Here is a 72,089-nt window from a genome sequence, read left to right as displayed (position 1 = left end):
CTGTACTACCATTACTGTACCTCAACTCCACCTCGCAAACTTTGCATTTCACCACCTTCTCATTTAACTTAAAGTATTACCATACAGGACTTCTTTGCTGTCACTTGCCTTTCCCATTTTTCCAACTGATAACAATGACGTAATGGCAGAGAGTCAAAAATATATATATTCCAGCTCCTTGCACGTCGACTCAACAGCTGTGTGTGTGTGTGTGTGTGTGTGTGTGTGTGTGTGTGTGTGTGTGTATGTATGTATGTATGCATGCATATATATATACACACACACACACAAATGATTGCTGATAGATAGGCCTTGTGCATGCTTCTGAATGGTGGCGGAAATTGGCGTCGAAGCCGGGAGTATATATATTTATTATTTGTTTTTATTTCACCTTTATTTAACCAGGTAGGCCAGTTGAGAATAAATTCTCATTTACAACTGCGACCTGGCCAAGATAAAGCAAAGCAGTGTGACAAAAACAGAGTTACAAATGGGATAAACAAACGTACAGTCAATAACACAATAGAAAAATCAGTATACAGTGTGTTCAAATGAAGTAAGGCAAAAAAAAATAGGCCATAGTGGCAAAGTAATTACAATTGAGCAATTTACACTGGAGTGATATATGTGCAGATGAGGATGTGCAAGTAGAAATACTGGTGTGCAAAAGAGCAGAAAACAAAAACAAGTATGGGGGTGAGGTAGGTAGTTGGTTGGATGGGCTATTTACAGATGGGCTGTGTACAGCTGCAGCGATCGGTAAGCTGCTCTGACAGCTGACGCTTAAAGTTATTGAGTGAGATATAAGTCTCCAACTTCAGTGATTTTTGCAATTCGTTCCTGTCATTGGCAGCAGAGAACTGGAAGGAAAGGTGGCCAAAAGAGGTGTTGGCTTTGGGGAAGACCAGTGAAATATACCTGCTGGAGCACGTGCAACGGGTGGGTGTTGCTATGGTGACCAGTGAGCTGAGATAAGGCGGGGCTTTACCTAGCAAAGACTTATGGATGAGCTGGAGCCAGTGGGTTTGGCGACGAATATGTAGCAAGGATCTGCAAACGAGAACATACAGGTCGCAGTGGTGGGTAGTATATGGGGCTTTGGTGACAAAACGGATGGCACTGTGAGAGACTGCATCCAATTTGCTGACTAGAGTGTTGGAAGCTATTTTGTAAATGACATCGCTGAAGTCAAGGATCGGTAGGATAGTCACTTTAACGAGGGTATGTTTGGCAGAATGAGTGAAGGAGGCTTTGTTGCGAAATAGGAAGCCGATTCTAGATTTAATTTTGGATTGGAGATGCTTAATGTGAGTCTGGAAGGAGAGTTTAAAGTCTAGCCAGACACCTAGGTATTTGTAGTTGTCCACATATTCTAAGTCAGAGTCGTCCAGAGTAGTGATGCTAGTCGGGCGGGAGGGTGCGAGCAGCGATCGGTTGACGAGCATGCATTTTGTTTTAGTAGCATTTAAGAGCAGTTGGAGGCCACGGAAGGAGTGTTGTATGGCATTGAAGCTCCTCTGGAGGTTTGTTAACACAGTGTCCAAAGAAAGGCCAGATGTATACAGAATGGTGTCGTCTGCGTAGAGGTGGATCAAACAAAAAAATCACTCGCAGCAAGAGCAACATCATTGATAGATACAGAGGAAAGAGACGGCCCGAGAATTGAACCCCGTGGCACCCCCATGGAGACTGCCAGAGGTCTGGACAACAGGCCCTCCGATTTGGCACACTGAACTCTAGAGAGTAGTTAGTGAACCAGGCAAGGCAGTCATTAGAGAAACCAAGGCTGTTGAGTCTGCCGATAAGAATACAGTGATTGACAGAGTCAAAAGCGTTGGCCAGGTCGATGAAGATGGCTGCACAGTATTGTCTTTTATCGATGGCGGTTATGATATCGTTTAGGACCTTGAGCGTGGCTGAGGTGCACCCATGACCAGCTCGGAAACCGGATTGCATAGCGGAGAAGGTACGGTGGGTTTCGAAATGGTCGGTGATCTGTTTGTTCACTTGGCTTTCGAAGAATTTAGAAAGGCAGGGCAGGATAGATATAGGTCTGTAACAGTTTGGGTGTAGAGTGTCTCCCCCTTTGAAGAGGGGGATGACCGCGGCCGCTTTCCAATATTTAGGAATCTCAGACGATACGAAAGAGAGGTTGAACAGGCTAGTAATAGGGGTTGCAACAATGGTGGCGGATAATTTTAGGAAGAGAGGGTCCGGATTGTCTAGCCCAGCTGATTTGTAGGGATCCAGATTTTGGGGGGGGGGGCAAAGCATGGCCAGCTGTAGAGAAATGCTTATTGAAATTCTCGATTATCGTGGATTTATCAGTGGTGACAGTGTTTCCTAGTCTCAGTGCAGTGGGCAGCTGAGAGGAGGTGCTCTTATTCTCCATGGACTTTACAGATTTGGAGTTAGTGCTGCAGGATGTAAATTTCTGTTTGATAAAGCTAGCCTTTGTTTTCCTAACTGACTGTGTATATTGGTTCCTGACTTACCTGAAAAGTTGCATATCGCGGGGACTATTCGATGCTAATGCAGTACGCCACAGGATGTGGAGTGAACCAAGGGATATATCTGTTCTTAGTTCTACATTTTTTGAAAGGGGCATGGTTATTTAAGATGGTGAGGAAAGCACTTTAAAAGAACAACCAGGCATCCTCTACTGACGGGATGAGGTCAATATCCCTCCAGGATACCCGGGCCAGGTCGATTAGAAAGGCCTGCTCGCAGAAGTGTTTTAGGGAGCGTTTGACAGTGATGAGGGGTGGTCGTTTGACCGCGGACCCATAACGGACGAAGGAAATGTGGCAGTGATCGCTGAGATCCTGGTTGAAAATAGCAGAGGTGTATTTAGAGGGCAAGTTGGTCAAGATGATATCTATGAGGGTGCCCATGTTTACGGATTTGGGGTTGTACCTGGTAGGTTCCTTGATTATTTGTGTGAGATTGAGTGCATCTAATTTAGATTGTAGGATGGCCGGGGAGTTAAGCATATCCCAATTTAGGTCACCTAGCTGTACAAACTCTGATGATAGATGGGGGTCAATCAATTCACATATGGTGTCCAGGGCACAGCTGGGAGCTGAGGGGGGTCTATAACAAGTGGCAACAGTGAGGGACTTATTTCTGGAGAGATGGATCTTTAAAAGGTAGAAGCTCAAACTGTTTGGGCATAGACCTGGATAGTATGACAGAACTCTGCAGGCTCTCTCTACAGTAGATAGAACTGCTAAAGGGGGCGGAATTCAATCTTGACGGAAAATGTTGTATTTGGGGATGGAAATCTCAGAATTTTTGGTGGCCTTCCTATGCCAGGATTCAGACACGGCTAGGACATCAGGGTTGGTGTAGTGTGCTAAAGCAGTGAAATAAGCAAATTTAGGGAGGAGGCTTCTGATGTTGACATGCATGAACCCAAGGCTTTTACGGTTGCAGAAGTCAACAAATGAGAGCGCCTGGGGACACACGGGGCATGGGATAACCTCTACATCACCAGAGGAACAGTAAAATGAGGGTACGGCTAAAAGCTATAAGAACTGGTCGTCCAGTGCTTTGGGAACAGAGAATAAAAGGAGCAGATTTCTGGGTGTGGTAGAATAGATTCAGGGCATAGTGTACAGACAAGGGTATGGTAGGGTGCGAGTACAGTGGAGGTAAACCTAGGCACTGAGTGACAATGAGAGACGTTGCATCTCTGGAGGCGTCAGTTAAGCTAGGTGCGGTCTCCCCATGTGTGGGGGGTGGAACAAAGGGGATATCTGAGGCATGTTGAACGGGACTAGGGGCTCCACAGTAAAATAAAACAATGAGAGCTGCCCTAAACAGCAGTATACAAGGCATATTGATATTAGAGGCATAAAGCAATCACAGGTGTTGATTGGGAGAGCTAAGACAACAACGGGTGAGACAACAACGGGTAAACAGCTAAGACAACAACAACGGGTAAATGGCGATGAACGGGCAGAGGGTCAGTTAGCTACACACAGGGCCTGAGTTCGAGGCTGGGGCCGACAAATAAACAAAATTAAGTACCGTGGTAATGAACAATCCAGCAGGCATCAGCTGTGTAGCCGAGTGGTCATAGGGTCCAATGAGCAGCAATAGATGAAACAGGGAGCCGTTCGGTAGTCGATTACTACGCTAGGCGAGCGGGAGACACGGCATTCAGGAAGCTAGCGGGCCGGGGCTAGCAGATGGATCTTCACCAACATCTACGACGCAGAGGCCGGTTGAGAGCACATCGGTCAAATTACGTCAACAGACCAGTGTCGACAAAGGGGTCAAGGCCAATTGGCAAGAGAGGTATTGTAGTTGGTGTACTTCGTTTGCTAGCCGGGAGATGGGCCTAGCTCGAGGCTAACTGATACATGCTTCTGGACAATAGCCACTCAGCAGCAGCTAGCTAGCTGCGATGATCCAGTGTAATGGTCAGAGCTTGCGGCAGGAATCCAGTGATGTAGTGGTAAAAAAAAGCAGTTCAATATGCTCAGGGCTGATATCTCGCTGTGCAGACCGGCAGGTATTATCCGGGCTAAAGTGGCTGGTGTCTGAGCTATAGGTAAAGACCGCTAGCAGTGGCTAACAATGACTAAATATCTAGTAGCTAATTAGCTGGCTAGCTTCTGATGGCTAGCTTCTGAAGGAGGTTCCAGTTATAAGATCTAAAAAATAGCAGCTACGTACTAGAGGTCGACCGATTAATCGGACTGGCAGATTAATTAGGGCCGATTTCAAGTTTTCATAACAATCGGTATTTTATTTTTTTACACCTTTATTTAACTAGGCAAGTCAGTTAAGAACACATTCTTATTTTCAATGACGGCCTAGGAACGGTGGGTTAACTGCCTTGTTCAGGGGCAGAGCGACAGATTTTTACCTCGTCAGCTCGGGGATTCGTTTTTGCAATCTTCCGGTTACTAGTCCAACGCTCTAACCACCTGCCTTACATTGCACTCCACGAGGAGCCTGCGTGGCAGGCTGACTACCTGTTACGCGAGGGCAGCAAAAAGCCAAGGTAAGTTGCTAGCTAGCATTAAACTTATCTTATAAAAAACTATCAATCTTAACATAATCACTAGTTAACTACACATGATTGATGATATTACTAGTTTATCTAGCGTGTCCTGCGTTGCATATAATCCATGCGCCAACATCAACAAACGGTGATGATTTAACAAGCGCATTTGCGAAAAAAGCACTGTCGTTGTACCAATGTACCTAACCATAAACATCAATACACAAGTATATATTTTTAAACCTGCATATTTAGTTAATATTGCCTGCTAACATGAATTTCTTATAATTAGGGAAATTGTGTCACTTCTCTTGCGTTCCGTGCAAGCAGTCAGGGTATATGCAGCAGTTTGGGCCGCCTGGCTCATTGCGAACTGTGTGAAGTCCATTTATTCCTAATAAAGGTCGCAATTAATTTGCCAGAATTGTACATAATTATGACATAACATTGACGGTTGTACAATATAACAGCAATATTTAGACTTAGGTATGCCATCCGTTAGATAAAATACGGAACGGTTCCGTATTTCACTGAAAGAATAAATGTTTTGTTTTCGAAATGATAGTTTCCAGATTCGACCATTTTAATGACCAAAGGCTTGTATTTTTGTGTGTTATTATGTTATAATTAAGTCTATAATTTGATAGAACAGTCTGACTGAGCAATGGTAGGCAGCAGCAGGCTCATAAGCATTCATTCAAACAGCACTTTCGTGTGTTTGCCAGCAGCTATTGCGCTGTTTATGACTTCAAGCCTATCAACTCCCGGCTTTAGGCTGGTGTAACCGATGTGAAATGGCTAGCTAGTTAGCGCGGTGCGCGCTAATAGCGTTTCAAACATCACTCGCTCTGAGACTTGGAGTAGTTGTTCCCCTTGCTCTGCATGGGTAACGCTGCTTCGAGGGTGGCTGTTGTCGATGTGTTCCTGGTTCGAGCCCAGGGAGGAGCGAGGAGAGGGACGGAAGCTATACTGTTACACTTGCAATACTAAAGTGCCTATAAGAACATCCAATAGTCAAAAGGTATATGAAATACAAATCGTATAGAGAGAAATAGTCCAATAATTCCTATAATAACTACAACCTAAAACTTCTTACCTGGGAATATTGAAGACTCATGTTAAAAGGAACCACCAGCTTTCATATGTTCTCATGTTCTGAGCAAGGAACTTAAACGTTAGCTTTTTTACATGGCACATACTTCACTTTTACTTTCTTCTCCAACACTTTGTTTTTGCATTATTTAAACCAAATTGAACATGTTTCATTATTTATTTGAGGCTAAATTGATTTTATTGATGTATTATATTAAGTTAAAATAAGTGTTCATTCAGTATTGTTGTAATTGTCATTATTACAAATAAAGAAATAAATAGGCTGATTAATCGGTATCGGATTTTTTTGGTCCTCCAATAATCAATATTGGCGTTGAAAAATCATAAGCGGTCGACCTCTACTACGTACCACATTGGGTGAGGCGGGTTGCAGGAAGGTATATTTAATTTGAAAATGGAAAAAAAGAGACTGAAACATAATGAAATGTATATTTTCTTTAAAGAATATTTACGAGACAAAAACAAACGTCTTACTGCTACACCATCTTGTTTATTCCAATGGAATGCTGTATCTCATAATTTCTTGGCTTGCAATGTGTCTCAACTTCAGTAAAGCAGGACCTATCATCAATGAATAGGCCAGAACCTCAACTCTGGACCTGGAAACCAGTTCCAGTCCTTTTCCCCCCCATTGTACCCCTATAAATCAGGGACTGATTTAGACCTGGGACACCAGGTGAGTGCAATTAATTATCAGGTAGAAGAGAAACCCAGCAGGCTCCAGGTTAAGAGTTGAATACCCCTGGGCTAGGATATTCTGCACGCAACAAATCGAAGACTGAACACACACGCATAATCAGCGAAGAGAAAGAGCAGGCGAGCCAGGGCGAGGGACAGAGAGGATGCAGGCAGAAATAACCTTGCAAACTGTGCGCATACGTCTTGGTAATCTGTATCTCGCAATGTCTGGTCTTGCAGGCCTCGCAAATTCACCAAAGTAGCCTAAAGTTTGCCTCTTCATCTCTGGTTTTATTTAAATGACAACTTTCTCCAGGCCTTTAGAGATGGTAGTCCTAATACCCAGAAATAAGTTACCTCTGATTTGTTCAGACATCCCTATGGGAAAAACGGATGGGGAAAGAAGGTTTGGGAATAAATGCTGAAAATAAGGTCCGAGGTTAACACAGGCTTAGATGTTATATATTTTGTTCTATTAGATAATAGCAGTCTTAACATGACCTTTATGACTTGTGAAGCCTTTGTGATTTTTTTTATTACATTAATTCTTAAAAATTCACAAAAAGTGACGTTAACTGATTAAGATTATCTCAGAACCGAACGTATATGATCTCCTAAGCCGGTGTTTACCACAGACCTTATTTTCAGCATTTATCCAAAAACCCTACAAAAACACCCTTCATTTTCCTCATAGGCTTTGTCCAACGAACCATGACAGAGTTATTGCCTACAAAAAGATGCCATTACTACCTCTCTATAGCTTATAGTCTAGTTGGACTATAACACAGAAAACAATGTTTTGTGATAACTGCACTCTGATTAAAATGTGGGCGGGGGGGGAAATTTCAGTTAGGGTTTTTTCTTAACGTTAAGGATCCCAATTTCATTACACACTCCTACTAGTTTATAACACAGTGGCTAATGCTAGCCTAGCAGCAATGCTAAAACCAGGGTAAGAATTTAACCAATAGTACTAGTAGTAACATAGCTGGGCCTGGATCTGGGCCTGGATCTGTGCCTACAGGTCAACTTGTACGCAGTCCAGTAATAGCTCTCTGTCTAACTGAGCCACAAGAACCAGGATACAGGAAGTTGACTCTTCCTCATTCACTGGAGGCCAGGGGTGAGTCATAGGCATGCCTGCCTGCTGCAGAAACAACTAGCCTGGCTAACCCCTAGTCCCTGGTGGACACTTGTGGAGAGCTGATCTAAATAAGCAATTTGGTGCAAATTCCTCTGAGTAGCCAATCAAGGGATAAGGTGGAGCTAGTACAATAATGTAACAAACCAATTATTTCAGATACATAAAGTGCCTTTGCCCTAATGAGTAGGGGGCTAGGGGTTGTTTCTGGACAGGGCCATAAAGCAGACCGCAGACTGTCCTGTCAGAATCTACTCTCTGCTACACTGGCCAATCACTATCCACTCTCTGCTACACTGGCCAATAACAATCTAGAACCCACTCTGCTATACTGACCAATAACAATCCACTGACTCTCTTCTAGACTGGTGCAGACATACACATTTTGCACTTCCCTTCTTGGATTTAAAAAGGATAGGTCTTGTATACTGTAGACCAGGGGTGTCAAACTCATTTTGCCCCAGGGGCCGCATTCAGTTTTCAACCAGGTCCAGAAGGCAGCACTGACAATTGGTTATATTTCCAAAGAATGTTATATTTGCAAAGAATTGTCATCTATCCATTGTTATTGGAATGTGATGTTCCCTGACTTTCCCCCCCAGTCCTCCATGACTGTCCTCCCCCTCTGGATCTGAACCTGCCTCCTGTAACTACTGTACTCCAACAACCCCTCCCTCTCTCTGTCATCCCTCTTTATCCTTCTAGTTTACTCCCTCTTCCCCCACCTCCTACCGCACAACACACATAATCTCTCGCCTCTCCTGCTGAGCTCTCTTTCAAACAGTACCAGCGCCCGTTCCTCTCCCCTCCCCCTCTCTCGCTTCTAGTGCTGCCGTCAAAACCTCACCTCTCTGCCAGCAGGCAAAGCCTCGACACAAAGAGAATGTAACAGCGATGCGCGATCCACAATGTCACAAACAGGCAGCCTAATTCAGATCGTTTTTTTCACTCATTGGTCTTTTGACCAATCAGATCAGCTCTGAAAAATATCTGATGTGAAAATATCTGATGTGATTGGTCAAAAAAAACAATTAATGGAAAAAAGATCAGAATTGGGCTGCCTGTGTAAATGCCAACATATACATCTCCAAACATACACACAGCTCTAAACACAAAACACACGCACACTACTCCAAATGCCACACAAACAACTCCAAAGACCACATACGCACAGCCCCAAGTACACAAACATACAGAGCTGAAACACACACGCACACATCCCACATACACACAGCTCCAAATCCCTCACACACACCAACGCTGGCTCTCGGCACTCCTCTTTCCCTCTCTAGCCTAGATCCTCCCCTCCCAGTCTCTCCCTCTCTAACCTATACCCCCCCTCTCCCTCCCCTCTCAGTCTCCCCCTCTCTAACCTATACCCCCCCTCTCCCTCCCCTCTCAGTCTCCCCCCATCTAGCCCATTTCCCCCTCTAGCCCATTTCCCTCCCCTCTCAGTCTCTCCCCCTCTAGCCCATTTCCCTCCCCTCTCAGTCTCTCCCCCTCTAGCCCATTTCCCTCCCCTCTCAGTCTCTCCCCCTCTAGCCCATTTCCCTCCCCTCTGTCTCCCCCTCTAGCCCATTTCCCTCCCCTCTGTCTCCCCCTCTAGCCCATTTCCCTCCCATCTCAGTCTCTCCCTCTCTAGCCCATTTCCCTCCCTCTCTAGCCCATTTCCCTCCCCTCTCAGCCTCTCCCCTCTAGCCCATTTCCCTCCCCTCTCAGCCTCTCCCCCTCTAGCCCATTTCCCTCCCCTCTCAGTCTCTCCCTCTCTAGCCCAGCCCATTTCCCTCCCCTCTCAGTCTCTCCCCCTCTAGCCCATTTCCCTCCCCTCTGTCTCCCTCTCTAGCCCATTTCCCTCCCCCTCTAGCCCATTTCCCTCCCCTCTCAGTCTCTCCCCCTCTAGCCCATTTCCCTCCCCTCTCAGTCTCTCCCCCTCTAGCCCATTTCCCTCCCCTCTCAGTCTCTCCCCCTCTAGCCCATTTCCCTCCCCTCTCAGTCTCTCCCCCTCTAGCCCATTTCCCTCCCCTCTGTCTCCCTCTCTAGCCCATTTCCCTCCCCCTCTAGCCCATTTCCCTCCCCTCTCAGTCTCTCCCCCTCTAGCCCATTTCCCTCCCCTCTCAGTCTCTCCCCCTCTAGCCCATTTCCCTCCCCTCTCAGTCTCTCCCCCTCTAGCCCATTTCCCTCCCCTCTCAGTCTCTCCCCCTCTAGCCCATTTCCCTCTCCTCTGTCTCTCCCCCTCTAGCCCATTTCCCTCCCCTCTGTCTCTCCCTCTCCAGCCTATATCTCCCTCTGTCTCTCCATCCCCCCCACTCCCTCCTTCTCTAGCCTAGATCCACCCCTCTGTTTCTCCCTCTCAAGCCTATACCACCCCTCTCTAGCCTAGATCCCCCCCTCCCAGTCTCTCCCTCTCTAGTCGGATTATTATCATAGCCAATTTCAGGAGATAACATGTTTTCCATCGATAATCTTTTAAATCCTTATCAAATTAAAACAAATAATTTCCATAAAGCCATCTGAACCCAGGCAGGGGTCAGACAATTCAGATCTAATCATTGTTTCTGGGAGGGTGGGGTTGCAGAGTAGGCTAACAGCTATGTCCACTTTAGACAGTTATGTTTGGAAGGACTAGCCTATGCAACACAGCCACTACAGTAGTAATGTTGCTGACCCTCCTGACCCTGGCCTGATGGTATTAATGCTCTCTCTCAATCTGCTGTGGTATTACCCACTGTGCTGTATCGGTAATCCTGGCTTCAGCACACACACACGACTAAAGCAGCATATTCATAAAGAGCAGGCCATGTATACCATACTACTTCAGTCATTGTTAAAGCAAACCCCACTATCACACACTCTTTTATCACAGAAGAATAGTGTCTTATCTCCTCAGCCCTGTAAACAATACCTAATGGACGATTAGCAATCAAATTCTACAAGCTCAATACACACACACACACACACACACACACACACACACACACACACACACACACACACACACACACACACACACACACACACACACACACACCAGAAGTAGAAGAAGCAGTAGACAGTACAGAGATTGACATCTGAGGAGAAACCTCTTCCAAATCTGATTCGAAGAGGCAATCTTTTCCATTTGAGATTGAGGCCTGCCTGCACAATTCTAATGTGTGTAGTGAGATCTACACCAAATGAGGAATCAACCCATCTGAGGATTAACTAGGATTTCTGAGTAAATGGTATTGACATTAAGGTCTGAAAGGCATTCGGCCATTGGGAAAGTCAGGAGTAAGATACTTGCCCGAAAATGTTAAGTAGCCATTTTCAACACACAGGGGAGGAACCACAAAGAATGGAATTCTTTGCATCTTGGTTGTTGAAAGTTTAAAAATATATATTTTAAAAAACCTGCCCAATGGGGCCAGCCTCAGAGCAGGCTCAACTTGCAGGACGGATCAGGACACTTGCCCCAGGCAATAGGGCAACCCTTAATGTCAATCCCTGCTTTAATGTTGGGGCTGTGAACTTGCTCTGCACATGGGAAAACCAACTGAAGGCCTACTCAGTTTAACAACACATCTAGTTCACTAGCTCAGGGTCTGATAGAGCTGAGACAGAGGATGAGGAAGTCACAGAAGCCTGGCTGACTGGATAGAACACATACAGACACTTTCACAGAAGTAGATTCGCTTAATTGTAATACAAACACTTTAACAGAAGTAGCTAAATAATAGTTTCTCAGTACCAGAACATCTTTCTCCGAATAGCTTAGGTTCCTGCCAAGCAGTTACACACCTGATTCTACCAATCAAAGCCTTGGTTGAAGACTATGATGATTAGTTCATAAGATTAATCAGGTGCGTTAATGCTCTGCTGGAGCAAAAGTTCCCACCATCTACATCAGCCATTGTGGAAAAGACTCTGGCTGTAATAGGAGATCAATGTAGAAAAGTAAAAGAACAACATTAGTCTAAATAGGTTCAAGGCTGCAGTTTGGACCTGTTCATTGACCACATCTAAAGCAAACAAATCAACCAGTGGCTTTACCAAATGGCCATGGTACAATTCAGCCTGGTCTGAACACACACAGCGGGGTCTGCAAACACAGTCATCCCTTAGTAGGCTAACTTTGGCCCAGTACATGATTGGATTTCATCAATAGATGTGACTAAACATATTGAATTTCACTAAAAGGGATGTGATGTTTAGGGCCAGTTTCCTGAACCCAGATTAAGCCTACTCGTGGACTTAAAAGCGTGATCGATGGAGAATCTCTGTCAGAAGTGCTAAGGCCAAGACTGGGTATACTCTGGGTCTGGGAAACTGGTCCCTGTGTGTTGCTGATCTGATCTCTCGAGGTGGTCATTCAGGGGTGAGGATGTCTGTCTGTACTACAACTCCCATCAGGCAGTGGGGTGCTGCTGCAAACACCAGGGTGGCAAAAAGTTAAGACAGAAATATATGGGCAGGTCTAGAATAAGGCCTAAAGCTCTTTTCATTACAGTTAACTTCAAGTGCAATGTTACAAAAAGTTCTGAGAGACTGTATTTTGTAGAATATAAATTATTCTCCGTCAGGTAGAATAGTGAATCGTGTCAGGTCTACACTTTACATGTCTAGGCTATATGATGAACAAATGATAAACCTAATTTAGGATTGCTCGGATTAGAGCAAATTCATAACATTATCAGAAAGAACTTTGACGAAGTGATTGCATCTATGGTCATTGAGCAGCATGACACTGAATATTATAACTGAGAAAAGTCCATAAAGCAATCAATGGATGGAAGACATGGCATAACGTGATGTGCTTCTGAAGCTTGGTGAGGACTAGGACTAAGCTTGGTGAGGATTAGGACTAAACTTGGTGAGGACTAGGACTAAACTTGGTGAGGACTAGGACTAAGTTTGGTGAGGACTAGGACTAAGCTTGGTGAGGACTAGGACTAAGCTTGGTGAGGATTAGGACTAAGCTTGGTGAGGATTAGGACTAAACTTGGTGAGGACTAGGACTAAACTTGGTGAGGACTAGGACTAAACTTGGTGAGGACTAGGACTAAGCTTGGTGAGGACTAGGACTAAGCTTGGTGAGGATTAGGACTAAGCTTGGTGAGGACTAGGACTAAGCTTGGTGAGGACTAGGACTAAGCTTGGTGAGGACTAGGACTAAGCTTGGTGAGGATTAGGACTAAACTTGGTGAGGACTAGGACTAAGCTTGGTGAGGACTAGGACTAGGCTTGGTGAGGATTAGGACTAAGCTTGGTGAGGATTAGGACTAAGCTTGGTGAGGATTAGGACTAAGCTTGGTGAGGACTAGGACTAAGCTTGGTGAGGACTATGACTAGGCTTGGTGAGGACTAGGACTAGGCTTGGTGAGGACTAGGACTAGGCTTGGTGAGGACTAGGACTAGGCTTGGTGAGGATTAGGACGAAGCTTGGTGAGGACTAGGACTAGGCTTGGTGAGGACTAGGACTAGGCTTGGTGAGGACTAGGACTAGGCTTGGTGAGGACTAGGACTAGGCTTGGTGAGGACTAGGACTAAGCTTGGTGAGGGATTTAGGCTTAGACGTTATACAGCCTGAGCCTAAACTACAAATCAGACACTTGTTAACATTATCACACGTTCATTAGGTCGATCTCCTTTGAGCTGTACGTTTCACATTTGCATACACACTGAGAAATCTATGGTGAGAATGCCATTGGTGTCAACTCTACACTGACAAAACACTCCACCACATCCTCTTTCCCTTAGTCTGACTAACAGCTCACTAGACAGCCAAACCCTGACCTTAAATAAAAATGTACAGCTATACGCTCAACTGATGCATGCAGGTTTTTCAGAGGAGGGATAAAGGTAAAATTGTTTTTTAGTTATAGTAAGGTATTTTATTTGTAAAGTAGGTATTCTCACATATCCAAAATGCTTATAGAAAGCAGTTTAGCATGAATCTTCTCTAAAGGTCACCGACAACAGGGCCTCTCCACACTACCAACTACACCTAAGAGGGGGATACCATCTTTGTATGGGCTGCTACAGAGACATACAGTATATATACTGTAAATAAGAATTTGTTCCTAACTAGTTAATAGCCTAGTTAATACCAAAAAGTAGGTGGACACCCCTTCAACTGAGTGGATTCAGCCACACCCGTTGCTGACTGGTGTGTAAAAATCGAGCACACACATGCAATCTCCATAGACAAACATTTGCAGTAGAATGGCCTTACTGAAGAGCTCAGTGACTTTCAATGTGGAACCATCATAGGATCCCACCTTTTCAACAAGTCAGTTCGTCAAATTTCTGCCCTGCTAGCTCTGCCCTGGTCAACTGTAAGTGCTGTTATTGTGATGTGGAAACGTCTAGGAGCAACAACGGCTCAGCCACGAAGTGGTAGGCCAAACAAGCTCAAAGAACGGGACCGCCGAGTGCTGAAGCGCGTACAAATCATCTGTCCTCGGATGGAACACTCACTAGCGATTTCCAAACTGCCTCTGGAAGCAACATCAGCACAAGAACTGTTCATCGGAAGCTTCATGAAATTAGTTTCCATGGCCAAGCAGCCGCACACAAGATTACCATGCACAATGCCAAGCGCCGGCTGGAGTGGTGGCGCACTGGAAACGCATCCTCTGGAGTGATGAATCATGCTTCACCATCTGGCTATCCGACGGACAAATCTGCTAAGCTAAATCTTTACAGAAATGGTTAGTCGAGATCGGTGTGGAAGAACTTGACTGGCCTGCACAGAGCACTGACTTCAAAACCATCGAAAACCTTTGGGAACGGCGACTGCGAGGCAGGCCTAATCACCCAACATCAGTGTCCGACCTCACTAATGCTCGTGGCTGAATGGAAGCAAGTGCCCGCAGCAATGTTCCAACATCTAATGGAATGCCTTCCCAGAAGAGTGGAGGCTGTTAGAGCAGAAAAGGGGGGACAAACTCCATATTAATGCCCATGATTTTGGAATTAGATGTTTGATGAGCAAGTGTCCACATACTTTTGGTCATGCAGTGTAGCAGTTGGCTCCAACAATACTACCTAACTGGCTTCATACTGACAGAAGGTGTTGCTATGGTGGCATCAAAGGCCATGCACACATCACACTCTCCTACCGCTCAATTTCCATCACCTCACATTTGCCTTCAACGTCCCAATAGTAGCTGCCTGCCTGTGGGCCTGTATTTGTTATTATAAAAACTGTGCGTTTATAAATAGCTGTCAAAAACACCAGTGATTTCGTAGGTCCCATTTGGCTCAGTTGGTAGAGCATGGTGATTGCAACGCCAGGGTTGAGGGTTTGATTCCCATGGGGGACCAGTACGAAAATGGATGCACTCACTATTGTAAGTCGTTCTGGATAAGACCATCTTCTAAATGTCAAAAATGTAACTGGGGAAATTCAGGCAGTTGAAGGGGAGAGATATGCAGATGTGAATGGATGGATACAGAAGACTCCACCCACCATCTCTTATCTTTCATTGCATCATTCCATCAAAAACAGATACTGGTAGGCCTAACATATTACTGTATCAGATGAAAATAACAGCATATTATTTACATTCTAAGCCACCAGTAAAAAAAACTAAACAGAAGCTGCCACCGGATGGAGGAGGTGGTGATGGATGGGTGGTTTTGATGCTAGCTGGAATGATTATTGGTCTGGTCTTCAGAACACATTGTTAATGAGCTTCATTAAAATGATATCATTCTCGATGGCATTACGTCAGATGCAAATTGGCCTAATGTGGATTTGAGGGCTAGGACCTTGAATGGTAGGGACCCTGGAGTCGCCTAACGGAGGCAGTTGACAAATAACGTTAGTTTCCTATTAGCGAGTTACTGTAACTGACCGAGAGGTTTCAATGAGATAGGGCTTCCATCTCCCTATATGGCCATACACACATACATCAATTTGACAGGTAGACAAACATTGACTGACCGAAGCAGAACCTACAAGGCGGGTGAGCAGTTACATGTACCTGGATTCAGGCAGTATGATTTTCTTGCTCGCTCGGGCCGCTGGAGTAGATTTGCTCTTCTCCATCGCCATCAAATAGCTGACATCGGCGAGAACTGCTTCGAGGTCCGCCATCTTCAACCCTGGTTCGACCGAGTCGATACACCAGCCGTGGAAAGGTTTTTTTTTTTGTTTTTTTAAAGATAAAGCAAATGTCTGAAAATGGTTAGAATCTAGATCCAACCTGGGCGACCGAGGCAGCTATGCGGATGACAGGGGCGACCATCGAATGAAGCGTGTCGTTTTCTTCCTCTAGGTTCGACACACACGGTCCCTCAAAACACAACCATTGTTACACAAAAATAATAGTATTTATCATCTGGGTATTTTTTTGTGTGCCAAAAATGGTAGTGGTTTCAATGGCCAGACAAGATTGATGAGAGATTTCGTTTACCACCTTTCAGAGAGCTTCACTTATTTAGATGGCCCACCTGCTAGATGTGGCGAACTAGCAAGGCAGCTAGCTAATAACAACTGTAAAACCCCACTGATCCTAGCCACATAGTTTGTTTTATCTTCTTGAAAAGCTAAAATTGTAATATTGCGGTACGTGGTACTCCAGCAAGACGTATGCTTCAAGCTTCCTAATTGCGTCTCGTCGCATCTGCTTCAAAATAAAACATGACTTTATGCGTCGACAAAGATGGGTTGTATCACTTCTATCGAACTGGTATTCGATGAAGACATCCTCGTGTAATAACGATGACAGGGGTAGAAAGCGAAAATAACAAGAGCAAGCCAGCTCGCCTGTATCACACAAAAAATAGTACTGACGAATGAATGGTCCAGATACTAGCGAATACAGTAGTTAGGTTCAGGTTCAAACGTATTCACCAACATGAAAAATCAAAACAATTGTCTTATTGGCATAGGATCCTACACAGCGATATCAGAAAGAGGACATCAATCAAACCACAGATGCAGGTTGCTAGCTGAATATCCAGCACGCAAAACCTATGCTGAAACAATTTGCTAGATACCCGAGTAAAATATACTTTAACTAACGTTGGCGACAACTATCGAATTTATCTATCAAGAGAACAAGCATTCAGTTGTTGGCACTAACTTTACGTTAGATGCCACATTTAAACTGTAAATTCAGCCACGAAATCAGCCAGCTAGATTCTCAATTTACGTGGTCGACAAGGGAGAAAGTGTTATTACTAACTGCTGTGGAAACCGGTGCTACTTGATAGCGAGTTGGCCAGTAGATAGCTGAATTTGAGTTAGTTAATATACGAAGTATATGTACCAAACTAGCGCTAGCTAACACAACCGCTTTATCGCAACGACACGAAACCCACTCATCCAGTTCGCTAGCTAGCTCGCCATCTCAGTAAGGTAACGAATCCTGATCTTCAGCCAAATCCATGTTATTTCACAAGAGACCAACGAAACCGCACAAAATTAGCCATAGTCATTTATTTCACCCCAGTGTGTGGGCTTTGGTATGGAGACAGTGGCTAGCTAGCTAGCTATAATGGGGGAGGGGGCGTTGGAGGAAATTGGCTAGTTAAGTTAACCTTAGCTTGGTAACCGTCCACGGTCCCTCGCGACCGAGTCTTCAACTAGAAGTTTAATTTTTTTTTTTTTTCGATCAACAGCTTGCCAACTAGCTGACGAACAGGCAATGAAATATAAACGAAGAACCTAAGTACATATAACTTGGTAATATTTGCTGCCCGTCAGTGACTTCCTCCGTAAAGTTGTAACCATCAAACGTTTCTGCTCCTCAATCAGCACAAGCCGCAGCTGAGATCTGTGCATTCGACAGACTGACGATGCGGGAGAACGTTTGATATCCTGTTTGTTTACGGTCCTCCAAGAGGCACCGATGTCCTTTTGTTATCCCTTTTGAGTCCGAATAAGAACAGTTGACTTTACTCCATTTCGCTGGCTGTGTTGTGTATTCTCAGAAACAAGCCCTACCTAATTGTAAAAGCCCCACTTCCTCCAACTGCGACTAAGCATCCTGGAAAACATGTAATGGAGCAGGACCACTCATGGACGCGGACCTAGATGATTATAAATGCCCTATTACGATTTGAATCAAATTAAAACCATTATATAAAATTAGCAATATTTTGTTTAGCTCTATATGTTTTATTTTTAACAGTGTTAACTGCAAATGAAGATTACATAATAGGATCAAAGAGGAGGTCGGTAGGCTGTCATTATGGGCATCTTTTAATTAATATTACATGAATAATATATAACAGACACTTCTGGATGATAACTTGCTGCATTAAGTACTACAGTGCATCTCCTCATGGACTGCACCAGATTTGCCAGTTCTTGCTGTGAGATGTTACCCCACTCTTTCCACCAAGGCACCTGCAAGTTCACAGACATTTCTGGGGGGAATGGCCCTAACCCTCACCCTCAGATCCAACAGGTCCCATACGTGCTCAATGGGACTGAGATCCGAGCTCTTCGCTGGCCATGGCAGAACACTGAAAGGTATTGGAAACTTATTCAATGTTATAAATTGTTCATATGTAAGAATATTACCCCTGTTGTCAAAAACGTCAAAAACATCAAGAACAAAGTCAATATTCCTCCCATGCCAGCTGAGGTAGAACAATGACTTATTCCTTACAGTTTTGTTTGAATTATTCCACAAAATAGCTTTATGTGGGGAAAAATTGTGCAGGAAACATATTTTCCTGGCCATTAAAGCTTGTTGGTGAAACCTAGCCAATTTAGCGGGTAATCTTTCAGGAATATAATTACATTTCAGTAAAAAACGAAGACCTCCCAACTTAAACACATTATTTGGAATGAAATACCATATTGATTCAGTATTGATCAAACATCTTTTCAACCAGTTGATCTGGAAAGTGTTATTTATGTCAACAAAACCCAACACTTCCAGACCTCCTTCAGGTCTTTTATTACAGAGGACTGACTTCTTTAGTTTGTGAGACTTATTTTTCCAGATGAAGTCAAGAAAGGTCTTGTTGATCTCTTTACAATTAGAGGGATTTACAAATAAAGATAATGAGGGGTACACAAAGCGAGACAGTCCCTCTACCTTGGACAGAAGTACTCTCCCAAGTATAGTAAGATCCCTTTGTAGCCAATTATTAAATATATTTTTAGTTCTCTTAATTTTAGGAGAGAAATTCATATGTTGTCTGACTAGGTGGTTTTTTGACAGATGTATTCCTAAATATTTAACACAGTCCTTTACAGGAATATCTTCTATTTATTTATCATCAGAGTCATATAAACATAAGATTTCACATTTAGAAACGTTCAGTTTTAATCCTGATGCAATAGAAAATGCAGTTATAGCATTAAGGGCGACTTGGTCTTTGTCTCTTAAAAAATAGTAGTATCATCAGCCAGTTTGGGAAATTTTGATTCCTTTGTTAAAAATGGGTAAGCCATACAGATATGCATTATTCAGAATATCTAGAGATAGAAGTTTCACAACCAAAATTAATAGAAATGGCGAAATTGGGCATCCCTGTCATACACTTCTGTTGATACTGAATCTTTTGGATGTATTAAGGTTTTGTAACACAGAACTATTTATATCTTTGCAAAACATGCAAATTATTTGATAAAATTTTCACCGAAGCCAAAGACTTTAAATGGCCTAAAGAGAAATGAATGTTCAATTATGTCAAAGGCTTTACAGATGTCCAAAAATTAGACAACCGCATCTGAGTCATTTGCATCTGAATAATCTAGAAGGTCCAAGAATAAACAAATGTTTGAGGTTATGTGACGGCCCTTCATAAATCCTGTTTGAGTCTCATTTATAATGGTATCTATTCCTTTCTTTAATATTTTGGCATAAACCAGAGCAATACATTTCTAATCAACATTCAGAGAAGGATCTTTATCGGGCTTCGGAATCAGTGAAATAAGGCCCTGTTTCATAGTGGAGACCATTTCCCCATTTTCAATGCAATCTTGAAACATAAAAAATAGGGTCTTCTAGTAACTCTCAAAACTGTCTATAGAATTCAACTGACAGGCCATCGGGGCCAGGTGTCGTCAATATGATGTGTGTGATTCTATTCAGCAATGTGCGTCATCGCACCGTTATATTTGATTTAACCAATCTGTGTTTTATTATGATATTTAACTTTTTTAGAGGCATCACTGGAGATGTAGCGCCGCCTGCCGGCCAGTGAAGGTATTATTGTCAGAAGTACTCAAACATGTCTAAATATCCCTCTGTTTATTTGTTTGTTTGTTTATTTATTTAATTGTTTGTTTGTTTGTCTTTAGCTATATTTATCTCATAGTACCATTTAATCTACAGTTGACATACATTCAGAGAGGCAGAAGCATGGATGGTAGGTCAGTGAGGTTTTAGAAAGACAGTTTATTCAGCATTGGGTAGCAGTGGGGATAAGCTTGGGGTAACGGGTGAAATTACTGCTGAATGCGGCGGATGGACTGGATCTGAGGGGTCTGGGAGTGGGAGCCGAACTCCCTGAAGTGCTTGTACTCGCCGCAGTGACGGTCACACTCCATGATGTACTGGTAGCCACGGTATCCGGGGTATTGGTAGCACACAAAACTGTTAGGTAGAGAGACAGAGAGATTTCAGAGTCAGTTGGCGGTAATGGATACTATGAGGCTAGGGGAGTAGTAAAAAATGAAATTGGAGAGAGATTCATAGAGAATGTAAGAGAGAGAGGCAGATTGGAGTGAGAGCTTGAGAGTGAGTGTAGTATTACGTGTTTTACTTTTCTATTATTTCTATATTTTCTTTCTCTCTGCATTGTTGGGAAGGACCGTAAGTAAGCATTTCACTGTTCGTCTACACCTGTTGTTTACAAAGCATGTGACAAATAACATGTGATTTGATTTGAGAGAGGGAGAGAGGGTGAGAGACAGGGTGAGAGGGAGATTGACTGTGTTAAAGGCTGGCTACTCACGCTCCAGACTGGATCCTGAGGGAGCCGACCTCGTTGTTGCACCAGCCCATGGCCTGAAGGGAGGGGTAGTCGTCACTCAGCTCGCCCTTACGACCCAGGAAGTTCTCGCGCTCATAGATGGTCATACGGCACTCCCTGTGGTTCTGGAGGGGAGAGGACAGGATGTCAGTTAGTCAGTCAAGAGGAAGAGTGTAGAATAGATAGTGGTAGAAAGAGATATGGATAGAGAGAGTGGTGGTTGTGTTACTCACAGCGCAGGCAATGGGCCTGAAGGAGGTCATCCTCTCTATGTGGTAGGCATTGCTACCACTGAAGGCATCGCACTGGGGGTACTCTCCTCTCTCCAGCACAAACTGCTGGCCCTGGTAGGAAGCATGCTCATAGCCAATCCAACTATAGGAGAGAGGGAGGGAGGGACAGGGAGGGAGAGAGGGAGATGGAGAGAAGATGGGAGGGAGAGAGAGAGAGAAGGAGAGAAGGAGAGAGAGAGAAGGAGAGAGAGAAGGAGAGAGAGAGAGAAGGAGAGAGAGAGAGAGAGAGAGAGAGAGAGAGAGAGAGAGAAAGGGAAGAAGTCAGAGATTGCGTGGAGATCATCATTTCCCCCGGCTTCTCTGAGCAATAGATCTAAAGTGAAACCATACAGTGCTAGGTGAGTGTGTCTGTGTGTGTATGTGGATTTGTGTGTGTTTTTTACTCACGCTCCACTCTCAATCCTGAGGGAGCGCACGGTCTCAAAACCAAACTCCATCACATTGCAGCACTCGGAGGTGAACTCATGCCGACGGCCCTGGAAGCACTCCTCGTCGAAGACAATGATCTGAGAGGGGCAGAGAGAGAGACATGAATTACATACTCTATCTATCTATTTACCTGGACAGGTTAAAGCTGAGGTTTGGGTGCAGCCACAAGTATCTCTACAACCCTCTTTAAAGCTGTGCTATTGGTCAATTTGGTTCTAATAACAGTTACATGAACCTGGATAAATGGACCAATCATATGAGACAATGGTAATGCAATGTGGTCTGTTCTGTCTAAATTTGGGCAGGGTGTAATCTGTTCAGCTGGAACAGAAATAGTGTGTCTAGACCCGAGCCTGTTGTTATGACAGAACAGCCTCCTGTGATAAACGGTGTGTCCTGAGCTCAGCCTGTTTCTCACACAGCCCTCTGTTAAAGAGCTTTCCTGAACACACAGGCAGGCTATGCTCAAATACTTTACAAATCCATCCTTCCTTCCCCTCTTCCTTCCTTGGGGTAATCACTGTTCTGCCCTGGCTGGATAGATGGAAGTACACTACATTCCTTTCAGATCATTGACTACTGCAAGAAAGGATGAATTGTAGAAGTTTTGAAACAGGGCCAGAGCAGACCTTTATATAATGCATTGAGCTGTGCTGTCATCCATACACTCAGTTAATCAGTCTCACATACCTTCCAGTGGCCGGAGAACTTGGTACAATGGTGAGTCATCTTGTCTGGAATGAGAGAGGACAGATAGTGGACTGTTATAAACAATTGTAGTCTTGCAAAGTGCAGAATGTTACATTTGTGCAATGTACAACTCGTGATGCTAGATAGACTGCTGAGAATTTCTTTCCCACACATTCATACTCATATTACACACACACACACACACACACACACACACACACACACACACACACACACACACACACACACACACACACTCTTTCTTCTCACATTATTAACACACATACACGGTGCCCCAGACACACAACAATGTTTAGAAACAAAGTTTGCCCATATCAAAAAATACTGAGCATCAAACAAATATATGGGTGAAAATTAAAACACAAAAACAAATAAAATAGCTGGTGGAGGAAGAAAATGGAGAAGCATTGTGCTTCAAACCCCAGAATAGTTTCCAATGGCAGGTTAGCACAGCAGGACTCCATCCATGTGTGTAAACTATTCATACTCTACGACCACAGCTACGCTATGCTACGCTGCATGGCCTGCTTTTGTACTGAAAAGGCCTGTACAGCGCCAATGCTCTAGAATGTGGAAAGGCTGGTTTAGCTTTGTATGCAGGGCTAAAAGGCTTGATTTAACTATGTGTTGTTCGGAGCTGAAACGCCTGTGAGGCTAGTATCCCAGCGAGCCTAAAAGCATGAGCTGTGGAGCAACTGGCCTGGACAGCAGGAACATTGTGTGAGGCTGGATTGAAATCATCAGCAGCTATTTACACATCCCCGATTAGAATGAGGAAAGTCCAGCTGGCCAGGGTCCATATCCAGGATACTACTCTGTCTATTTTTCCCTTTTTTTCCTGTGTCGATCTAACCATTTTTCTCTCTATTTACCCCCTTTTTCCTCTTTTTCTCCTCTCTCCATCTCTCTTTCTCTGTCCATCCTATGTCTGCCCCTGGTCTCTGTTTCCGCCGCCCAGAGTTAGGCCTTTGGGCCTGCTTGGCTGCAGTGTGAAGTGGTGGGGGACAGACCAAGTCAGTATGGGGCCTGCTACCCTACCCTGGGTACTCTGCCCCGCTCAACCTGCCTGCTTGCCTGCCTGGCTTGCTGGGTGGATGGTCAGGCTGGTGCTGGGTGGGACAGATGGACTCACCTTGCTTTGATGCCCTTGGCTGTCCTGGAATGAGAGTGAGAGGACTCCCCCACCCTTTTAAAGCCTCCCCTGGCAAAGGGCCACGCTGAAAGCCCCGGCTCAGCAGCGGGGAGGGGCCTCTCTTTGTCCCACCGACAAAAGCAGGGTTAATCTATAGAGGGCCAGAAGTGCAGACACCACAGTATCACCCAGGGCAGGGACCAGATATGGGGAGGAGAGAAGGGCACTTAGAGAGCATGTCAAGGGGCGAGGAGGAGGGGAGGGGGATGCCCTCAAAGCCATGTACAGTAGCCTACACTGTTGATTTCTCTCTCTCTCACTTCCTCTCTCTCCCTCTCTCTTCCTAACCATCTCTCCCTTTCAACCTTCTCTATTTCTATCATTCACACCTCACGTTTTCTTATGAGGAAGTAAACTAGCTAGCTGTGTCCCTAAAGCCTAATGGATGACCCTCTCCTACCTCTCCTCTCTGTTGACAAGCTTGTCATGTCCTTTACTCACCTTTAGAGAGAGACCTGTCTGTTTCTCTGTCTGCTCACCTGTCTGTCACACTCTGGTTCACCTCACCTGCTCTGCTACAGTCACTGTCTCCTATTAACCCCCAAAAAACAAAATACTGTATCTATATACAGTGCATTCGGAAAGTATAAAACCTCTTGACTTTTTCTAGATATAGTTACGTTACAGCCTTATTCTAAAATGGATAAAATACATTTCTTCCCTCATCAATCTACACACAATACCCCATAATGACAAAGCGAAAACAGGTTTTTAGAAACATAAATACCTTATTTACATAAGCATTCAGACCCTTGTCTATGAGACTCGAAATTGAGCTCATCATCCTTGAGATGTTCTACAACTTGGAGTCCACCTGTGGTAAATTCAATTGATTGGACATTATTTGGAAAGGTACACAACTGTCTATATAAGGTCCCACAGTTGACAATGCATGTCAGAGCAAAAACCAAGCCATGAGGTCGAAGGAATTGTCCGTAGGGCGCCGAGACAGGATTGTGTAGAGGCACAGATCTGGGGAAGGCTACCAAAACATTTCTGCTGCATTGAAGGTCCCCAAGAACACAATGGCCTTCATCACTTTTAAATTAAAGAAGTTTGGAACCACCAAGACTCTCCCTAGAGCTGGCCGCCCTGCCAAACTGAGCAATCGGGAGAGGGCCTTGGTCAGGGAGGTGACCAAGAACCAGATAGTCATTCTGACCGAGCTCCAGAGTTCCTCTGTGGAGATGGGAGAAACTTCCAGAAGGACAACCATCTCTGCAGCACTCCATCAATCAGGCCTTTATGGTAGAGTGGCCAGATGGAATCCACTCCTCAGTAAATGGCACATGACAGCCTGCTTGGAGTTTGCCAAAAGGCACCTAAAAGGATTCTCAGAACATGAGAAATTAGATTCTCTGGTCTGAGCAAACCAAGATGTAACTTTTTGGCCTGAATGCCAAGCGTCACATCTGGAGGAAACCTGGCACCACGGTGAAGCATGGTGGTGGCAGCATCATGCCGTGGTGATGTTTTTCAGCGGCAGGGACTGGAAGACTAGTCAGAATTGAATTATGAATGGAACAAAGTACAGAGAGATCCTTGATGAAAACCTGCTCCAGAGCGTTCAGACTGGGGCAAAGGTTCACCTTCCAACAGGACAACAACCCTAAGCACACAGCCAAGACAACACAGGATTGGCTTTGGGAATAGTCTCTGAATTTCTTTGTGGCCCAGCCAGAGCCCGGACTTGAACCCGATCTAACATCTCTGGAGAGACCTGAAAATAGCTCTGCAGCGACTCTCCCCATCCAACCTGATAGTGCTTGAGAGGATCTGCAGAGAAGAATGGGAGAAACTCTTCAAATACAGGTGTGGAAGTGTCAGTGTCTGAATACTTATGTAAATGTTATATTTCATTTTTTTTTAAATTTGGAATACATTTGAAAAAATGTCTAAAAACCTGTTTCTCTCCCGCTCTCTATTTCTCTCTCCCCTCTCGCTTTCCCTACTCTCTCACCCCCTTCTCTTTCTCTCTCTGTCTCTCTCTTTCCTTCTATTGCTCTCTTTCCTTATCTCTCTATTTCCTTCTCTCATTCCCCTCTCCCCCATTTTTTTCACCATCCCTCTCTCCCTCTTTCTCTGCCAAAATAGATCTCTACATTCCAGCAGCAAATGGAGCCTCCTGCTACTGTGTGCTATAAAACATGGAAGCATGTCCTGATCATACTGACTGATTAACTATGATTAATGACAGGAATAACTAAGAGACACACCATCAACACTACATGCTGTGGCTCAATGTGGGCTAACAGAATAAAAAAGAAAAACAACAACTTGGTCAACAATCTAAAAGTCTTCCAGGCACAAGTTTAACTGTGTACATTTATTTTGAAGGCGCTCGATTTGAGTCCTGTCAACCTTCCACAATGACATTAAACTGAAAGCTTCATTGATGATGTCATAATAACAATGAAGTCTTATCACACTTTACACACACATCAATTTACACACAATACCCCATAATGACAAAGCAAAAACAGGTTTTTAGACATTTTTTCAAATGTATTCCAAATAAAAAAAACAGAAATATAACATTTACATAAGTATTCAGACACTTTACTCAGTATTTTGTTGAAGCACCTTTGGCAGCGATTACAGCCTTGAGTCTTCTTGGGGATGATGCTACAAGCTTGGCACACCTGTATTTGGGGAGTTTCTCCCATTCTTCTCTGCAGATCATCTCAAGCTCTGTCAGGTTGGATGGGGAGCGTTGCTGCACAGCTATTTTCAGGTCTCTCCAGAGATTTGATCGGGTTCAAGTCCAGGTTCTGGCTTGGCTACTCAAGGACATTCAAGGACATTCAGAGACTTGTCCTGATGCCACTCCTGTGTTGTCTTGGCTGTGTGCTTAGGGTTGTTGTCCTGTTGGAAGGTGAAGCTTCACCCCAGTCTGACGTCCTGAGCACTCTGGAGCAGGTTTTCATCAAGGATCTCTCTGTACTTTGCTCCGTTCATCTTTCCCTTGATCCTGACTAGTCTCCCTGTCCCTGCCGCTGAAAAACATCCCCACGGCATGATGCTGCCACCACCATGCTTCACCGTAGGGATGGTAACAGGTTTCCTCCAGATGTGACACTTGGCATTCAGGCCAAATAGTTCAATCTTGGTTTCATCAGACCAGAGAATCTTGTTTCTCATGGTTTGAGAGTCCTTTAGGGGCCTTTTTGCAAACTCCAAGTGGGCTGTCATGTGCCTTTTACTGAGGAGTGGATTCCATCTGGCCACTCTATCATAAAGGCTTGATTGGTGGAGTGCTGCAGAGATGGTTGTCCTTCTGGAAGGTTCTCCCATCTTCACAGAGGAACTCTGGAGCTCTGTCAGAGTGACCATCGGGTTCTTGCTCACCTCCCTGGCCAAGGCCCTTCTCTGCCGATTGCTCTGTTTGGCCAGGCAGCCAGCTCGAGGAACAGTCTTGGTTGTTCCAAATTTCTTCCATTTAAGAATGATGGAAGCCACTGTGTTCTTGGGGGACCTTTGATGCTGCAGCAATTTTTTGGTATACTTCCCCAGATCTGTGCCTCTACACAATCCTGTCTCAGAGCTCTACGGACAATTCCTTCGACCTCATGGCTTGGTTTTTGCTCTGACATTCACTGTCAACTTGGGGACCTTATATAGACGGGTGTGTGCCTTTCCAAATTATGTCCAATCAATTGAATTTACCACAGGTTGACTCCAATCAAGTTGTAGAAACATATCAAGGATGATCAATGGAAACAGGATGCACCTGAGCTCAATTTCTAGTCTCATAGCAAAGGGTCTGAATGCTTATGTATATAAGGTATTTCTGTTTTGTATTTTTAATACATTTGCCAACATTTCTAAAAAACACTTTGTCATTTTGGGGTATTGTTTGTAGATTGACGAGGGGGGAAAAGTATTTATTCCATTTTAGAATAAGGCTGTAACATAACAATATGTGGAAATAGTCAAGGGGTCTGAATATTTTCCGAATGCACTGTACCAACCATCCACAGGCTCCGATCAGAGAGAGGTAGGCTAGTGACAGTCCTGTCTCTGCTCTTCTCTCTGACTCTTGACTACTGCTTGACTAGCCAGTCACTCTATTGTTAACACACACAGACACTTTTCTGGTACTGTACTGTACAGTGCTGCTGTGAGCTAATTCTAAAGCTATCTGGCTAGCATCAGCGCTACAGTATGACCAGTGGTGGAAAAAGTACCCAGTTGTCATACTTGAGTAAAAGTAAAGATACCTCAATAGAAAATTACAAGTAAAAGTAAAAGTCACCCAGTAAAATACGACTTGAGTAAAAGTCTAAAACTATTTGGTTTTAAATATACTACATGTAATTGCTTAGGTATGTAAAAAAAAAAGTGTAATTACTTAGGTATCAAAAGTAAAAGTATAAATAATTTAAGATTGCCTATATTAAGCAAAACCCACAATTTTCTTATTTTTTTAAATTTACGTTTAGCCAAGGACACACTCCAACGCTCAGACATAATTTACAAATGAAGCACGTGTGCTTATTGAGTCCGCCAGATCAGAGGTAGTAGGGACGACCAGAGATGTTCTCTTGATAAGTGCGGGAATTTGACAATTTCCTGCTAAGCATTTTAAATGTAATAAGTACTTTTCGGGGTGTCAGGAAAAATGTATGGAGTAAAAAGTATATTATTTTCTTTAGGAATGTAGTGAAGTAAAAGTAAAAGTAGTCAAAAATATAAAAAGTAAAGTACAGATACCCCATAAAACAACTTAAGTAGTACTTTAAAGGATTTTTACTGAAGTACTTTACATCACTGCTATGACTATGCTACCGCAATGTGGCTAATGCTAAATGTACTGTGTGTGGCTAACATAACCAGTCACACACTTTATGAACAAATTATACACCTTATAGCATAGTTTTCTCATGCCAAAACAACATGTGTTCCAGTGGCCTTTGGCAGTGATTACAGCTGTGAGTCTTTCTGGGTAAGTCTCTAAGAGCTTTGCACACCTGGATTGTAGAATATTTCCACATTATTATTTTTAGGATTGGTTGTTGATCATTGCTAGATAGACAAGTATTGCCATAGATTTTCATGCCGATTTAAGTCAAAATTGTAACTAGCCCACTCAGGAACATTCAATGTTGTCTTGGTAAGCAACTCCAGTATATGCAGTACCAGTCAAAAGTTTGGACACACTTACTCATTCAAGGGTTTTTCTTTATTTTTACATTGTAGAATAATAGTGAAGACATCAAAACTATGAAATAACACATATGGATTCATGTAGTAATTAAAAAAGTCAAAATACATTTCATATTTGCGATTTTTCAAAGTAGCCACCCTTTGCCTTGATGACAGCTTTGCACACTTGGCATTCTCTCAACCAGCTTCATGAGGTAGTCACCTGGAATGCATTTCAATTAACAAGTGTGCCTTGTTAAAAGTTAATTTGTGGAATTTCTTCCCTTCTTAATGTGTTTGAACCAATCATTTGTGTTGTGACAAGGTAGGGGTGGCATACAGAAGATAGCCCTATTTGGTAAAAGACCATGTCCATATTATGGCAAGAACAGCTCAAATAAGCAAAGAGAAACGACAGTCCATCATTACTTTAAGACATGAAGGTCAGTCAAGCCGGGAAATGTCAAGAACTTTGAACGTTTCTTCAAGTGCTGTCGCAAAAACCATCAAGCGCTATGATGAAACTGGCTCTCATGAAGACCGCCACAGGAAAGGAAGACCCAGAGTTACCTCTGCGGCAGAGGATAAATTAATTAGTTACCAGCCTCAGAAATTGAAGCCTAAATAAATGCTTCACAGAGTTCAAGTAACAGACATATCTCAACATCAACTGTTCAGAGGAGACTGAGTGAATCAGGCCTTCATGGTCGAATTGCTGCAAAGAAACCACTACTAAAGGACACCAATAATAAGAAGAGACTTGCTTGGGCCAAGAAACACAAGCAATGGACATTAGACCGGTGGAAATCTGTCCTTTGGTCTGATGAGTCCAAATTTGAGATTTCTGGTTCCAACCGCTGTGTCTTTGTGAGATGCAGAGTAGGTGAACGGATGATCTCCGCATGTGTGGTTCCCACCGTGAAGCATAGAGGAGGAGGTGTGATGGTGTTGGGGTGCTTTGCTGGTGACACTGTCTGTGATTTATTTAGAATTCAAGGCACACTTAACCAGCATGGCTACCACAGCATTCTGCAGCGATACGCCATTCCATCTGGTTTGCTCTGAGTGGTACTATCATTTGTTTTTTAATAGGACAATGACCCAACACACCTCCAGGCTGTGTAAGGGTTATTTGACCAAGAAGGAGAGTGATGGAGTGCCGCATCAGATGATCTTGCCTCCACAATCACCCGACCTCAACCCAATTGAGATGGTTTGGAATGAGTTGGACCGCAGAGTGAAGGAAAAGCAGGCAAGAAGTGCTCAGCATATGTGGGAATTCCTTCAAGACTGTTGGAAAAGCATTCCAGCTAAAGCTGGTTGAGAGAATGCCAAGAGTGTGCAAAGCTGTCATCAAGGCAAATGGTGGCTACTTTGAAGAATCTCAAATATAAAATATATTTGGATTTGTTTAACACTTTCTTGGTTACTACATGATTCCATATGTATTATTTCATAGTTTTGATGTCTTCACTACTTTCTACAATGTAGAAAATAACAAAAATAAAGAAAAACCCTTAAATGAGTAGGTGTGTCCAAACTTTTGACTGGTACTGTATTTGGCCTTGTGTTTTGGGTTATTGTCTTGCTGAAAGGTGAATTTGTCTGTTGGAAAGCAGCCTTAACCAGATTTTCCTCTAGGATTTTCCTGTGTTTATCTCTAATCTGTTATTTTTTTTCATAAAGAACTCCCTAGTCCCTGCCAATAAGAAGGAATACTTTCTGAAGCCAATGTATCTGTCTGTCTGTCTGTCTGTCTGTCTGTCTGTCTGTCTGTCTGTCTGTCTGTCTGTCTGTGTCTACAGTTGAAGTCGGAAGTTTACATACACTTAGGTTGGAGTCATCAAAACTCGTTTTTCAACCAATCCACAAATTTCTTGCTAACAAACTATAGTTTTGGTAAGTTGGTTAGGACATCGATTTCTTGCATGACACAAGTAATTTTTCCAACAATTGTTTCCAGACATATTACTTCACACTGTATCACAATTACAGTGGGTCAGAAGTTTACATACACTAAGTTGACTGTGCCTTTAAACAGCTTGGAAAATTCCAGAAAAGGATGTCATGGCTTTAGAAGCTTCTGATAGGCTAAGTGACATCATTTGAGTCAATTGGAGGTGTACCTGTGGATGGATTTCAAGGCCTACCTTCAAACTCAGTGCCTCTTTGCTTGACATCATGGGAAAATCAAAAGAAATGAGGCCAAGACCATTTTTAGACCTCCACAAGTCTGGTTCATCCTTGGGAGCAATTTCCAAATGCCTGAAGGTACGACGTTCATCTGTACAAACAATAGTACGCAAGTATAAACACCATGGGACCCAGTGGTGGGCCGTCAGGGCCTGCAAGGCCTTCTCTGCTGGCCTAAACATCATCAGAATATAATTTTTTTTAAAATATTTTCCCACAAATATGTATTAAATTATTCCCCAGAGTAAGAGTTATACTCTTCATTTCATAGCTTTCCTCTTGGTTGCACTGCTTCCTGCCCCAGGTTGAGATTTTGAGGGCTGGTCTTTATGTTAGATCTTTTATCCAATCATATTCAGCCATCATGTGTTGCCAGGGGTCTAAAATCTGCCCTCAGGCCTTCAGAATCAACAGTGCGGGCGCTTGTAGTTTATAGTGAATGGAAATGAAAATTTAGTGTCAACCAATCAGCTTTGGAGTTGGCTATTGTACGCCTTCTGGCCTGCACGTCTTTTGATTGGATTACCAATATTGAGAGGCAGGTCCTATGGAGATCTAGGAAACTGAATTTGATAAACGAATTAATTCGCGTACTACTAAGCTGTTTTTTCAACCCACAATGGCGGAAGGAGGAGAAGATATCGATTTGGTCGAGGATATAATTATAACGCCATTCTCAAGACGAACTTTTCAAGAAAAGTTAGACATTGTAAGGAGAGGTCGCCCGACGCCACAAAGCCTGTCACAGGCGGGAAAGTGCTTCGTTCGCTCGCCACTTTCAAAGTTTCAACTACGAGCGCTGTCAATGGCTCACAGGCTCCTTGGCTCCGAGAAGCACTGCAAAATGTACTGCTGGGAATGCCTATTATTTGCAAGTGATCGATTTGGTGTTTGGAGCCACACTGGCTTTGCAAACTTGAGTTGTCTAACCAAGGCAGCAACGAGACACCAAAGTACGGCTGGGCACTAACAAGCAATGGTGCTTTTGAAAACTTTTGGGGACACCGGAGTGGATCGACAGCTCAAAGAACAAACGCGCAGGGCAACGGAGCTGCACAATGAAAAGGTGAAGGGAAATATTGAAAAGACTCATTGATTGTGTCATGTTTTTGGGTAAACACTGTTTACCCAAAAATGTCAATTTGTCAATTTCAAGGTGACGCAACGCCTGGTTATACTGCGTTTCTGTCTAAATGTATAGTTTCTAGAGCCATGGCGTCATAATGAGGTGGATTAATTCGGGTGGGACTGTGTAGTATCTCACTGAAGGCCCAGGCCCCAGGCCCACGGCACGCCACTGATGGGACCACGCAGCCGTCATACCGCTCAGGAAGGAGACGCGTGCTGTCTCCTAAAGCATAACGTACTTGGGCGCGAAAAGTGCAAATCAATCCCAGAACAACAGCAAAGGACCGTGTGAAGATGCTGGAGGAAACAGGTACAAAAGTATCTGTATCTGTCACGTTCCTGACCTGTTTTCCTTTTTCTTGTATTTATTTAGTTGGTCAGGGCGTGAGTTGGGGGGGTTTGTCTATGTTTGATTTTCTATGTTGGGATGTTTGTGTTCGGCCGGGTATGATTCTCAGAGACAGCTGTCAATCGTTGTCCCTGATTGAGAATCATACTTAGGCAGCCTGGGTTTCACGTGTGTTTTGTGGGTGTTTGTATCGTGTCAGTGTTCGTGCCACACGGGACTGTTTTCGGTTTGGTTACGTTTGTTGTTTTGTGTCTTGAAGTGTTCTGTTTTACTTTCATTAAATAATGAACACTAACCACTCTGCGTGTTGGTCTGATCCATGCTCCTCCTCGTCTGAGGAGGAGAACGACTATGACAGTCGTAACAATATCCACAGTAAAACGAGTCCTATATCGACATAACCTGAAAGGCCGCTCAGCAAGGAAGAAGCCACTGCTGCAAAACCGGCATAAAAAAGACAGACTACGGTTTGCAACTGCACATGGGGACAAAGATCATACTTTTTGGAGAAATGTCCTCTGGTCTGATGAAACAAAAATAGAACTGTTTGACTAAAATGACCATTGTTGTGTTTGGAGGAAAAAGGGGGAGGCTTGCAAGCCATCGAACGCCATCCCAACCGTGAAGCACGGGGGTGGCAGCAACTCAGTTTTTCACAATTCCTGACATTTAATCCTAGTAAAAATTCCCTGTCAGGTCAGTTAGGATCACCACTTTATTTTAAGAATGTGAAATGTCCGAATAATAGGAGTGATTTATTTCAGCTTTTATTTCGTTCATCACATTCCCAGTGGGTCAGAAGTTTACATACACTCAGTTAGTATTTGGTAGCATTGCCTTTAAAATGTTTATCTTGGGTCAAACGTTTCGGGTATCCTTCCACAAGCTTCCCACACTAAGTTGGGTGAATTTTGGCCCATTCCTCCTGACGGAGCTGGTGTAACTGAATCAGGTTTGTAGGCCTCCTTACTCGCACACGCGTTTTCAGTTCTGCCCACAAATTTTCTATAGTGTTGAGGTCAGGGCTTTGTGGCCACTCCAATACCTTGACTTTGTTGTCCTTAAGCCATTTTGCCACAACTTTGGAAGTATGCTTGGGGTCATTGTCCATTTGGAAGACCCATTTGCGACCAAGCTTTAACTTCCTGACTGATGTCTTGAGATGTTGCTTCAATATATCTACATAATTTTCCTCCCTCATGAAGCCATCTATTTTGAAGTGCACCAGTCCCTCCTGCAGCAAAGCACCCCGACAACATGATGCTGCCAGGACATAATTTTCTGGAATTTTCCAAGCTGTTTAAAGGCACAGTCAACTTAGTTTATGTAAACTTCTGACCCACTGGAATTGTGATACAGTGAAATAATCACTGTAAACAATTGTTGGGAAAATGACTTGTGTCATGCACAAAGTAATGTCCTAACCGACTTGCCTAAACTATAGTTTGTTAACAAGAAATCTGTGGAGTGGTTGAAAATCGAGTTTTAATGACTCCAACGTAAGTGTATGTAAACTTCCGACTTCAACTGTATGTAATCAAGATATATTAGTGTTTTATTTTTTCACATTCTTTTTACAAATGTTAGAATTTTTCACTTCCACTGACACTTTCTTCCACTTTGACAAAAAATGACAATTAAATTCATTTTAATCCCACTTTATAGCACAACAAAATGTGGAAAAATTAAAGGGGTGTGAATACTTTCTGAAGGCACTGTATCCATCTAAATTTGTTAATTAACCAATCAAACAAACAATCAATCAATCTTTCAAGGATCACGATGCCCACAACATTGAAAAAGTAATCTTTATTCTTAAAACCATAACTTCATGATCATTGACATTGACCTATACAATGGAGGGACCTGTACTTGATTGGACAATGTGTGTAGAACATGAACACTTTCCACAAAGACCTGTGGTGAGGGGGTAGAGGGAGATGGAGGTAAGGAAAGAGGAGAAAGAAGAGAGTAGTAGAGAGGAGAAAAGACAAGGATTAAGGCTTTGTCAGTGTCCTACAGGCTCTACTATTTCTCCTCTCTCTTCCTTTTCTCCATCTCATCCTCCTTTAACACCCTTTTCTGTGTTTCAAAATGCTGTGTGATACTGTCTGTATATTAGCATTATATCCATGTAAAACATGTGTGGGAGAGACAGACAGTGCTGTGAGACATTATCACCTGGTTACATGTCCTTTACATCTTCTCCGATAATAATTATAATAAATAAATATGAATAGTGATCATAACTTTATTCATAAACTACTTTTCACACATTGTGCTTGGAACTACATAGAAGAAGTAGAAACAGAGTAAATCAGTTATGGCTACACCATGTAAAGTTTTTCCTGTTAGAGTAAGAGAAAGATAAGAGAGAAACAGTGTGTCTGCGTGTCTGTACATGAGTGCATGCATGTGTGTCTGCGTGTGTGTGTGCATGCAGCTGCGTGTGTATTTGTTAGAGGATTAACTCCTTGCGCCCTTCAAGTCTATGCATTCCTGTTCTCTATATGCTGCTATAGTTTACAGGCCCAGCGCACTAACAGAGGGGAAAGTGCGATTGTCAGAGCTTTCCATTGACAGTAAAGTGCTTACATGCAGCACGGGGGAGGAGGGGGCTTCTGGGTGATGCGATGACCTGGGGTGCTTTGGTCCAGATCAACTCTGATGACGCTTGTGTTTTTATTGTCCTGCGAGCCCCGGCGTTCGGCCCTTGCCAGGGTATAAAAGCTAGGGCTCTCCACTGAGGGGGCCAGCACGAGCCAGCCTACCCCACACGGCACTACAAGCTGTACACGCAGGTAAGGACACACCCCACCCACACACACAATCCACAGCGGCAAACAGTACACAAGGGCCCACTCCTCTCAGCCTACAATGCCTGGGTGTGTCACCCTCGAGCGGGGCAGAGCCCCTAACAGAGGCCCAGGCCTCAGGGCCTACATGAGGCACTCAGACCCCAGGCTGGATTGCTACATTGGATGGTTACTTTCTTATTGGTGATTCTGATCCATCCTATGGAAGTGTGTGGCCTCTGTGTCCTGCCTCAGTTATTTACAAAAATAAAATAGTAACACACATTCACTCTGCAGTAAGATCATTGATACCACACCTTTACCTGATTGTGTTTTGACTGTTTTTACATGTATTTCTCCTTGTCCCTTTTTCTCTCAATCTATCTCCCCTCCATTCTCTCTTTCCCTCTCTTTACTTGCATCTCTATCCTCCTCACTCGCCCTCTTTCCGTCAATCCTCTCTTTTACTGTCTCTGCCTGCTCCACCCTCTCTTTCCTCTGACATCCCTTTCCTTGCCCCCTCTCTTCCCACACTCATCTCTCCATTCCCTCCCTCTACCCCTTCTCCCTCCATACTATCCATCTCCCTCCCGCTCTCTGTCAGAATCTCCTGATCCCTCACCATGTCTCAGACCGCCAAGTCCGCCTCCAGTCAGGGCACTGATGCCAAGGACAAGGGAGCCCCTGCCCCCGCTGCCACCAGCAAGGCCACCAAGACCGGAGACCCTGGCATGGGAAACTTCAAAGTGAGTCACCACATCACCATTATATATAGACACAGCCCACTTGGCACAGGAGCTGGATTCAAATTGTAACTGCAGAAAAAAAGAGTAATGTCCACCCATTGTGTGGGAGCAGCAAACAGTCTAAAGTTAGCCATTTGCCTTTAGCCTTTATTTGACCCGGGTTAATTGACTATGGCTAGAGCATTATACAGGAGGTTTGTTGTGATTGGAAACATTGCTACTCAGTCAGTGGGTCTTAAGATGACCCCAGACATCTTACAGCCTTCACAGCAGTACAGGGGGCTTTGGGTTTAGTGGAAGGAAGCTCCTGTCCAGGTAGTCAGAGTGATAATGGAGCTTTCTAACTGATTGATAGATTGAGTTACTGTAGTTACCAGCCCCAACTGTAAAGGGCTCTGAGTCCTACAGTAGTTACAAACCTGCAGTAGTAAAAGGCACCATATTCATTCTTATTCTATGGTAAAATGGCAAATATAGAATACAATATTTCTGGAAGAAGGACAGTGTCTCACCCTTGACCTCTCCCGTTGATGATGTCATCTAACCTCTGACCCCTGCAGATCATGCTGTTCGACCAGGAGAACTTCCAGGGCAGAATGATGGAGATCCAGAACGAGTGCATGAACGTGTGTGACCGCGGCATGGAGAGAGTGCGCAGTATCATCGTTGAGTGCGGCCCGTAAGTGGACACATACACCTACAGGGAAAGAACACACACACACACACACACACACACACACACACACACACACACACACACACACACACACACACACACACACACATACACCTACAGGGAAAGATCACACACACACACACACACCTACAGGGAAAGATCACACACACACACACACACATACACCTACAGGGAAAGATCACACACATACATACACCTACAGGGAAAGATCACACACACACACACATACACCTACAGGGAAATATCTCACACACACACACACACACACACACATACACCTACAGGGAAAGATCACACACACACACACATACACCTACAGGGAAAGATCACACACACACACACATACACCTACAGGGAAAGATCACACACACACACACATACACCTACAGGGAAAGATCACACACACACACACACATACACCTACAGGGAAAGATCACACACACACACACATACACCTACAGGGAAAGATCACACACACACACACATACACCTACAGGGAAAGATCACACACACACACACATACACCTACAGGGAAAGATCACACACACACACATACACCTACAGGGAAAGATCACACACACACACACACACACACATACACCTACAGGGAAAGATCACACATACACCTACAGGGAAAGATCACACATACACCTACAGGGAAAGATCACACACACACACACACACACCTACAGGGAAAGATCACACACACACACACACACACATACACCTACAGGGAAAGATCACACACACACACACATACATACACCTACAGGGAAAGATCACACACACACACACATACATACACCTACAGGGAAAGATCACACACACACACACATACATACACCTACAGGGAAAGATCACACACACACACACATACATACACCTACAGGGAAAGATCACACACACACACCTACAGGGAAAGATCACACACATACACCTACAGGGAAAGATCACACACACACACACACACACACACACACATACACCTACAGGGAAAGATCACACACACACACATACACCTACAGGGAAAGATCACACACACACACACACACACACACACACACACACACACACCTACAGGGAAAGATCACACACACACACACACACATTCACCTACAGGGAAAGATCACACACACACACACACACACACCTACAGGGAAAGATCACACACACACACACACATACACCTACAGGGAAAGATCACACACATACACCTACAGGGAAAGATCACACACACACACACATACACCTACAGGGAAAGATCACACACACACACATACACCTACAGGGAAAGATCACACACACACACACACACACCTACAGGGAAAGATCACACACACACACACACCTACAGGGAAAGATCACACACACACACACACACACACACACCTACAGGGAAAGATCACACACACACACACACACACCTACAGGGAAAGATCACACACACACACACACACACACACATACACCTACAGGGAAAGATCACACACACATACACCTACAGGGAAAGATCACACACACACACACACACACATACACCTACAGGGAAAGATCACACACACACACACACATAGGGTATGATTACGCAATCAGTAAGCTCCACTGTAATCTAGTCCAAAACACAGGAACACTTTAACATCTGAGATCAAACACTGATCCTGTACTTTTTCACAGTTCTTCACACTCATTTCATCCCGTCTTCTAATCCCTCTCTCCCCCATCTCCCCCTTGTGCCCCCCCTGTCCCTGGTGGCCCCCCCTCTCCAGCTTTGTTGCCTTTGAGCAGACTAACTTCCGTGGGGAGATGTTCATCTTGGAGAAGGGAGAGTACCCTCGCTGGGATACCTGGAGCAACTCTTACCGTAGTGACTGCCTCATGTCCCTCAGACCCATCCGCATGGTGAGGAACACACACACACACACACACACACACACACACACACACACACACACACACACACATTCGCATACACACATAGACTCATGCCAAACACACACACACACTCACATTTTCACACACACACACACACACACAAACATTCCCAACATGACAATGACAAAGGAGTTTGCTAAAGCAAAAACATCTGGTGACCAGGGCTAATACAGTAGCTAGTGGAATTAACCTCCAACACTGTACCCTGACATTCTCTCGCCTTCCTTCCCTCTCTCCCTCCTTCCCTCATCAGGACAGCATGGAGCACAAGATCTGTCTGTTTGAGCTCTCCGACTTCAAGGGCAATAAGATGGAGATCCAGGAGGATGACGTGCCCACCCTCTGGGCGCACGGCTTCACTGACAGGGTGGGCAGCGTGAGGGTGCCCGGCGGAGTGTGAGTACACACACACACACGCACGCACTCATCCTTATACACACACACCACATTTATATATTATATGTATCACAGCAGTAGGGCTACTCTGCTGCTGAGAACCTGGTTAAATAAACTGACAAATCATCAGCTATATCAGTGATAAAGCTCATATCTGCAGGAGAAGCTAGAAATAGAGTAGTAATACATTAGTAGCAGTATAGTGACATATGGCCCAGAGCCTAAGGCAGAGCTGCAGGTCCCTTGCCTTGTGCCTACAACATGAAGCCTTGTGGGAAGTGTCACGCTATAAAGGGAAGTATTCCGTCAGTCATGGGGAGGACTGGGTTATGTTTGTGTGTCATAAAATATCAAAAGGTACATTTATGACTGTAGAACTCCATTATATGACTTCATTTTAATCTAAAAACAGCCTAGAAATACTATAAATCTAAATATAGTGTAACTAAACTGACCCTCTCTCTCTCCAGGTGGGTGGGTTACCAGTACCCCGGATACAGAGGCTACCAGTACCTGTTTGAGTGTGGTGACTACAGACACTACAACGAGTTCTGTGCCTTCCAGCCCCAGATCCAGTCCATGCGTCGCGTCAGGGACATGCAGTTCCATCAGCGTGGTTGCTTCAACCTCACTACCGCCAGCAAGTGAGTGAACTCTGGTGGACGGACGCTGTAACTGCAGCCAGCCCTCCCTCACTCAACCCGCCCAACAGGCGCTTTTTATTTCTCCAACCCTATCCCTCCTTTCCTTCCCTTCACCCACCCTCATCCCTCCATCCTAAAGGGATAGAATGACAGCATCGTACCAACTGGAACAACCTAAATGACTTTTTATGATGCCAAATAATAAACATGTTTTGAAAAACTTGAACTCCTTTTGCCTGGACTACTTTTATTCAGAGCCTGTGGCAACATTTTTACCACAGCATTTTTACCACTGTCTTTCTCTCTCTGTTTGTTTGTTATTCACTGTTTCTTTCTCTCTTTTCCCTTATGTCTGTCTGACTGCTTTCTCCCAATGTTTTGTCTTTTCTCTCTCTCCCTCCTTCACTGTGTCCATCTCTCTCTCTCTTCCTTCTGTCCCTCTCCATCGGTCCTTTCTCAGTCTAACAGGACAATCTGATTAGTGAGGGGTTAAAGGTTGAACACAGCCCCTCTCACCACTGACAGACAGCACAGTCCTCCTGTCTCTAAGCTATAGATTGAACAGTTTAAATTATTATTACCTAACCATGAGGATGCATGTAGATAAAGCTTGTATAAGGTTATTCAATGGGACCTTGAAATGTGTTTCCCATCTAGATCTATGACATAGGAGTTATGGTCAGTTTATGACAAAACACAACATTTTTGTGATTTAAAATGTTCACCTTTGAATTTTTGCCAATGGTCCCATAAAATGACCAAAGAAAAAGATGTAGACATGATAAATCATCATTAAAATGGGAAAATTATCAAATGAGCTCATTTTAGGCTACAACGGGGCATCCGATTGTTTTAACATCAGCCAGTTCTGCACATAAGGCTGCCGCTATACTGATGTAAATATGTAGCTAAATAATTCTGATAAGAAATGTAGGCTACCTCACCTTCTTGACCTACCCTAACTTAATCCAGTTGACTCTCCAATAGGAAAAATGTGTTTCTCCTTGCTCCCTCAGAACAACAGATCTATACGTGCTTTATTTCAAAGGGATATTGTATCCATTCCTTATGTCACAACTTACTGGAATACATTTGTCAATAATATCTGTTGGAAAAAAGTCTGGTTATTACCACACATACCTGCTTGTTAACAAGGTCAGAGGTCTCTTTCAGAGTGATCCTTAAGTATTACCCTGCGAATCATTACCTGAAGAAACTCAAAAAAGACATTAACATTGACTGTACTTTTTGTGTTGAGCATCCAGAAACAGTTTTGCATTTATTTTGTCATTGTCTACATGTAAAGAAATTATGGAAAGATATTCACAGTTTATAATTGTTAATATTCTTGATGACTTTTGTTTTATGGGAGAATGTGCTGCTCGGTTTCCTTAACCATAGTAAAGATAAAGAAAAACAATTTTACCTCATCTAATTGTGCTAATGGGAAAATGTCATATTCATAAACGTAAATTCACGAATAAAAGACCACTCTTCTGTGTTTTCTATAAGGAATTCGAGCAGTACATTAAGACCATTCTACATTCTTCTAATAAGAAAGCTGTCACCGCAATCAATATGTGTTTCTTTTAAGGTCTTTGTATAATCTGTCATTTGTTGTACCCCCTAGCATATGTTATCATTGTCTGGTTGTATACTGGTTAATCTGCAATAAAAAAAATATATTTTTTAAAGAAACGCAGTCTACATAACCATAACAAAAAGTACAGACGTCACTCGAACTATGTCACGTGGGTTGATAGCTACTCCAGCTGTCTGGTTTCGAGACAAGCATAAACATGGCAGCACTCTTCAAAGCTGGAAAAGGTCAGTATACAATCAATGCACAAACTATTGAAAAATGCTCCTTTGTCTCTCGAATACAAAGTGATATTGTACTTATTTTGTTTGTGTGTTGATCCTTCGACAATGAATAGACTGACAGTCATGTGCCGGGGTGCTAGCAAGCTAGCTACATTACTCGGCTAGTAGCTTATGCTAGTATTTGGTAATGAGCTAGCTAGCTAAAGACCAATGCTAAGTAACGACAGCTAGTTGCATATCGAGCTTTTAGTTGGCTTCTTAGCTAGCTAACCACCCCCAAAAACGATTGACAGCTTTTATGCATTACTAGAATGCTGCATTTGCAATGGCAGTAAATTAGTCTGGCTTTAGTTGAGCTAGTAATAGTTTGAGGCATTTGAACTTGAATGGGGTTAAGTAAGGACTGCAACCAGTTAACGTTAAGTAACCATTGTTTGCACTGACTTTTGTTGGGTGGTTAGTTAGCTATGTAATACACAGATTGTAATGAATCTATTCGCATTTCAAGGTATCGGGTTCGTTGTCCACCCGTGTTTTCTCGGGAAAACGCTCGCACTGAGATAAAGGTTAAAAGCGAGAGGACAGAGGTGACCTTTCACCTACACTGAACAAGAATATAAACTCAACATGTAAAGTGTTGGTCCCATGTTTCATGACTTGAAATAAAAGATCCCACACATTTTCCATATGAACAAAAATCTTTCTCTTAAATGTTGTGTACAAATTTTGTTTACATCCCTGTTAGTGAGCATTTCTCCTTTGCCAAGATAATCCATCAACCTGACAGGTGTGGCATATCAAGAAACTGAATAAACAGCATGATCATTACACAGATGCACCTTGTGCTGGGGACAATAAAAGGCCACTCTAAAATGTGTAGTTTTGTCACACAACACAATGCCACAGATGTCTCAAGTGTTGAGAAAGTGTGCAATTGCCATGCTGACTGCAGGAATGTTCACCAGAGCTGTTGCCAGAACTGAATGTTCATTTCTCTACCATAAACTGCCTCCAACATTGATTTAGAGAATTTGGGAGTACATCCAACCACTTCACAACCACAGACCATGTTTATGGTGTTGTGTGGGTGAGCAGTTTGCTGATGTCAATGTTGTGAACAAGGTGCCCCATGGTGGACTTATGGTATGGGCAGGCATGAGCTATGGACAAAAAACACAATAGCATTTTATCGACGGCAATTTGAATGCACAGAGATAACATGATGAGATCCTGAGGCCCATTGTCGTGCCATTCATCCGCTGCCATCACCTCATGTTTCAGCATGATAATGCTGATACCTATTGAGCATGTTTGGGATGCTCTGGATTGACGTGTATGACAGTCTGTTCCAGTTCCCGACAATATCCAGCAACTTCGCACAGCCATTGAAGAGGAGTGGAACAACATTCCACAGGCCACAATCAAAAGACTATTCAACTCTATGCAAAGGAGATGTCGCGCTGCATGAGACAAATCGCGGTGACACCCCTACCTTTTTTTAAGGTATCTGTGACCAACCGATGCATATCTGTATTCCCAGTCATCTGAAATCCATAGGTTAGGGCCTAATGAATTTATTTTAATTGACTGATTTCCTTTTATATGAACTGTAACTCTTAAATTGTTGAATGTTGCGTTTTATTTTTGTTCAGTATAGTGAACTTCTTTGGGATCGGTGTCCCGTCCATGGGACAGTTGCGCTAACGTAGGCTAATGTGATTAGCATTAGTAAGTAGCAAGAACATTTCCCAGGACAAATCTGATATTGGCAGAAAGCTTAAATTCTTGTTAATCTAACTGCACTGTCCAATTTACAGTAGCTATTACAGTGGAAGAATACCATGCTATTGTTTGAGGAGCATGCACAATTTTGAACAAAGTTATTTAATAAACAAATTAGGCACATTTGGGCAGTCTTGATACAACATTTTGACCAGAAATACAATGGTTCATTGGATCAGTCTAAACGTTGCACATACACTGCTGCCATCTAGTGGCAAATCTAAATTGCACCTGGGCTGGAATAATACATTATGGCCTTTCTCTTGCATTTCAAAGATGATGGTAGCTTTTACCAGATATATTGTGTTATATTCTCCTACATTCCTTTCACATTTCCACAAAGTTCAAAGTGTTTCCTTTCAAATGGTACCAAGAATATGCATATCTTTGCTTCAGGTTCCGAGCTACAGGCAGTTAAGATTTGGGTATGTCATTTTAGGCAAAAGAAAATTTAAAGGGGCGGATCCTTTTAACAGCCGACCAATAAATCGATATAAACGGCTATCATGATTATTATTGCTATTATTTACTTCGAGGGAATTTGCAAAGTTAAATGACTAGTCATTTGCTACTGAATAATCTTTTTAGTTTACAAGTCACAGCCTTCCTTCATCCAGGGCCTCTATTTTTTATATTTTACCAGGTAAGTTGACTGAACATATTCTCATTTACAGCAACAACCTGGGGAATAGTTACAGGGGAGAGGAGATGAATGAGCTAATTGTAAACTGGGGATGATTAGGTGACCGTGATGTTATGAGGGCCAGATTGGGAATTTAGCTAGAACACTGGGGATAACACCCTACTCTTACAATAAGTGCCATGGGATCTTAAGTGACCACAGAGTCAGGACACCCCATTTAACATCCCATAGATGGCACCCTACACAGGACAATGTCCCCAATCACTCCCCTGGGGAATTGGGATAGTTTTTTAGACCAGAGGAAAGGGTGCCTCCTGCTGGCCCTCCAACACCACTTTCAGCAGCATCTGGTCTCCCAACCAGGACCAACCCTGCTTAGCTTCAGAAGCAAGCCAGCAGTGGGATGCAGGGTGGTATGCTGCCGGTATTAACTTTATCAACATGCATCATCATCATTAGGTAATCTTCATGTCCAGTCTCCAACTTTTACCCCACAGGCAGGGGGTTGTCAGTGTGGTGAGATTTACCTAGCCAGTTATGTATTGTGGATGGTACTGTGTGTGTGCGTGCCATGGACGTCACCAGGACCTTGCTTTTGGGGCCCTGAATGATTTTGGGTCGGCCCTGAATCTTTTGCGATGGTGTACATTTATTTTTTGGGGGTTTCAACTGAATGCGCCGTTTAGTTCATAGAGCTATAGTTACGTGAAACTCAGTCATCCAACCATTATAATCAAGGGTGTAGTGCTGCCAGTGCGCAGTGGAGCGATGCTTCACCACTTCTCAGAATGGTTCTTTTTCGCAAGATCACTTCATGATTAATGAATATTGTACATAACAAACTTAATATAATAGCATAGATAATGTTAGGCTACTGTTATACCAAAAACACCACGTCATTTCTTATGACAGTTTAGGATGATTGTGCTGAAATGTAGATTATTATTATTTTTCTCGAATACAACTCAACAGCATGCGCTATAGGCTAAAATATTATTTTATTTCAACAAAATACAAGTTGCCGTGTTTAACTCTCTGTGCTAAAATTTTGTTAAACAATAGTTAGGCTACTTAGCCTACATCATTCAAGAAGATCTAAAACTTTTGACCGGTAGTGTAAATTTTGAACACCTACTCATTCAAGGGTTTTTCTTTTCTTTTGACTATTTTCTACATTGTAGAATAATAGTGAAGACATCAAAACTATGAAATAACACATATGGAATCATGTAGTATCCAAAAAAAGTGTTAAACAAATCAAAATATTTGAGATTCTTCAGTAAGCCACCCTTTGTCTTGATGACACCTTTGCACTCTCTTGGCATTCTCTCAACCAGCTTCACCTGGAATGCTTTTCCAACATTCTCAAACGAGTTCCCAGATGCTGAACACTTGTTGGCTGCTTTTATCCCAGTCCATGTGGCTGAAAAATATCCTCACAACATGATGCTGCCACCACCATGCTTCACCGTAGGAATGGGGCCAGGTTTCCTCCAGACATGACGCTTAGCATTCAGGCCAAAGAGTCCAGTCTTGGTTTCATCAGAACAGAGAATCTTGTTTCTCATGGTCAGAGTCCTTTTGGTTCCTTTTGGCAAACTCCAAGCGGGCTGTCGTGCCTTTTACTGAAGAGTGGCTTCCATCTGGCCACTCTACCATAATGTCCTGATTGGCGGAGTGCTGCAGAGATGGTTGTCCTTCTGAAAGTTTCTCCCATCTCCACAGAGGAACTCTGGAGCTCTGTCAGAGTGACCATCGGGTTCTTGGTCACCTCCCTTACCAAGGCCCTAATCCCCTGATTGCTCAGTTTGGCCTGGTGGACAGCTCTAGGAAGAGTCTTGATGGTTCCAAACTTCTTCCATGTAAGAATGATGGAAGCCACTGTGTTCTTGGGGACCTTCAATGCCTGCAGACATTTTTTGGTACCCTTCCCCAGATCTGTACCTCGACTCAATCCTGTCTCTGAACTCTACGGACAATTATTTCGACTTCATGGCTTGGTTTTTCCTCTGACATGCACTGTCAACTGTGGGACCTTTTTCATTGGCTTAATGCTATTAGTTTCATTTAAGATTTGGGTCATTCATTTTATTGATCTCTGTCAATGTCAGTAACTTGTCATTTAGGTAATTTGTGTGGTATATAAAATATTATTGTGTTGTCTCCATGTAACAGTATAACTGTAGTCCGTCCCCTCGCCCGGACCCGGGTGTGAACCAGGGACCCTCTGCACACATCAACAACAGTCACCCACGAAGCATCGTTACCCATCGCTCCACAAAAGCCGCGGCCCTTGCAGAGCAATGGGAACCACTACTTCAAGGTTTCAGAGCAAGTGACGTCACCGACTGAAAGGCTGCTAGCGCGCACCACCGCTACCTAGCTAGCCATTTCACATCGGTTACATCCAGTCATGTAAAATGATCTAGCATTGCAATAAATTATTTTAGAAAAGGCAAACATTTTTCTCTGACCTGCAAACCCCTTAGCCCCTGGTCTTCGGGACTGATCCCTGAATGGTATGAAACTCTGGTGACGGCCCTGATGCGGGTGTGTTGGGTCTATTTACAATGATTGGTTGTCACTCGGTCGACCTGGGCAGTTGTATTCATGTAACACTGTCTAACAGTCGAGTTATGATGTTGTGAATTCATGCTAGACATGAGCAGCTCTTACAATACTAAAGCCTTTCTCTCTCATGTCTTTCTCCCCCTTTCCAGCCCTGGGCCTGTGTGTCAGTGGCTGTAGGTCTCTGTCCTCTCTAGCTGAGCTACCAGAGATGCACCAGATGATGAGACAAACCTGTAGAGACTACGCAGACAGAGAGCTGGGTCCTATAGCTGGCAAACTTGACAAGGAACATCTCTTCCCAGTGCAACAGGTACACACACACTAGTGATGCTCGGGTTGACTCACAACCCACAGTCCCCGCGGTTATAGGCATGAGTAATTGAGTCCTCGATTGCATGTCAAAACTCGATCTTTGACCAGAGGGGATAAAAAATCCAATAAAATGATTTGGTGGAATGTGCTTTGTGGATTGAAACCCCCCCATTGTCTTGAAGACAATGTTAATTTGCTTTCTTTAGTGTTCCATTTGTACATGTGTATTTGCGGGGCACAACAAAAAAGATTCCAAGGCAACACAGTTTTTCTCCCTAAATTCCCTTTCCCCTCCATATCTCTTTCACTCATTCGCTTTCTGACCACTCCCTCTACACACGCGTGCTGAGACAATCACACACATTCTCCTGTTAGGCCTACAGAAATGCCTATACAAACTGGGCATAAAAAATGCCTCTGATGGGATACACAATCTACACTCCTTGCCAAATGAAGACAGTTTTATCAAAAATTCACAATGGACTGGTTGATTTGAAGTAGGTAAATATGTGTTCCAACAACAAGCTGCAGTTTAGGAATAATTGCATCCCGTCTATTTTCTGCTTTGGCTACTTTGCGAACTGCTAGTGCCATTTAGAATTAGCTAGCCCAGGCTATAACCCCCATAAACATAGACAGGTTCCACACCTGAAAATATGCTAAAATATTTGTTTGATAAAGACGGAGCGTATGTCATCGCAATAATTCATCACCATGCAGTGTTCAATGAGGAATTGTTATGCTAGTACTCGAACAGTCAAACGTCAAAATCCCATCGCTAACCCCGGTTATATCCGCCGGAATGGTGGGTTTAGGGTCATGAAATATTGTGTGGGTGGCAGGCAGGTTGAATAAAGGGGGGGGGAAATGCACAATTCTTGTGCAGTTCATATCTATAGGCTAAATTGAAGTTTTTTAATTCAATTATTTGTATGTCATTAGTGCGTGAGCCTGACTGTATGAGCGCCAAATACATGCCATTCGCCAAATGCTTTTTGAAACTTGCGCAGGGAAGCTCATCTGCGTGCTCATCATCCTCACCAGGGTCTTGACCTGACTGTAGTTCGGCGTCGTAACCGACTTAAGTGGGCAAATGCTCACCTTCAATGGCCACTGGCACACTGGAGAAGTGTGCTCTTCACGATTGACAGCCGGTTTCAACTGTACCGGACAGATGGCAGACATCGTGTGTGGGCAAGCCGTTTGCTGATGTTAACGTTAAACAGAGTGCCCCATGGTGGGGTTATGGTATGGGCAGGCAGGCAGGCATAAACTACAGGCAACAAACACAATTGCATACTCACCAGACATGTCACCCATTGAGCATGTTTGGGATGCTCTGGATCAACATGTACGAAAGCATGTTCCTGCCAATATCCAGCAACTTCAAACAGCCATTGAAGAGGAGAGGGTCAACATTCCACAGACCACAATCAACAGGCTGATCAACTAGATGCGAAGGAGATGTTGTGCTGCATGAGGCAAATGGTGATCACACCAGATACTGACTGGTATTCTGATCCACTCCCCTACGTTTAAGGTATCTGTGACCATTTCCCAGTCATTCGAAAGCCATAGATTAGGGCCTAATGAATTTATTCCGATTGACTGATTACCTTATATACTGTAACTCAGTAAAATCTTCATTGTTGCATTTATATTTTTGTTGTGTATTAACTCCTGCAGAATGAAGCATTTTATTGCATTACTGATACACCAAATGTACATTTTGAACAGGAGTGAAGAAATGATTTATTTATTTCAGCATCTTTAAAGGTCATGACAGTCAATTGTTTGGATGATATTTGGATGAAACCAGATAAAAATATGCTGACCAAAGTATGAAAAACGAGTTGCTTCTACATTGATCATAAAGTTACTGAGGCGGATTATTAAGGGGATAGGGTGACATCACCCTAACTCATTTTAATACACCTATGGTAAGATTATATTCTCTTACCTAATTTAAATAAGTAGTACCGTCTTGTAACCAACACTGGAGAAGGTGTATTTGAGGAGTGCCATGGTTTATATAGCTAGGTAGCTACTCTACAGATGCCAAAATTTGACTGTAGGGTGTCAGCAAATATAATTAAAAGTTTACGCTATTTATCTATGGCAGAGACACTTGTCTTCTTTCATCTGTGTCTGGTGTTAGCTAGTTACTGGCTAGCTAGGTCTTCAGCCAGCATTGAACAAAGGGGGGAAGGGTCGTTCAAAACTCTGACAGTTGTCATGTCAACACATTCGTCAGTGCTCCTGTGAACTGCATCATAAGAGACATGCCGAATGGGAGATGTATAAAAGAAAAAGTGACACAATTGATGCAATTTCAATGTTTGAGTTGCTTTGTGTTTCACCAAATTTGCTTGATGATTTTATTGCATCCAAGTTTCTTGACATTACAAAGATCTGTCAGTCAAGGCAAGCTTATGGATATAAGCTTCCCGCCCACTCAGCCTGTCTTTTCAAACTTCCTGGTAGTTAGCCATGAAAGAAAATACTTTTTCTAACCCCCCCCCCCGCCAAAAAAAATATTATGGGTGATATTTTAGTCACTTCTGGGCCTTTTTTAAAAGAATGAATGTGTGTTTAGGGAACGTCTGTAAAGGTGCTATCTTTATCAGAATCCTAAAAACTGATAGTATTTAAACCACAAAGTATGCATGCATCCAAGCTGAACTGAAATCTTCTCAGAAACATGTTGGGTTGTTTTCACAGCTTTTAATTTCCTTAAAACCGGTCAAACCGATGTCATTTGGTAATTTTGCACAGTAAATCTTTCCTGTTTTGGGGGGTTATTGCATTTCCTCCCCAATGCTTAAACGTCTGCTGCAGGAGAGAAGCATAGATGATAAAAAATCAAATAAAATTGTATTCCTAGAACTTTACCGATGTCAACTAAACTGAACAAAAAATAAACGATCCATGCAACAATTTCTAAGATTTTGCTGCGTTACAGTTCATATAAGGTCTGATGCTATTTTGAAAGCCAAGAAGAAAAATGAAATATAAAGTACATTACAATGATATATTTAACTTTATGGGGACTGAATGCTGAGTTAAGGCTGCCAGGCTTGCAAGGACAGACCAGATACAACTTCAATTAGCACTGAGGTGTGAAGTAAAAGGTATTGAGGCCTTTGGGCCCAACGAGTGGCAGGAGCCTTTGAAGTGTCCTCTGAAGCCCCCTCCTGCTGTTCAAAGACCATTCACTGGCATTTTCTACAAGAAATCTGCCTCCAGAAATGAAACTTTCTCCCAGGTGGGAGTGATACCTACTCCTGCTGCTTGGATTCCACCTGGCGATCTGTTCACTGTCTGCCCTGGCCTGTCTCCCCCTGTCTGGCACAGGTACCCCCATCTCCCGAGCTTTCGCTCGCCTCCAGCACACACGCACTGTTGGGGCGAGTGACTCTGAATTTACAATTGCTAGCCCCAAGTCATTTTTTTCTTGTGCTTTTTGCTATTTGCCTCATGACTCCTGTGCTTTGTTGACTACAATTTTTCTTTACCCAACCGTGGGACAGACTGTTTGTTCCCACACTCGGGACTCTGCCTTTGTATTGGTTTCAGACTTTTGGCCTCCCATCCTATTCTAACAACCTCTCGCCTGCTTTGTATTCATGTTACCTGATGAAATTGCTGTACAAAATGATCTTGTTGCCAGCTGATGCACATTCAGATGTCATAAATCAGCACTGCAGAGCTCTCCCTGTCCTCTGCCGTGCCTTGATTGTATTACTGTTGATGATATCTGGAAATGTGCATGTACACCCTGGCCCATCTACTGTTGCTAGCAACAATTCTAACTTGTGGTCTGATATCTGATTCACTGATTTCTGCTCTCGTAAAAGCCTGGGTTTTCTGCATGATAACACGAGAAGCTTATTTCCTAAAATGGATCAATTGAAAGTGTGGGTTCACAGCTCCAATCCAGATGTGTTGGTCATTATTGAGACGTGGTTAAGGAAGAGTGTTTTCTGGTTATAACCTTTTTCGGCAAGACAGGTCTTCCAAAGGTGGAGGAGTGGTAAACTTTACCAAGGATCACCTTCAGTGCTCAGTTGTCTCCACCAAGTCTGTCCCCAAACAATTTGATTTGCTGGTTTTAACCATTAAACTTTCAAATAGCTCTTTTGTTGACTGTCGCTGGGTGTTATCGTCCTCCATCAGCACCGGCCTGTACCCTACCTGCCCTAAGCTCTCTCCTGGCCCCTTACACTAAGTTTCAATTTGTCCTTCTAGGTGACCTAAACTGGGACATGCTTAAAACACCTGACCAACTCTTAAAGCAATAGGACTCCCCAAATCTTTCTCAGATCACCAATCCCACAAGGTATGACTCCATACACCCAGAACAGGCCTCCGATGTTATCTTCACAAATAATCCTGATCGGTATGAGTCTGGTGTTTTCTGTAATGACCTTAGTGATCACTGTTTTACAGCCTGTGTTCGTAATGGCTGCTCAGTGAAATGACCGGTCAGAGGCCGAGCAATTGCCGTACCAGGCAGTGATGCAACCAGTCAGGATGCTCTCGATGTTGCAGCTATAGAACCTTTTGAGGATCTCAGGACCCATGGCAAATCTTTTTAGTTTCCTGAGGGGGAATAGGCTTTGTCATGCCCTCTTCACAACTGTCTTGGTGTGTTTGGACCATTCTAGTTTGTTGTTGATGTGGACACCGAGGAACTTGAAGCTCTGTACCTGCTCCACTACAGCTCCGTCGATGAGAATGGGGGCGTGCTCGGTCCTCCTTTTCCTGTAGTCCACAATCATCTCCTTAGTCTTGGTTACGTTGAGGGATAGGTTGTTATTCTGGCACCACACGGCCAGGTCTCTGACCTCCTCCCTATAGGCTGTCTCGTCGTCGACTTGGCCAAAGCTTTTGATACAGTAGAACATTCCATTCTTGTGGGCCGGCTAAGGAGTGTTGGTGTCTCCGAGGGGTCTTTGGCCTGGTTTGCTAACTACCTCTCTCAAAGAGTGCAGGTTATAAAGTCAGAAAATATGCTGTCTCAGCCACTGCCTGTCACCAAGGGAGTACCTCAAGGCTCGATCCTAGGCCCCACGCTCTTCTCAATTTACATCAACAACATAACTCAGGCAGTAGAAGGCTCTCTCATCCATTTATATGCAGATACAGTCTTATACTCAGCTGGCCCCTCCTCGGATTTTGTGTTAAATGCTCTATAAACAAAGCTTTCTTAGTGTCCAACAAGCATTCTCTACCCTTAACCTTGTTCTGAACACCTCCAAAACAAAGGTCATGTGGTTTGGTAAGAAGAATGCCCCTCTTCCCACAGGTGTTATTACTACCTCTGAGGGTTTAGAGCTTGAGGTAGTCACCTCATTCAAGTACTTGGGAGTATGGCTAGATGGTGCACTGTCCTTCTCTCAGCACATATCAAAGCTGCAGGCTAAAGTTAAATCTAGACTTGGTTTCTTCTATTTCAATCGCTCCTCTTTCACCCCAGCTGCCAAACTAACCCTGATTCAGATGACCATCCTACCCATGCTAGATTACGGAGACATAATTTATAGACCGGCAGGTAAGGGTGCTCTAGAGTGGCTAGGTTTTCTTTACCATTCTGCCATCAGATTTGCCACCAATGCTCCTTTGTAAGACACATCACTGCACTCTATACTCCTCTGTAAACTGGTAATCTCTGTATACCCGTCGCAAGACCCACTGTTTGATGCTTATTTATAAAACCCTCTTAGGTCTCACCCCCCCCCGTCTGAAATATCTACTGCAGCCCTCATCCTCCACATACAACACCCGTTCTGTCAGTCACATTCTGTTAAATGTCCCCAAAGCACACACATCCCTGGGTCGCTCCTCTTTTCAGTTCACTGCAGCTAGCTACTGGAACGAGCTGCAACAAACACAAACTGGACAGTTTTATCTCATTCTCTTCATTCCAAGACTCAATCATGGACACTTACTGCCCTTTGTGCTGTTGTCTGTACCCAATAATGTTTGTACCATGCTGTGTTGTATGTGTTGCTGCCTTGCTATGTTGTTGTCTTAAGTCTCTCTTTATGTAGTGTTGTCTCTCTTGTTGTGATGTGTGTTTTGTCCTGTTTTATTTATTTTTAATCCCAGCCACCGTCCCCGCAGGAAGCCTTTTGGTAGGCCGTCATTCAGTTAAGAACAAATTCTTATTTACACTTGCCTAGTTAAATACGGAAATCAGTCAATTGAAATAAATTCATTAGGCCCTTTTCACATGACTCGGCAGGGGCGCAGACATAGGTGGGCCTGGGAGGGCATAGGTCCACCCACTTGGGAGCCAGGCCCTCTCACTGGGGAGCCATGCCCGGCCAGACAGGAATACTCCTGAGGACCCCCTTCTGAGGCAGCTTATGGTAGAGAAATTTACAAATTCTCTGGAAACAGCTTTGGTGGACATTCCTGCAGTAAGCATGTCAATTGCATGTTCCCTCAAAATATGAGACATCTGTGGCATTGTGTTGCGTGACAAAACAACACATTTTACAGTGGCCTTTTGTCTCCAGCACAAGGTGCACCTGTGTAATGACCATGCTGTTTAATCGGCTTCTTGATATGCCTGTCCGGTGGATGGTTTATCTTGACAAAGGATATATTATGTATTTATATTATATTTACTTTATACATTCTGGTGAGCAAGGGCTTATTTAGTCTTCTAGGGCAGTAATGACAGATGAGAAGCTGCATGTATCTAATTATAGACAAGTTGATTAACATATCTAGGCTTAAAAAAAGAAATCCGGCACCCCCTGTCAAAAAGATTGGTACGCCTTCTGACTCATTTTCTATCGGCCTATTTTTGCGTTAGGGTCGGGTGGGGCCTCAGTGAAAATCACAGTCAGGTGGTTGTGGATGAGTTATTAGCAATTTGCGGGCATGTGAACCAACACGCATCACTAAACAGGCACACACGTAGAACACAGAATATGAAGTACACACACACGCCCTCTAATGCATCCACTTGTGTGTTTCTACAGGTGCGAGAGCTGGGTGCTATGGGGGTGATGGCTGTAGAGGTTCCTGAGGAGCTGGGAGGAGCAGGAATGGACTACTTGGCCTACTCTCTGGCCGTGGAGGAGATCAGTAGGGGCTGCGGCAGCACTGGATGTGTGGTCTCGGTCAACAACGTACGTAAGAGTGTGTGTGTTTTATGTTGTCGCTGTATCTAGCACTGATACTAAAGGGTGTGTGTGTGTAGTCTTTGTACATAGGGCCAATATTGAAGTTTGGAACACAGAAGCAGAAGGAACAGTGGATCACTCCCTTCACGACTGGAGAGAAAGTTGGCTGCTTCGCTCTTAGTGAACCAGGTACACCACAGACGCACACAACACACACTGTGCCCCAGAGCCCTCCATTTACTACTACACTCCAACTGGGGAAGATAAGTGGTTGTTGATTCTCTCTCTCTCCCCCATCTCTGTGTAGGTAATGGTAGTGATGCAGGAGCAGCGTCTACTTTAGCCAGACAGGAGGGAGAGGAGTGGGTGTTGAACGGGACTAAAGCCTGGATTACCAACAGCTGGGATGCTTCGGCTACTGTCATATTCGCTACCACTGACAAGTCACTCAAACACAAGGTTAGATACATCGTTGTTGGAGTCAAGTCATAGTGAAACCCCCAATATTCCTTCTTCCTTTTCTCTCACTTGCTCTCTCTGTTTCTCAGTATTTTGATATTATAATCAATGTAATTTATACATGCATTTCAGTGTGTTGTTCCCCCCCACTCCATAGGGTATCAGTGCATTCCTGGTGCCCATGCCCCATCCTGGCCTGTCCCTGGGGAAGAAGGAGGACAAGCTGGGCATCAGAGCAACCTCCACTGCCAACCTCATCCTGGAGGACTGTAGGATACCCCTGGGCAACATGCTGGGGCCACGAGGATCTGGCTTCAAGATAGCCATGGTCGGTTTTTAAGTGGGGGTGGGGTGTTGGTTGTGTGTGCATAGTAAATGTGAGTGATTATGTGCGTGTGTGCTTGTCTGTGTGTACTGACCCCCCCCCCCCCTCCTCCCCCTCCCACAGCAAACCCTGGACAGTGGGCGTATAGGTATAGCTTCCCAGGCTCTGGGTATTGCTCAGGCTGCTCTGGACTGTGCTGCGGACTACGCTCACAAACGCACCGCCTTCGGAGCTCCCATTGGCAAGCTGCAGGCCGTACAGGTAAAAGTTAGTTTAAATGTTACGGTGTGTCTGCTATATTAAAGTGGAACTGACCGCGTTAACTACTTTTCAGATATGAAACAGACAATCATCAGTCAAAAAATATCAAATTCTCAGTTTATGCTACAAAACCAACTTTATAAGACATTTAAAAAATAGTTTGACTCAACATTCCATGACGTACACTAAGCCACTGTTGGTAGAATAGATGGATGCAGTTCAATGCATGATTCATATAATACACCAATACATGTCTTGGTAGTCCAAAAAATCAATAGGACTGTAAAGTTCACTAATGTAAGAGGACTCCTGTGGTATTTACATATTAGCAGAAATGCATTCAGCTGTATTTTGTGGCTTTTGGCAAACGCGTTCTAATGATCTAAAGTTGCTGTTGCTACTGCCTGGAAACGCACAGTCCAGTGTCATGTTCTTCCTGGGGGTGTATATGCTAAAATACTGTCAGTTCCACTTGAAGGGTGTGTATCTCTATGCTTCAGTTCAAGCTGGCAGACATGGCTGTAGCTGTTGAAAGTGCTCGTCTCCTCACCTGGAAGGCTGCAATGCTAAAAGACGCCAAGAAACCCTTCACCAAGGTACACATCCCACCACACCACACACACACACCATCCTCTGTCATATTACATTACGTTGTACTTCGTCCTTCCTGTCCCTACAGGAAGCAGCGATGGCCAAACTAGCAGCGTCTGAGGCTGCTACCTTCTGCGGCCACCAGGTACGCATCAGAGAGCCTGTCATGTCCTTACCTCTATAACTAGTGACTGAATCAATCTATAATCAATATGGAGTTCACTGACATTTCTCAGATGCTAAACCCTTAAAAATGTACCCCTTTTTCTCTATCTGTTGAACTAAAAGTCAATCCAGGTTCTTGGGGGAATGGGTTACGTGACAGACATGCCAGCGGAGAGGCACTACCGCGACGCGCGAATCACTGAGATCTATGAAGGCACCAGTGAGATCCAGAGACTGGTGATAGCCGGCCAGCTGCTGAAGGAGTACGCACCATAGAGACTTGCGATTTAGACCCAAATGGTGGCCGTATATTCCCTACATAGTGCACTACTTCTGGATAGATTCCAGTGGCCAAAAGTGGTGTACTATATAGGGAATAGGGTGCCATTTCAGATTGGCTCATAACAGCCACTACACCCAGGGCTGCATTCAGGACTGCAGTGTAGTGTTGCACAGTCTCATCAGCTACTGAACTGGAAGGAATGCCAGACATGGAGACAGGCTCACACAGCTCCGGGTAGAAGTTGCCCTTAACCACAGATCTAGGACCAGATTGCCCAATGCCAAAATTCTAACCTCAACTGTTATGGAGGGAACATCTTTCCCTGGACCAATGGGGAGTGGCACCTACCTACCACTCCAATGGGACACCACCAGGCCAGGGTTCAGGACAACTTGCACCCCAGCTGACTCCTGTATTACTGCAACAATTACTAAACAATCCAAGCAATTTGTTACTTTAGATATCAACATGAAGATATGCATCTTCCTTTCTGCCTTAAAACATTATCTGCCTTAACCTGATGGTATCTGGTAACATAATAGATGTTAGTGGACTCATTGTGGATAACCAGGGTGAAGATGACTAGCTCTGTCCAAATCAGACAAAAACGTGCTGTCCTGGGTGGTGATCAGATAGAAATGTATTGTGTGGAACTGACATGTCTCTTAGACATGCATAGTGAGGAATCATTTCAGTTCTGTTCATGGCATTTCTGTCTGCAATGTCCAGTATGCGGTTGCGTCCTCCTGAGCGTGATCATGTTGTCCGTGTGAGGTGCAGTGCTAATTCAAGCCACACGAGGGCAGTGCAGTGTCTGGACTGTCCTGCCTTCACCTGCAACAAGGGAAATCAATGGCCCTTTGAACACTTGTAATGTGCATTCCTCCCTGTTCTCTTCCTTGGAAATATTTAGTCACCAAATTTGGTAGTTTTAAACAAGGATTCTACTGCTGTTGTCTAACCTCATCCTCAGGCTAGGCTGGTGGGTGGGTGAGACTAGTAGTTAGTTATCACCATGTTGGAAAAGGATCAATGATTACTTCAAGCAGGGGGGAGAAATGCATTTGAGTTTTTAAACACGGACACACACCTCAGAACCTTCCTGCTGTGCCTGGTCTGATGCAGCTCTCTAGGCTGTACATTGACAATATGATATTTTGAGACTGTTATGGAACTGCAACAACTGGGAAGTGGTTTAATATGTTTGTCTCTGGCTGTTAGTTATTAGGACTATTGCATTGAATGTCTAATATCAGTTGTGTGATCTGTTCAGATGAAACTGAATGACGCAGCTATACAGGAGCTCTTGGGTTTCAGAAGTCTAAATGATCAAATGTTGGGTTGTGTAGCAAATGTATCTTTTTTTATGAGGATTCGCTACAAAGCCCATCAAGCTCGTGCCTCAAACTGCTGTTGTACATGTTTTATCGTCATTTTATGGTACATAATGAAATTAAAAACACAAGATCACATGATTATTCCCTTGAATCTTTTAATGTTAAATAGTTATGCTCTGTGGCTGTTTAGTGACGTGGCAACATTTCAGTATTAATCTTGCCAAAGGGCTGGTTTCACAGACCCAGGTTAAGCCAACTCAAAGAAAAATCACAAATTTCTCATTTGCTTTTAATATGCTAAGTTCTTAATTTTAAGTATTTAAATCATGTATCAAAATCATCAGTCAGAGTACGACTTAATTTGATTTGGGACCCATCAGGATACAGGAAAACTATTAGAATCAGAATTTAGTCAATTGGTCAAGTGATTCAGAAGTAAATTCATTCAAGGAGCATCGCTACGAAATACACCTTCTAATCTAAAGTAAGGTTTAATAGCAATGAGGGAGTAATATTACACTGGCCCGGGTTGAACCGAGGAATGGCCCGTCACATCATCGGGCGAAAGAGGGGAGGGAGGAGCGCCCTTTGACTCAATCTGCGCTGCTCGGTCATGTTGTCAAAAAGGCAGCTAGGTGCATCATCCAGAAACATACAACAGGCAGAAAGCGTTTTTATCAAAAGCAATCACTTCTGCATGTGAACAAGGAATCCTACTTATCACCTCACGTGCTTAATCTACGTCACTTTTGTTTTTAGCCGACTTCGCTGTCAGCCAGAGTGGGGCACAAGGTTCACACCCAGGAGGCAGCATGGATCCAAAACAAATGCAATCACTTTTCACCCTTTTCCAACTCCCACCGGGGTAACCCGACCCAGATAAACAAGCCCCCTCATTCACTACTCTTCCCTATAGCCACACCATCTCTGCGCCCTCCTTTCAAATACTTCCTCTTTCCTCTCATTGGTAATGGCCTCTGATAGGCATTGGAGGAGTTGAAGGTGTTTTCCTCCAGGAGGACCTCCCCAGGGTGGAGTAGATGGCCTTGGACCAGGTCAGCACGTTATGAGGGGTATTGTTGTAGTAGAATGGACCAGGGTATTGCAACCCAGACATGTACAGTTGAATTCGGAAGTTTACGTACACCATAACCAAATACATTTAAACTGAGTTTTGCACAATTCCTGACAGTTAGGATCACCACCTTATTTTAAGAATGTTAAATGTCAGAATAATAGTAGTGATTTATTTCAGCTTTTATTTCTTTCATCAGATTCCCAATGGGTCAGAAGTTTACATACACTCAATTAGTATTTGGTAGCATTGCCTTAAACAATTTAAAAACTTGGGTCAAATGTTTCGGGTAGCCTTCCACAGGCTTCCCACAATAGGTTGGGTGAATTTTGGCCCATTCCTCCTGACAGAGCTGGTGTAACTGAGTCAGGTTTGTAGGCCTCCTTGCTCACACATGCTTTTTCAGTTCTGCCCACAAATGTTCTATGGGATTGAGGTTAGGGCTTTGTGATGGCCACTCCAATACCTTGACTTAGTTGTCCTTAATCCATTTTGCCACAACTTTGGAAGTATGCTTGGGGTCATTGTCCATTTGGAAGACCCATTTGCGACCAAGCTTTAACTTCCTGACTGATGTCTTGAGATGTTGCTTCAATATATCCACAATTTTCCTCCCTCATGAAGCCATCTATTTTGTGAAGTGCACCAGTCCCTCCTGCAGCAAAGCACCCCCACAACATGATGCTGCCACCCCTGTTCTTCACCGTTGGGATGGTGTTCTTCGGCTTGCAAGCCTCCCCCTTTTCCCTCTAAACATAACGATGGTCATTATGGCCAAACAGTTCTATTTTTCTTTCATCAGACCAGAGGACATTTCTCCAAAAAGTATGATCTTCGTCCCCATGTGCAGTTGCAAACCGTAGTCTGGCTTTTTTATGGCGGTTTTGGAGCAGTGGCTTCTTCCTTGCTTAGCAGCCTTTCAGGTCCTGTCGATATAGGACTAGTTTTACTGTGGATATAGATACTTTTGTACCTGTTTCCTCCAGCATCTTCACAAGGTCCTTTGCTGTTGTTCTGGGATTGATTTGCACTTTTGGCACCAAAATACGTTCATCTCTAGGAGACAGAACGCATCTCCTTCCTGGGCGGTAAACCCATGGTGTTTATACTTGCGTACTACTGTTTGTACAGATGAACGTGGTACCTTCAGGCATTTGGAAATTGCTCCCAAGGATGAATCAGACTTGGAGGTCTACAATTTTTTTCTGAGGTCTTGGCTGATTTCTTTTGATTTTCCCATGATGTCAAGCAAAGAGGCACTGAGTTTGACGGTAGGCATAGAAATGCATCCACAGGTACACCTCCAATTGACTCAAATGATGTCAATTAGCCTATCAGAAGCTTCTAAAGCCATTACATCATCTTCTGGAATTTTCCAAGCTGTTTAAAAGACACTAAGTTGACTGCATGTAAACTTCTGACCCACTGGAATTGTGAGTGAAAAAATCTGTAAACAATTGTTGTAAAAATTACTTGTCATGCAAAGTAGATGTCCTAGCCGACTTGCCAACACTATAGTTTGTTAACAAGAAATTTGTAAAGTGGTTGAAAAACAAGTTAATGACTCCAACCTAAGTGTATGTAAACTTACGACTTCAACTGTAGTTAAGTCGAGGTTGGGGAGAGGACTCGGTCCCACACCACATCAGTTACCAGGCCTTCAAACTGATACACTTTGGTATTGGTTATTATATTAGGATCCCCATTAGCTGTTGCGAAAACATGACATAATACAGAACATTAGACAAGAACAGAACTACTTTTTTTAAATGTCACAGCCCACATATCAATACATACAATATCTAGGTCAAATAGGAGAGATGCATTGTGCAGTGAAGTGTTGCTTTATCTGTTTTTTTAAAACCAGGTTTGCTGTTCATTTGCACAATATGAAATGGAAGAGTTCCATGCAATAATGGCTCTATATAATACTGTATGCTTTCTTGAATTTGTTCTGGATTAGGAGACTGAAAAGACAGGAGGCCCACTGGTCTCCTATAAACACTCACAAAGACAAATACTTGTATTATCAAAATACTTAAATGTACACCTATAGTAAATGTACACTCATTATCAATGTTATGATGCATTGTTTTGTCCTTTTTGAGAGATATTGAAATGTGTCTTCTGCTTTACACAACTACCTCAAGACACACAGGTTATAAACTGCATTTATGTCACCCTCGCTCTCACCAATTGTCCCCTGCTCCCCCACTATCCTCTCCCCGGTCTCCCCCTCTTCCTCGCCCCGGTCTTCCTCTGTTGCCCCCACTCTCGGTCCCAATCCCAAATGAGACCTGAGAAGATTTGGTAATAGGCTGAGTGGAAGTTTCACCCTATTACTTGTACCAATTAAATCTTCTCAGATCTCTACCAGTGCATAGGGTTTTGGCAAACATTTGGGATTAGGCCCATCTCTCCTCTTACCTGGCCAATCACCCTCTTCCTGACCCTGATGGTCCCGCCTCTCACACATGCGGGTCCAGGGGTGGTGCTGAAGGACTGGGAGGAGGGATCGATGGATTGGCGGTCCTTCCCATCATATCTGTCCAGTAATAGGTTCCAGTATTAACCCTGAGTGAGGCTGAAGAAAGCATTTTCCCCTCCTCGGCCATGTAATGAAGACACATTCAGAGCAGAGGGAGAGGAGCTGGTGTAGGGATAGGAGGCTTCTGACCCACTGGAATTGTGATGCAGTGAATTATAGGTGAAATAATCTGTAAACAATTGGAAAGATTAATTGTGTCATGCACAAAGTAGATGTCCTAAACGACTTGCCAAAACTATAGTTGTTCACAAATTTCTTGTTGAGTGATTGAAAAATGAGTTTTAATGACTCCAACCTAAGTGTATGTAAACTTCCGACTTCAACTGTAGGAGGAGGAAGATGGGTAGGAGTGGGGGTAGAGATCGCATTTGTGTACATGAGTCCTCCGCCATACACACTGTAAACAGACCATGCAGATCTGAGGTGGAGGGGACTGGAGCAGGGGGCAGAGAAACAATCCATCCCTCAATCTATCAACCCAATATTATCTGTGTACAACTTTTGTCATCACTTTGTCACTCAACACTTCAAAGAATCCAGACCTAACAATGTGTGTGTGTGTGTGTGTGTGTGTTTGGCACGTGTATTTAAATACGATACCTGAAGTGGTTGTATAGGGCTACGATGTTGTTTGATATCTTGCCCGTCTAGCCCAACCCGGCCATCAGCACGAGAGCGTTGAACAGCTCGGGAATCATCCTCCTCTTCCGGAGCCAGACGCTTTAGCAGTGTGAGGAGTTTAGTTTGATCCTGACACGAAACCCAAACCGTCTGCGCGCGTGCGCCATCATGCATACATTTATTTTGGCCCCCACACCAAACGCGATCACGTCACGCAGGTTAAAATATCAAAACCCACTCTGAACCAATTACATTAATTCAGTTCTGTGGTCACATTCTGCGATTGGCTTGAGAGTCTACGTCAGCCGACAGACTACAGCAACTGTAGCTGTTAATTTGATCTGCGCATGTGCCAGAACCAGCAGCGTAAGCCTCTCCATATGCTTATGCACGAGTGAAGTGAGTTCGGAAAAGCTTAAAGTATGCATAATTTTCACATACAAACTTTATATTGTCGAACTCCTAATCAAGTAGGCTTCCCCAAAATAAGATGGTCGCTGTGGTAGAACGTTGGGGTCAGTGGAGGCTCCTTTCATAAAAATGTTAATTGTGAAATAAAAAAATAAAAAAGTGATCCTTTTGAGATAAAACTATACTAAATATATTCATGTCACCAAAAAATTGATTAAAACACACTGTTTTGCAATGAAGATCTACAGTAGCCTCAACTGCACTCTGTAGGGTAGCACCATGGTGTAGCCGGAGGACAACTAGTTTCAGTCCTCCTCTGGATACATTGACTTCAAAATAAAATCTAGGAGGCTCATGTTTCCCTTCCATGGACCTACTCAGGTTAGAGGACGTCCTCCGGAAGTTGTCATAATCACTATCAGAGCTCTTGCAGCATGAACTGACATGTTGTCCACCCAATCAAAGGATCAGAGAATGAATCTAATGCTGAAAACATAAGCTACAGCTAGCTAGCACTGCAGTGCATAAAATGTGGTGAGTAGTTGACTCAAAGAGAGAGAAATACAAAAGTTGAACAGTTGACAAATTCATTTCTTCAAAAATGAAGGACACGAGAGAGCTAGCCATATTTCGTGTATTTTTGTTTCACTTTCACAGCTAGCAAATGCAGCTAGCTAGTTTAGCCTACTTAAACACCCGGCTCAAACAGAGCAATGCCATGTTAGCTAGCTGGCTATGGCTTCCAACGCTGGAACTTTTCCACATCAAGGTAAGCTTTTGGTTTTTCTAATTCAGTGGTTCCCAAACGTTTTATAGTCCTGTACCCCTTCAAACATTCAACCTCCAGCTGTGTACACCCTCTAGCACCAGGGTCAGCGCACTCTCAAATGTTTTTTGCCATCATTGTAAGCCTGCCACACACACACTATACGATACATTTATTAAACATAAAAATGAGTGAGAGTTTGTCACAACCCGGCTCGTAGGAAGTGACAAAGAGCTCTTATAGGACCAGGGCACAAATAATAATAATAATAAATAATTTTATTCTTTATTTATCTTACATATAAAACCTTATTTGTACATCAAAAAGTGTGAATAACTCACCACAGGTTAATGAGAAGGGTGTGCTTGAAAGGATGCAAATAACTCTGCAATGTTGGGTTGTATTGGAGAGAGTCTGTCTTAAATAATTTTCCACACACAGTCTGTGCCTGTAATTAGTTTTCATGTTAGTGAGGGCCGAGAATCCACTCTCACATAGATAGGTGGTTGCAAAGGGCATCAGTGTCTTAACAGCGCGATTTGCCAAAGCGCAACCCTATCCTGAAATCTGGCAGTGAGTTATGATTGAACTCAATTTTCACCGAACCGCTTGTTGCAATTTCGTTGAGGCTCTCTTGTTCAGAAATCGGTAAGTAGACTGGAGGCAGGGCATGAAAGGGATAACGAATCCAGTTGTTTGTGTCGTCTGTTTCGGGAAAGTAATTGCGGACCCAACTCACTCAGGTGCTTCGCTATATCACATTTGACATTGTCCTTATGCTTGAGTTCATTTGCACACAAAAAAATCATACAATGATGGAAAGACCTGTGTGCTGTCCTTGTTAATGCAGACAGAAAAGAGCTCCAACTTCATAATCATAGCCTCAATTTTGTCCCGCACATTGAATATAGTTGCGGAGACTCCCTGTAATCCAAGATTCAGATCATTCAGCGAGAAAAAACATCACCCAGATAGGCCAGTCATGTGAGAAACTTGTCAGACAACTGAAAATTATGGTCAGTAAAGAAAACTTTAAGCTCGTCTCTCAATTTTAAAAAACGTGTCAATAATTTGCCCCTTGATAACCAGCGCACTTCTGTATGTTGTAAAAGCGTTACATGGTCGCTGCCCATATCATTGCATAATGCAGAAAATACACAAGAGTTCAGGGGCCTTGCTTTAACAAAGTTAACCATTTTCACTGTAGTGTCCAAAACGTCTGTCAAGCTGTCAGGAAATCCCTTTGCAGCAAGAGCCTCTCGGTGGATGCTGCAGTGTACCCAAGTGACGTCGGGAGCAACTGCTTGCACGGGCCTTACCACTCCACTATGTATTCCTGTCATGGCTTTTGCGCCATCAGTAAAGATACCAAAACATCTTGACCACCAAAATCCATTTGATGTCACAAAGCTGTCCAGTGCTTTAAAAAGTATCCTCTCATGTCCTGGTTTCCAGTGGTTGCAGAAGAGGATGTCTTCCTTAATTGACCCCCCATAAACGTAACGGACATACAGTGGGGCAAAAAAGTATTTAGTCAGCCACCAATTGTGCAAGTTCTCCCACTTAAAAATATGAGAGAGGCCTGTAATTTTCATCATAGGTACACTTCAACTATGACAGACAAAATGAGAAAAAAAAATCCAGAAAATCACATTGTAGGATTTTTTATGATTTATTTGCAAATTATGGTGGAAAATAAGTATTTGGTCAATAACAAAAGTTTCTCAATACTTTGTTATATACCCTTTGTTGGCAATGACAGAGGTCAAACGTTTTCTGTAAGTCTTCACAAGGTTTTCACACACTGTTGCTGGTATTTTGGCCCATTCCTCCATGCAGATCTCCTCTAGAGCAGTGATGTTTTGGGGCTGTTGCTGGGCAACACGGACTTTCAACTCCCTCCAAAGATTTTCTATGGGGTTGAGATCTGGAGACTGGCTAGGCCACTCCAGGACCTTGAAATGCTTCTTACGAAGCCACTCCTTCGTTGCCCGGGCGGTGTGTTTGGGATCATTGTCATGCTGAAAGACCCAGCCACGTTTCATCTTCAATGCCCTTGCTGATGGAAGGAGGTTTTCACTCAAAATCTCACGATACATGGCCCCATTCATTCTTTCCTTTACACGGATCAGTCGTCCTGGTCCCTTTGCAGAAAAACAGCCCCAAAGCATGATGTTTCCACCCCCATGCTTCACAGTAGGTATGGTGTTCTTTGGATGCAACTCAGCATTCTTTGTCCTCCAAACACGACGAGTTGAGTTTTTACCAAAAAGTTATATTTTGGTTTCATCTGACCATATGACATTCTCCCAATCTTCTTCTGGATCATCCAAATGCTCTCTAGCAAACTTCAGACGGGCCTGGACATGTACTGGCTTAAGCAGGGGGACACGTCTGGCACTGCAGGATTTGAGTCCCTGGCGGCGTAGTGTGTTACTGATGGTAGGCTTTGTTACTTTGGTCCCAGCTCTCTGCAGGTCATTCACTAGGTCCCCCCGTGTGGTTCTGGGATTTTTGCTCACCGTTCTTGTGATCATTTTGACCCCACGGAGTGAGATCTTGCGTGGAGCCCCAGATCGAGGGAGATTATCAGTGGTCTTGTATGTCTTCCATTTCCTAATAATTGCTCCCACAGTTGATTTCTTCAAACCAAGCTGCTTACCTATTGCAGATTCAGTCTTCCCAGCCTGGTGCAGGTCTACAATTTTGTTTCTGGTGTCCTTTGACAGCTCTTTGGTCTTGGCCATAGTGGAGTTTGGAGTGTGACTGTTTGAGGTTGTGGACAGGTGTCTTTTATACTGATAACAAGTGCCATTAATACAGGTAACGAGTGGAGGACAGAGGAGCCTCTTAAAGAAGAAGTTACAGGTCTGTGAGAGCCAGAAATCTTGCTTGTTTGTAGGTGACCAAATACTTATTTTCCACCATAATTTGCAAATAAATTCATTAAAAATCCTACAATGTGATTTTCTGGATTTTTTTCCCTCATTTTGTCTGTCATAGTTGAAGTGTACCTATGAAGAAAATTACAGGCCTCTCTCATCTTTTTAAGTGGGAGAACTTGCACAATTGGTGGCTGACTAAATACTTTTTCCCCCCACTGTATACAGTTGAAGTCAGAAGTTTACATACACTTAGGTTGGAGTCATTAAAACTCGTTTTTCAACCACTCCACAAATTTCTTGTTAACAAACTATAGTTTTGGCAAGTCGGTTAGGACCTCTACTTTGTGCAAGACAACAATTGTTTACAGACAGATTATTTCACTGTATTACAATTCCAGTGGGTCAGAAGTTTACATACACTAAGTTGACTGTGCCTTTAAACAGCTTGGAAAATTCCAGAAAATGATGTCATGGCTTTAGAAGCTTCTGATAGGCTAATTGACATAATTTGAATCAATTGGAGGTGTACCTGTGGATGTATTTCAAGGCCTACCTTCAAACTCAGTGCCTCTTTGCTTGACATCATGGGAAAATCAAAAGAAATCAGCCAAGACCTCAGAAAAAAAATTGTAGACCTCCACAAGTCTGGTTCATCCTTGGGAGCAATTTCCAAATTCCTGAAGGTACCACGTTCATCTGTACAAACAATAGTACGCAAGTATAAACACCATGGGACCACACAGCCGTCATACCGCCCAGGAAGGAGACGCGTTCTGTGTCCTAGAGATGAACGTATTTTGGTGCGAAAAGTGCAAGTCAATCCCAGAACAACAGCAAAGGACCTTGTGAAGATGCTGGAGGAAACAGGTACAAAGTATCTATATCCACAGTAAAACGAGTCCTAAATCGATTTAACCTGAAAGGCCGCTCAGCAAGGAAGAAGCCACTGCTCTAAAACCGCCATAAAGCCAGACTACGGTTTGCAACTGCACATGGGGACAAATATTGTACTTTTTGGAGAAATGTCCTCTGGTCTGATGAAACAAAAATATAACTGTTTGGCCATAATGACCATTGTTATGTTTGGAGGTAAAAGGGGGAGGCTTGCAAGCCGAAGAACACCATCCCAACCATGAAGCACAGGGGTGGCAGCATCATGTGGGGTGCTCTGCTGCAGGAGGGACTGGTGCACTTCACAAAATAGATGGCTTCATGAGGGAGGAAAATTGTGGATATATTGAAGCAACATCAAGACATCAGTCAGGAAGTTAAAGCTTGGTCGCAAATGGGTCTTCCAAATGGACAATGACCCCAAGCATACTTCCAAAGTTGTGGCAAAATGGCTTAAGGACAACAAAGTCAAGGTACAAAGTCCAGGTACTGGAGTGGCCATCACAATGCCCTGACCTCAATCCTATAGAAAATTTGTAGGAATGGGCCAAAATTCACCCAACTTATTGTGGGAAGCTTGTGGAAGGCTAGCCGAAACATTTGAGCCAAGTTAAACAATTTAAAGGCAATGCTACCAAATACTAATTGAGTGTATGTAAACTTCTGACCCACTGGGATTCTGATGAAATAAATAAAAGCTTAAATAAATATTTTATTATTCTGTCATTTCACATTCTTAAAATAGGGTGGTGATCCTAACTGACCTAAGACAGGGACATTTTACTAGGATTAAATGTCAGAAATTGTGAAAAACTGAGTTCAAATGTATTTGGCTAAGGTGTATGTAAACTTCCGACTTCAACTGTACCAGGAGGTGTGCCAGGCCCGCCACATCGGTTGACTCATCCAGCTGTAACGCATATAATTCATTGGCTTGTATGCAAAGCAGTAATTGTTTCAAAAAATGTCCCGCCATGTCACTGATGAGTCGTGAAACAGTGTTTGATGAAGGCATTGTCTGTATCTTTTTTTGGCCTTTTCCCCCAGCATTGTCCCAGCCATATCCGCAGCATCAGGAAGAATTAAGTCCTCCACAATAGTATGGGGCTTGCCTGTCCTAGCCAATCTATAGCTCACCATATAACACTTCTAGCCCCTTCTTATTAATGGTATCTGTTGCTTTTATACATGGTCTTAGTACTCGAAAGTTGTCTTTATTCTCACCCAAAAAACTCCCATGGCTTATTTTTCAAATTGCCATGTTTCTAAATGTCTGTGCAAGAGTGAAGGTTTCCCCGCGAGAGAGTAACGGTTAATGTGATTGGATGTTAATTATTTGACTAGGCTACCTGTATCTGACATTGTGTTGTTATTTCGCTGAACGCTAGATTGTTTAATTTTATTTTTGGCAGTGAAACAAGGCTACTCAGGCGAGAAAAAAACCTCACCAATATGTATAGCCCTGTTGGAAAATATAAATGTACTGTTTGAAAATGTAAAAAACATTTTATGTTTTATGTGAATCACATTTTTATTTGGCATTCCTCCAACGGCATCCCAGTTTGAGAATACCTGTTCTAATTTATTGCCAGTGTAACTGCTTGCTGACTGTACACTGTACTGCATGATTGTTGCGGGATTAGTAACACATTAGTTCTATTAGCTATGTTGACTATGACGTTACTTTAGCTAATGTGGTGACAACGATGTAGGTAGGCTGTGTGTAGCGGTTAGCAGTTTTGAAATGGTTTGGCTTGAAAAGTTTCTTTTTTTGCCTGGTCACAGACAGCTGATGTGTTCTGCATTGAAGTCCACAAGCGAAGGGAAAAGTGAGAGGAGGAGAGCGTTTAGATGCGAGAAGGAATACAATGAGCAAAGAGAACATACTGTTTGTATGTGGCTGCTATGAAAGTGAACTGTGTTTGCGTGTGATCAGGGGTGTATTCATTCCGCCGATTCTGTTGAGAAACGTTTCTTACACGGAAGCAAACGGAACGGGGATAAACATCCCTGAATTTGACCAATATAAACTTGTGTGCCACTGTTGGACTAATGATTACACCCTAGATCAGCTAGATTTGGTCAAGAGTGTGCAAGGCGGTATTGAATGTCTGTCAACTCAAGTTTCTCTCGACCTGTGTGCACCTACGCTGTAAACTTTCATTCATAGGCTAGGTTGTAGCAACCTCATGATGGGTATAGGGAAAATTGTATTATCATGTAATAGCCTAAACCTATGGCTGTTGCATTGAGCTGGGTGAATGGAATAGCAATGACAGTCATCCAATATGCTGTAATAGAATTAAGGCCATGCTCATAAAAAAAATATTTAAAAAAAAGTGTCCTACCTCATCTTAGCCATTGGTAACGGTACTTAAATCAGCAGACATAGACCCTGTCACACTGAATGGCCCAAGACGTCCGACAATCGTTTACGACCACGAATTTGCCAACATCAACATTTTGTCTGGCATGGAATAATCGTGGCATAAGACAGCTAAAATCTGTGGGCGGCTTTATCCAGAGCAACTTACAGTTGTGCATTCATCTTAAGATACACTATATATACAAAAGTATGTGGACACCCCTTCAAATGACTGGATTCGGCTATTTCAGCCACACCCGTTGCTGACAAGTGTATAAAATCAAGCACACAGCCATGCAATCTCCATTGACAAACATTGCATGTAGGATGGCCTTACTTTTAAGAGCTCAGTGACTTTCAACATGGCACCGTCATAGGATGCCATCTTTCCAACAAGTCAGTTTGTCAAATTTCTGCACTGGTAAATCTGCCCCGGTCAACTGTAAGTGCTGTTATTGTGAAGTGGAAATGTCTATGAGCAACAATGGCTCAGCCGCGAAGTAGTAGGCCACACAAGCTTAACAAATAAAGAGAGCCGCACACTCTAGGAGCTCAGATGCAATAATTGTATAACCAACGTTTTGATAGCCAAGCTGTCTTCATCAGGGTATAATTTTTTTATTTTTTTTATTTCACCTTTATTTAACCAGGTAGGCTAGTTGAGAACAAGTTCTCATTTGCAACTGCGACCTGGCCAAGATAAAGCATAGCAGTGTGAACAGACAACACAGAGTTACACATGGAGTAAACAATAAACAAGTCAATAACATGGTAGAAAAAAAGAGAATCTACACTGCTCAAAAAAATAAAGGGAACACTTAAACAACACAATGTAACTCCAAGTCAATCACACTTCTGTGAAATCAAACTGTCCACTTAGGAAGCAACACTGATTGACAATAAATTTCACATGCTGTTGTGCAAATGGAATAGACAAAAGGTGGAAATTATAGGCAATTAGCAAGACACCCCCAAAAAAGGAGTGATTCTGCAGGTGGTGACCACAGACCACTTCTCAGTTCCTATGCTTCCTGGCTGATGTTTTGGTCACTTTTGAATGCTGGCGGTGCTCTCACTCTAGTGGTAGCATGAGACGGAGTCTACAACCCACACAAGTGGCTCAGGTAGTGCAGTTCATCCAGGATGGCACATCAATGCGAGCTGTGGCAAAAAGGTTTGCTGTGTCTGTCAGCGTAGTGTCCAGAGCATGGAGGCGCTACCAGGAGACAGGCCAGTACATCAGGAGATGTGGAGGAGGCCGTAGGAGGGCAACAACCCAGCAGCAGGACCGCTACCTCCGCCTTTGTGCAAGGAGGTGCACTGCCAGAGCCCTGCAAAATGACCTCCAGCAGGCCACAAATGTGCCTGTGTCAGCATATGGTCTCACAAGGGGTCTGAGGATCTCATCTCGGTACCTAATGGCAGTCAGGCTACCTCTGGCGAGCACATGGAGGGCTGTGCGGCCCCACAAAGAAATGCCACCCCACACCATGACTGACCCATCGCCAAACCGGTCATGCTGGAGGATGTTGCAGGCAGCAGAACGTTCTCCACGGTGTCTCCAGACTCTGTCACGTCTGTCACATGTGCTCATGTGCTCAGTGTGAACCTGCTTTCATCTGTGAAGAGCACAGGGCGCCAGTGGCGAATTTGCCAATCTTGGTGTTCTCTGGCAAATGCCAAACGTCCTGCACGGTGTTGGGCTGTAAGCACAACCCCCACCTGTGGACGTCGGGCCCTCATACCACCCTCATGGAGTCTGTTTCTGACCGTTTGAGCAGACACATGCACATTTGTGGCCTGCTGGAGGTCATTTTGCAGGGCTCTGGCAGTGCACCTCCTTGCACAAAGGCGGAGGTAGCGGTCCTGCTGCTGGGTTGTTGCCCTCCTACGGCCTCCTCCACATCTCCTGATGTACTGGCCTGTCTCCTGGTAGCGCCTCCATGCTCTGGACACTACGCTGACAGACACAGCAAACCTTTTTGCCACAGCTCGCATTGATGTGCCATCCTGGATGAACTGCACTACCTGAGCCACTTGTGTGGGTTGTAGACTCCGTCTCATGCTACCACTAGAGTGAGAGCACCGCCAGCATTCAAAAGTGACCAAAACATCAGCCAGGAAGCATAGGAACTGAGAAGTGGTCTGTGGTCACCACCTGCAGAATCACTCCTTTTTTGGGGGTGTCTTGCTAATTGCCTATAATTTCCACCTTTTGTCTATTCCATTTGCACAACAGCATGTGAAATTTATTGTCAATCAGTGTTGCTTCCTAAGTGGACAGTTTGATTTCACAGAAGTGTGATTGACTTGGAGTTACATTGTGTTGTTTAAGTGTTCCCTTTATTTTTTTGAGCAGTGTATATACAATGTGTGCAAAAGGCATGAGAAGGTAGGCAATAAATCGAATAATTACAATTTAGCAGATTAACACTGGAGTGATAAATCATCAGATGATCATGTGCAAGTAGAGATACTGGTGTGCAAAAGTGCAGAAAAGTAAATAAATAAAAGCAGTATGGGGGGGTGAGGTAGGTAAATTGGGTGGGCTATATACCGATGGACTATGTACAGCTGCAGCGATCGGTTAGCTGCTCGGATAGCAGATGTTTAAAGTTGTTGAGGGAGATAAGTCTCCAACTTCAGAGATTTTTGCAATTCGTTCCAGTCGCAGGCAGCAGAGAACTGGAAGGAAAGGCGTCCAAATGAGGTTTTGGCTTTAGGGATGATCAGTGAGATACACCTGCTGGAGCGCGTGCTACGGGTGGGTGTAGCCATCGTGACCAGTGAACTGAGATAAGGCGGCACTTTACCTAGCATAGCCTTGTAGATGACCTGGAGCCAGTGGGTCTGACGACGAACATGTAGCGAGGGCCAGCCGACTAGGGCATACAGGTCGCAGTGGTGGGTCGTATAAGGTGCTTTAGTAACAAAACGGATGGCACTGTGATAAACTGCATCCAGTTTACTGAGTAGAGTATTGGAAGCTATTTTGTAGATGACATCGCCGAAGTCGAGGATCGGTAGGATAGTCAGTTTTACGAGGGTAAGTTTGGCGGCGTGAGTGAAGGAGGCTTTGTTGCAAAATAGAAAGCCGACTCTAGATTTGATTTTGGATTGGAGATGTTTGATATGAGTCTGGAAGGAGAGTTTGCAGTCTAGCTAGACACCTAGGTACTTATAGATGTCCACATATTCGAGGTCGGAACCGTCCAGGGTGGTGATGCTAGTCGGGCGTGCGGGTGCAGGCAGCGAACGGTTGAAAAGCATGCATTTGGTTTTACTAGCGTTTAAGAGCAGTTGGAGGCCACGGAA

At 43.6% G+C, this 72,089-nt stretch overlaps 4 protein-coding genes across 4 annotated transcripts in view; 2 read left to right on the top strand and 2 right to left on the bottom strand.

The window, feature by feature from the left end:
- LOC120026183 (beta-adrenergic receptor kinase 2-like) overlaps positions 1 to 17,871 on the bottom strand; it is a 91,018-nt gene extending 73,147 nt beyond the window's left edge. The window contains exon 1 of the mRNA XM_038971008.1: positions 15,914 to 17,871. Within this exon, the coding sequence (XP_038826936.1) occupies positions 15,914 to 16,026 (113 nt within the window). The 5' untranslated portion in view covers positions 16,027 to 17,871. The remainder of the gene's footprint in view (positions 1 to 15,913) is intronic.
- A 2,472-nt stretch (positions 17,872 to 20,343) lies between these two features.
- LOC120026422 (beta-crystallin A4-like) lies at positions 20,344 to 22,321 on the bottom strand. Its single transcript, XM_038971279.1, has 5 exons — positions 22,283 to 22,321; positions 21,551 to 21,669; positions 21,104 to 21,245; positions 20,853 to 20,995; positions 20,344 to 20,491 (listed from the first exon to the last, which is right to left on the bottom strand). Exons 1-5 carry the CDS (start codon positions 22,319 to 22,321, stop codon positions 20,344 to 20,346), a joined length of 591 nt encoding a protein of 196 aa, XP_038827207.1.
- Positions 22,322 to 35,728: 13,407 nt separating this feature from the next.
- On the top strand, positions 35,729 to 39,656 carry LOC120026321 (beta-crystallin B1-like). The gene is made up of 5 exons (XM_038971158.1): positions 35,729 to 35,851; positions 36,412 to 36,530; positions 38,315 to 38,447; positions 38,734 to 38,876; positions 39,347 to 39,656. Exons 1-5 carry the CDS (start codon positions 35,729 to 35,731, stop codon positions 39,522 to 39,524), a joined length of 696 nt encoding a protein of 231 aa, XP_038827086.1. The 3' UTR covers positions 39,525 to 39,656.
- Positions 39,657 to 41,264: 1,608 nt separating this feature from the next.
- Positions 41,265 to 57,350, top strand: LOC120025881 (short-chain specific acyl-CoA dehydrogenase, mitochondrial-like). The gene is made up of 10 exons (XM_038970594.1): positions 41,265 to 41,347; positions 46,490 to 46,650; positions 53,648 to 53,797; positions 53,869 to 53,980; positions 54,099 to 54,250; positions 54,408 to 54,578; positions 54,699 to 54,836; positions 55,337 to 55,432; positions 55,516 to 55,572; positions 55,716 to 57,350. The coding sequence occupies exons 1-10, from the start codon at positions 41,320 to 41,322 to the stop codon at positions 55,866 to 55,868; spliced, it is 1,218 nt and encodes a 405-aa protein (XP_038826522.1). The 5' UTR covers positions 41,265 to 41,319; the 3' UTR covers positions 55,869 to 57,350.
- Positions 57,351 to 72,089: the final 14,739 nt, after the last annotated feature.

This window comes from Salvelinus namaycush, chromosome 31, assembly GCF_016432855.1.
Source record: "Salvelinus namaycush isolate Seneca chromosome 31, SaNama_1.0, whole genome shotgun sequence".
Classification (NCBI taxonomy): domain Eukaryota; kingdom Metazoa; phylum Chordata; class Actinopteri; order Salmoniformes; family Salmonidae; genus Salvelinus; species Salvelinus namaycush.
The sequence above is the reverse complement of the archived record's forward strand: the minus strand, read 5'-3'. Positions and strand labels throughout refer to the sequence as shown.

What these genes read in the sequence shown, in the direction of transcription:
- LOC120026422 (XM_038971279.1), bottom strand. Translation starts at nt 22,321, where the DNA reads ATGACTCACCATTGTACCAAGTTCTCCGGCCACTGGAAG. An exon ending in AGTTCTCCGGCCACTGGAAG is followed by an intron (nt 21,670 to 22,282) that starts GTATGTGAGACT and finishes TGCCCCTCTCAG; the next exon opens with ATCATTGTCTTCGACGAGGA. An exon ending in CTCAGGATTGAGAGTGGAGC is followed by an intron (nt 21,246 to 21,550) that starts GTGAGTAAAAAA and finishes TCTCTCCTATAG; the next exon opens with TTGGATTGGCTATGAGCATG.
- LOC120025881 (XM_038970594.1), top strand. Translation starts at nt 41,320, where the DNA reads ATGGCAGCACTCTTCAAAGCTGGAAAAG. An exon ending in CTGGCTTCAAGATAGCCATG is followed by an intron (nt 54,579 to 54,698) that starts GTCGGTTTTTAA and finishes CCCCTCCCACAG; the next exon opens with CAAACCCTGGACAGTGGGCG. An exon ending in CCAAGAAACCCTTCACCAAG is followed by an intron (nt 55,433 to 55,515) that starts GTACACATCCCA and finishes CTGTCCCTACAG; the next exon opens with GAAGCAGCGATGGCCAAACT.
- LOC120026321 (XM_038971158.1), top strand. Translation starts at nt 35,729, where the DNA reads ATGTCTCAGACCGCCAAGTCCGCCTCCAGTCAGGGCACTGATGCCAAG. An exon ending in CCCTCAGACCCATCCGCATG is followed by an intron (nt 38,448 to 38,733) that starts GTGAGGAACACA and finishes TTCCCTCATCAG; the next exon opens with GACAGCATGGAGCACAAGAT. An exon ending in GTGAGGGTGCCCGGCGGAGT is followed by an intron (nt 38,877 to 39,346) that starts GTGAGTACACAC and finishes CTCTCTCTCCAG; the next exon opens with GTGGGTGGGTTACCAGTACC.